This window comes from Antechinus flavipes, chromosome 4 (assembly GCF_016432865.1).
Source record: "Antechinus flavipes isolate AdamAnt ecotype Samford, QLD, Australia chromosome 4, AdamAnt_v2, whole genome shotgun sequence".
In the NCBI taxonomy this organism is placed as follows: domain Eukaryota; kingdom Metazoa; phylum Chordata; class Mammalia; order Dasyuromorphia; family Dasyuridae; genus Antechinus; species Antechinus flavipes.
Genome location: NC_067401.1, coordinates 164,523,320 through 164,584,267, shown reverse-complemented (window position 1 = coordinate 164,584,267; position 60,948 = coordinate 164,523,320). Strand labels below are relative to the sequence as shown.

Sequence of the window (60,948 nt, the reverse complement as noted above, 5' to 3'; positions counted from 1 at the left end):
TAAGCAATATTTAAAGTTAGACAGTAAAGACAACTCTGAATCAAACACACTGATTATTGGATCTCATTAACACAGTACTTATCACGTTACAACTAACTTACCCCAAACTACACAATTAGCAAGCGACTGGACTAAGATTCGAATCGTGAACTTTCAGTTCCAAATCTGCTCTCAATGATGCTTTTCCCAGTGTAAGGCTGTTTTGCGTGGCCCATTTCTAGCTAGCACCTTTGGAGTGAAGGGAGCTGACTTCACGGAATTTAGAGTGATCTAAACGTCACAGGTGATTTTCCCAAAAGTGATAAAGGTAGGGTGGACGGTCTCCGGGAAAATGGGTTGACGGGTTGACTAGGAATATGGGCCACCTTGAGCTCTAACATTGTGGTCAAGTCAGGGAACACTTATTGGGCGCCTACTATATGCCGAACCCTATGCATGGGTAAGAAAGGCAAAGCAGCCCTGAGCTCCTAGGAACTCACAATCCCGCTCTTGGCACGTGTTCTGTCGCATCCGACCCTTAGCGTCCCCAGCGCACCATATCTCGCCAATACTGGTCCACAGGGTTTTCTTGATAAAGTTCCTGGAGTGCTTTGCATTTCCTTTTCCAGTGAATTAAGACAAACCGGAGTTAAGTGAATTGCCTAGGAAGTGTCTCAGGCTGGATTCGAACCCAGGAAGGCTCTGCGCTCTACCTACTGAACTACTTAGCTACCTTCAATAATAAATGTTTACTGAATTGAAGTGAATCTAATGGGGAAGACCACGTGCAACAGCTGTGTTAGCAAAATGATATTGTTGGGTAGCCTTGGAGGGAAGGGAAACTTTCTCAGGTTCTGGAAAATCTCTGACCTACGGGTTCCGAACTGCGACCAACCAATACGACTAGCCCCAAGAAGGAGAATTCCTCCGGTCGAAGGGCTGGGAGTAGGGGTGGCTACGTGGAATAGCCGGCTCGCTCCGCACGCACGCAGCCGTAGCCCCAGCCGCAGCACAGGTTCCGGCGCGGTGCCCTTGACCGTGGACGCCGGCCTCTCCCCGACTTACCTCGGGCCCTGAGGAGCGTCTGCGGCCCCTTTAAGACGCGCTCGGGCGTCACGGCTTGAAGCCGGGCTCCGCTGGGTTGGGCGGGCCGGCGCGGGGCGGGGGCTGATCCTCCGGGACGCCGCGGCGCATTGGCTGTTAGGGGCGGCGGGCGGTGCTTTGAACCTGCTTCCCCCTGAGCCCGAGCCGAAGCTGGGCCTCTCTCCCAGCGACCTGTCCCGTGAGCACATCCCTCCGCCGGCTCGCGTTCGTTCCGGCCCTGGCCCCAGGAGCCCGGCGAATCCCGGAGCGGCTCGTCCCGGCGCAGCGCAGCCATGCCCCAAAGGCGCGTGTCCCGCTGGTACTTCGGGGGGCTAGCCTCCTCCGGGGCAGCGTGCTGCACGCACCCGCTGGACCTGCTCAAGGTGAGCGGCACCCTCTCCCGGGAAGCCGGGGGCCCAAGCTGTCCATCCCCACCCCCCACCCCGCGCGCCGCCTCCTCGCCAGAGGTCCATCAGAGCGGCCCCCACCCACTCCAGTGGTGAGAGACCTCCTCTCCATCTTTCTCTTATCTGGCAATCCCCAGGATGGGAGGATGGGATGAGAAGGGAACCAGTATTTGTTAAACGCCTAGTGTGGACCGGACAATGCAGTGTGTGCACTCTGCGATATTATCTCATTGAGCCCTGAGGAGGCAGAACTGTCCACTTCTGGGAAGGCGGGGAGCCCTAGGGGTTAGTGAGGTGTCCACAGCAAAAGAATGGAGAGGTTTAAGAGAGGCTGAGTGGGATTTTCCACTGAACTGTCTGTTCGTTTTCAGAGAAGTTTAAGGAGTGCAGTCAGTGGGGTCAGGCTTTCAGTTGCTGAAGTAAATCTTTTTCCTTCCCGGGAGAATGTTTTTCCCTATTAGTATTTGTACTTGAGGAACAAGACAGGCCAATCTACATGCTCTCTTTCCTTCCTTCCTTTTTTTTTTTTTTTTTTTTTTTCCCCACTACTTATGAAATGGCAATCTCACTTTTCAGTCTTGCTCAGTCAGGTAATAAGCATTTATTAAGCATCATAAGAAGTGTCCCGAAAGAGCCATAAGAGTACCTTTATGGGAAAGCGACTTGATGCAGGCAGAAATCAAGTCAGGATATGCATTAAAAAAAAAAAACCTGGTGGGAGCACTAATCCCAAAGGGCATGACCGGAGCCCAGAGAGGCTTGGAAGGCATTCCTGGCTTAGGGAAAATAGCCCGTGCACAGGTAAAGGAAGGAGCAGACCGCATGGCAGGTAATGTAAGGGCAGCTGCAAACAAGTGGAGGTGCCCAGTAAAGCAAACCAGCCTGCAGAGATAGGTTGGCTCCAGTTTGTGAAGGTCTTTAAGTACTAAATCAAGACATTTGCATTTTATCTTTTAAGTGCTTCTGGAGCAAAGAAGAGACATGGCCAGACCTGGCATTTTAGTGTTGTCACTCAGTTTCGAAAGTCCTAGTGATATGGGAAAGATTCCTATCTTTGATTCCCAAACCCACCTAGTTAATGTGTCAAGTCAACCCTTTGACTCACAAATCCTGGTCCCTTTGAATTCCAATAGAAAATCCGAGCCTGTCCCAGTCCCACTCAGATCTGAGCCAACTTTGGAGCTACACCCAAGAGCCCCTTGAGCCTAAAGCTCCCATTATTAAAGGGAACCGTTGGGACCCCCTCTTTGCAGAGATTCCAAACATACTAGCCATGTGAGGACCTCCTGTCCACTGGACCCTCTGTCTGGTGCCCTTATCTCTTGTCTTCGCCTATACTTTACCTTGCTTACCCAATAATAAACCTCTTTTATCAATCTAGCTCTGCCAATAAATGCCTTTATTGGGGACTCCAGCAGCTACTATACCTCATTTACCCTGTATCCTTGTGCCAAATCCAGGGGGGTTTTAGGGGAGCTCTGTTTGACTCCCTGCCCCCTAAACCTGCCAATAGACCTCAACTAAACCCTAATTTCATTTAGGTGCCCCAAATCTAGACCGCAACACTAGGAATGAGTGATGGAGGCCATGATTAGGGGAGAAGGGAATAGATGGAAAATGTAAACTTAGAATAGAAAATGCCATCAGCATCCAGAAAGAGAAGTATGTAGATTGAATGTAAATCAGCACATGCTATGCACACTTCTTTTTTCTGTGTTTTTTTCTTCTTCTCAGGGTTTTCTTTTGTTCTGATTTTTCTCTCCCAATGTGATTCATAAAGAAATGTGTATTTGAAAAGTTAATATAAATGTATAACCCCCCAAAAAACAAAACTATTTAAAAATACATGAGAATTGTTTAGGAGATAAAGCTACTAGACTTGACCACTGTTTTAATGTTTCCAACCCATCCTTCAAGACCTATCTCTAATATCACCTGTATTCATAAAGCTTGTACCATAAACTCCTTGAAGACAGGTACTATCTAAGTTGTTTTTTTCCCCCTTCAAAGCAGATCTTGATTGTATAATAGAGACACTTGATTATCCATTTGAATTGAATTGAATTCAGTAAGGATTTATTAATCACTTATCCTGTGCTGGACATTTTGCTAGGTGGACCTGGAAGGTACAGACTCAAAATAAAACATTTTCTGTCTGCTATAAAATATAGACATGCAAAATATTTATACAATGTCATTTCGGGGGGGGGGGCAATAAGTCTAATATGAAGAGGAAATTTTTTTAATTTAATTTTTTTGTAATTTGGGGTTACATTTTAAGTTTTAATCTGCCCCTCCCCCTGTTCCTCTCTCCCCACCCTGAAGAGGAAATTATTTAAAATAGAGCAAAGGTTCCAGAGGGTGCAGTGGAAGGGGGTAGAGAAGGGTGGGTCAGGGACATTGAACTGATAGGCTGAGAGAGCAGTGAGGTCAGGGAAGAGAAGAGAGCCATAGTTTTAGCATTACCTTCTCCATATTGAAGGTAATGTTGATTTATTAATTTAGCACACCATGAGAAAGGGGGAGGGGATTGGCAGGGCTGATGTATACAGCTGGAGGATACTCAACTTCTTGGCCAGTCCTTTATTCATCTCTTCCTGTGGAGAGTTTCAGTTCCCTGTTAATTGTAGATGTAGAATATTAGAATTGAGACTTGCAAAGGTTGACTGAATAAGTGGCAAGACGGGGATTCAAATCCAGACGTTTTGATCCTATGTTCACTCCACATTCATTCTACTCACTTAAAAAAAAAGATAAATATTGGGATAGAAAAGCATATATATTTAAAAGAGTAGTGATAAACTAGAAAGGAGGATGAATGGTTTCAAAGTAAATTCTTAGTTTATTCTGAGAGTTTCAGTGGAGATGGGACTTGAAGTAGTCTTAAAGCCCTAAAGAATAAATAGGAATTTGATCTCTCAAACTAATTCTCTTAGAGATTATCTCTGGATTCTGACATTTAAAACTGACCTTCAGAGGGAGATGGAGATTTGTTCAAAGCCACGTGATGGAAGTTCTAACATTAAAACCAGTTCCCCTCACAATCCAGAGTTTTTCCCATTGGACTTTGCCAGATGTTCCAGCCCATCAATTATCTCTCACCACAGACCAGTTTGTTAACTACAGATCGTATTTAAAGCACTTTCTAATGTTAGTATTTGCCTCCTACTCTATTTTAAGCTCCTGGAGACTCTGGCTTCTCAGTTTGGGCTAAAAGAGAATGTCTCATTAACTTTAACTCACTTTCTTCCACTCTGCCTTGATTCCGTTGAGGCAGAACATACACCAACAATATTAGAGTCCCCAGGTTGGTGTCTTGGATATGGCAGAAGAATTCCCAAATTCGTCCCTTTCCAAGTTAAGGGACAAAGATTTATTATGGTGCTTGACAGTAGGCTAAGTTCCAAGGGAATTTAGTTAAAAATTTGGAGTAAGAAAATAATTTTATTGGAAAAAGAAACAAAGATCAGATTCTTCAAGTCACTGTTATGCTAATTTTATGATTTAGAGGTTAAATTGAGTGGTCTTGAGGGGTATTGAATTCTAGGGCTTAGAGGTGGAGCCATATCTGGCATTGAATCCCACTATTGTACTTTTTACAGTATTATTACAGATTGTTGTCTTAACAATTTGCTTTGTTTGTGGCTCCCTAGGCCTGGTCTCTTAGAGTTATTGCTACATCCTCCCTGGGAGCTGCACTACATCTGTTCTATCTAAGCAGCTCCAGTTTGGAAGGGCAAGGTTTTCAAAGCCCCTGAAGGGCAATTCTGATGTCCTTCCATTTAAATGTATGACTCCCCCTTAAGGTTTATTGTCTTGGCTCCTGCTGACTTTGTACCTTGAAGTATGAATTGCAGGTTTTCCTTGGGCTGTGACTCTGGTCAAAAGCTGACTCCCGTAGCCTACATATACTCAAGATACCATGAATGAACGGACAAATATTAAGGCTTACTGTGGGTTTACCATTTGCTAGGGGCTGGTAGGTAATGCAGTAAAGTGCTGGATTTGGAGTCAGGATGACTTGAGTTCAAATGTGGACTTAGACACTTACTAGCTATGCAACTCTAGGCAAGTCACTTAAACCTGATTACCTCTAAAAAAAGAGAATGTCTTAACAGCTCCAGTATATTAAAAAAAAAAATTGTAATGCCGAAGAAACTGAGCAAAACAGAGATTAGAGACCAATTCAATAGTTTATTAAATGGAGAGAAATACTGGGACCAATGGATCCATGTTTGATCCCAGGGCTAGACTGAGACTATCATCTCAAAGAGTCTAGTATTGGGACTGCAAGCTTTTTATAGAATAACAAGAACAATGACATAATGGAGGTACCTAGATGGGGATAACCTAAAGGAGGGAGGTTACTGATATTCTAATGACATCTAAAATGGACAAACCTTTGTCTTGTCAAACATTAAGAAGGAATGTCTATAAAACCTTTATCTCAAACATTAAGAGGGAAAGGTTATAACCTAAGGCAGAATAACTAAATAGGACAATTGGAGAAACTGGATCACAACATTAAAAAGGAACTTTGGCATAACATAATTATAGGGTTTTTTCCCAAAATTTACATGCAATGATAGTTTTCAACATTCACCCTTGCAAAACTTTGTGTTCCAAATTTGTCTCCCTCTTCTCACTCTTCCCTCCCCAAGACAGTAAGTAATTTTATAGATTAAACATATGCAGTTCTTCTAAACATTTCTACATTTAGAACATTGCACAAGAAAAATCAGATCAAATGGGGGAAAAATGATAAAGAAGAAAAACAAATAAACAAATAACAACAAAAAAGATAAAAAATACTATGCTTTGATAGACATTCCATCTCCATAGTTTGCTCTGTGGATGCAGATGGCTCTTTTCATCACAAGTCTATTGAACCTACCTTGAACCACTTCATTGTTGAACTCCATCACAGTTGATCATCATATAATCTTGCTATGTACAATGTTCTCTTAGTTCTAAAGATTTCACTTAGCATCAGTTCATGTAAGTCTCTCCAGTTTTTTCTGAAATCTTATAGCAACTCCAGTATCTTGGCCAAGAAAACTCCAAATGGGGATATATAGAATTGGACACAACTGAAAACAATTGAACAGCAAAAACTATATGCTAAACTATGGGGATAGAAATATAGAATCATAATAACCCCTGTCCTCAAGGAGCTAAGATTCTTATAGGGCGGAGGATATTAACCTTTTTTTGAATCATGGATACCTTTGGCAGTCTGGTAAAATCTATGAATCTTTTCTCTTAATGATGTTTGTTGCTAAATTTCAATTAAAGGTTAGTTAAAATTAAGGTGTGTTTTGTCCCCCATTTAAGTTCACCAAACTCTTAAATTTATCCATAAACCTCAGGTTAAGAACATTTGGAATGCCTACAATTTGCCAGGCATAGGGACACAGAGAAAGGCAGGAAAACAGGCTTTTTATATCCAAGGCTTCTAATAAAGGCCTCATTTCTAAAATATAGAGAGAATTGACTCAAATTTATAAGAATACGAGCTATTCTGCAATTGATAAATGGTCAAAGGATATGAACAGCCAATTTTCAGATGAAATTGAAACCATTTCTAGTCATATGAAAATGAGTTAACAATCATCAAGGAGTTAACAGTCTAATGGGGAATACAATATCTGAGCAACTTATGTCCAAACAGGATAAACTGGGGGTAATCTCAGAAGGAAGGTGATTAAGCAGGACTTAGGAAAGATTTTTTTTTTTTTTTTTTGGCAACAACAGCTTTTTATTTTCAAAATACATGCAAAGATAGTTTTCAACATTCACCTTTGCAAAACCTATTATCTACATTTTTCTCCCTCCCTTTTCCCCTGAATAGCAAACCATCCAATATATGTTAAACATGTGCAATTCTTCTATGTATATTTCCACATTTATCATGCTGAATGAGAAAAATCAGATTGAAGAAAGCAAGCAAACAACAACAATAAAAGTGAAAATGCACATTCTGTCTCCATGGTCCTCTCTCTGGGTGCAGATGGCGCTCTCCATTCCAAGTCTATCATAGTTGGTCATCACATAATCTTGTTGCTGTGTATAATGCTCTCTTGGTCCTACTCACTTCACTTATCATCAGTTCATATAAGTCTTTCCAGGCCTCTAAAATCATCCTGCTGGTTCTTTCTTACAGAACAATAATATTCCATAACATTTATATATACAATTTATTCATTCTCCAATTGATGGGCATCCACTCAGTTTCCAGTTTCTTGCCACTACAAAAAGGGCTGCTGCAAACATTGTTGCACATGTGGGTCCCTTTCCCTCCTTTAGGATTTCTTTGGAATATCATCCAAGTAGAAACACTGCATAGTTTGTGTAAACTGTATGTACAGTTTGATAACTTTTTGAGATAGTTCCACATTGCTCTCCAGAAAGATTGGATCCATCGACAGTTCCACCAACAATGTATCAGTGTCTCAGTTTTCCCACATCCCTTCCAACATCCAACAACAACCAATCTGAGAGGTATGTAGTGGTATCTCAGAGTTGTCTTAATTTGCATTTCCTGATCAATAGTGATTTAGAGCACTTTTTCAAATACTATAAATGGTTTCAATTTCTTCATCTGAAAATTGGCTGTTTGTATCCTTTAACCATTTATCAGTTGGAGAATAGCTTTTATTCTTATAAATTTGAGTCAATTCTCTACATATTTTAGAAATGAGGCCTTTATCAGAACCCTTGGATATAAAAATTTTTCCCTGTTTTCTGCTTTTGGGAAAGATTTCTTGAAGGAGGTGGGCTTTTAATCAAGATTTGAAGGAAACCAAGAGGTTGCTGTAGTCAGTAAAGGGGGTCATGGTATGTGGCAAATTCCCAGGATACTGAGAGGAACAATAGGATTGTCTATTAGTCCTCACTTTTTCTGGAAGCTATGGTAGAATTTAGTTATTGTTCTGCAGGATAGGGGTGCAAAGGGTGAGGGGAGGGGATGGGGTGGACTCAAGCTGTGTACCTTGACTGGTAATCCAGGCAGTGAAGGGTGGTAACATTGCAGTTTATACAAACAGATTATTAAACAGAATGTGCCTGGTCAAGTGAACAGCTCGCTAGCTCCTTGGCTTGGGGCCATGAGGCAGATAACAGGGCAGATTCTCTAGCCTCCAAGCCCACAGCAATATTCTTGGGACTGGTTGGAAGCAGATGAACAGAGGCAGACTTTGGGTCTTTTTCCAGAGCTGGAGCTGCTTTCCCAGTGTCCTAAGCTTCTGTGCTCCAGAAGAACCAGATGGAAGTCATGCTAATAAAAATAAAAGAATTGCAAGTAGTTGAGATCAGAGTCCAATTTCCTTATTTTATGAGAACCTGTAAACATGGCTGCCAATAGAGATGAGAGAACTTGTCCGTTGTTTCTCAGCTAGGTAACTATAGTAATCCTGATTTTTATGTAAGCACCTTAAGTTTGCCGAACTCACATCTACTCAAGGGTTAGAGGTAAGATTTGAAGCCATATCTTTCCATTCTGCCATGAGACTCAAATGAGATAATTAGTATGTAAAGCACTTTCCAACCTCTGGGTGTCGTTGACATTTTGATATATCTTTTTCCCATCCTTTTTCATGAATCCTTTAAATCTATCTACAAACCCCAGGTTGTTAAGAAGCCTTTAATAATCAAATCAATAAACATTTTATTAAGTGCCCACTGTGTGCCAGGCAGGGGTAACTAGGGAGCATAGTAGTATCTGAACTCTGCTTCTTGAGTTCAAATCTGGCCTCAGACACTTACTAGCTATGTCCGCTTAGACAAGTAACTTCACCTTTTTTATCTGTTTCCTTATCTGTAAAATGAGCTAGAAAAGGAAATGGTTAGACTACTCCAGAAAAGCCCAAATGGGATCACAAAGAGTCAGACATAACTAAAAAATGACTGAATGACATCATATGCCGAATACTGAGAAAGAATAAGAAAGGCAGAAAACCAGCCCCTTTTCAAGGATCTCATAGTATAATGGGGAATATAATATGCAAACAATTGTATACAAGCAGAATATATACATGATGAAGGAGAGGGAAGGGGTAATCTCAGGATTAGTATCTATGCCAAGCACAGGGAAAAGAAAGGCATTTGTATCCCTAATTATTATTTTTCTTTTTATTTTCTCCAGTTATATGTAAATTTTTTTTTTTTTTTTTGGTTATACATGTACATTCACTTTTTACATATTTCCATATGAATCATGTAGGGAGAAAAAAATCAGAACAAAAAGGAAAAATCACAGGAAAAAAAAAAAACAAAAAGAAAAGATGAAAATAATATGTGTTGATTTACATTCAGTCTCCATAATTTTCTTTCTGGATACAGATGGCATTTTTCCATCCAAAGTTCATTGGGGTTGCATTGCTTGGAGATTGCAGGAGAGCCAAAATGAATTAAAAATCTACATTGTAAAATATGAATTTTGTACCAAAAGATGAACTAGGGTTTTGGGAAAAGCACGTAGCGTAGCACACTAACTTTAGAGTCAGGCAAGTAGCTCGAAGGTATGGGAGGCAGCACACTAAAAATACCGAGGTTCAAAACCATCCTTAGATACTTAACTAGATGCCTATTTTCATGTCTAATTTAGTAAAGGTTGTATCTGTAAAATGGGAAAAATAGTAGCATCTCTCTCCCAAGGTGATTGTGAGGATAAAATGAAATCATATTTGTAAAGTACTTAACAAATGATTAATTGCAAATATAAATAAAATTCATAAGTATTATTATTATCATTAGAGTTCTCAGAGGAACTAGGTAATCCTACTTCTGATCCTCAGCAAATAACCTTCCCCACTTTTGAGTCTCAGTTTCCCCATTTCTGAAATGAGGGATTTTATTTTAGGAAGATAAGAGGGAGAAAAATTTGGAACTCAAAATATTTTTCACAATTTGTATGGGTTAAACATGTGCCTTTCTTCTAAATGTAGGAACTCAAAATCTTGTACAAATAATTGCTAAAGGGACAGCTAGGTAGAGCAATGCATAGAGCATCTGAGTTCAAATATGGCCTCACATTTGATACCAGCCAGGTGACCCTAGGCAAGTCATTTAACCCTCACACAAAAAAAAAAATGCTAAAAATTTTCTTTGCACATAATGGGGAAAATAGCATTAAAAATAAAATGAAAGTTTTTGAGTATGAGAAAACTATAGTCAAATTTTATCTACTATACAGTATCATAGCTTCCAGAAAGGTTGGGCTGACCTCCCCATCCCAGGAATGGCCAGACATAACATCCCTCCCCCCACCCCACCCTGGACTTCCTTCCTTTTTGGCTTCCTTCAAATTTTAGCTAAAGGCCCATTTTCTGCAAAAAGATGGATTTAAATATTTCATAGTGATTTCCAGTTCTAATTGTCATTTTGTCATTATGACTCGAGTTCCCTAAGGGCAGGATGCATCTTCATATCCCATCCACATGATACTTTGTACCTAATATCTTTGGTATTTAATGAATACTGATTAAATTTTTAAAAATTTGATAAAATTAAAAAAAATTTAATTCTGTCTGCAGTGGTGTGGGAAACTAGGAGAAGGATTTGACCGAGTAGGTCTGCATTTAAATAATAACCAAAGTCTTGTCACATGCAGAAACTGTTGACATTTCCTTTTGGAACTAAGAGTGTTCTAGAATGTTTTCAGGAGTGGGTGGCTGAGTTTCAAAAAGAAACTTTTCACATTTTTTTTTTTTAAGGCAAAATGCATATAGGGAAGACAGGGATTTCTTTTGTCTTCCAGGGTCAGCCAAAGGTTTGTTTGCCGTCTCTTTTTCACTATTCTCCCAGAAAGGTCAGATGGGAGCTTGGGTGATCCTTTCCAGGAATGGTTATAATGTAAAAGAGAAAGACTTATTTCTTTCAAAACTTTTCAAAACTTATTTTAAAATAAAGAAGATCAGATAGGTAGCTAAATCTTGCATTGTTCAAACACAGTAGTTTTTAGATATCCATCCATATCTTAGAAAATCAGCACTTCCCTGAGCATTTAAGTTTTTCCTTCTTTTTTTTTTTTCAAATGAACTTAATTGACATGGCACAAACATTCTGGTATATAAAGAATAAAAGATAGTTGTATGTGAAACTGTAAACCTACATTTCATATAATTTATTTTATTCATTCATTCATTCACTTTGAAACACTCAGGTGTAAATGACTTGCCCAGAATCATATAGTGTATTTTCTGCATATTAATTCTAGAGGAGCAGAATGAGCTGACTCCTGGTTCCTGGTCAGCAGGGGACAGCCCCACTGCTACTATTACCATTGTGAGCAGCAATGGAAACACAGTGGGCCAGAATGGTTCTTCAGTAGGAAATATTTGGGGGGGGGCCTTCATCAGTTACTATATTTACTTCATCTGACTGAGTGACCCCAGCTTTGAAAGCAGGCTCCAAGATGGAAGAAAGAAATAGAAACTTGCCAAGGAGAGAACTGGACTTTCCAAATTACTTGACCTTAAAGATGCAGAAGCTCTTCAGAAGTTTTTCTTTGAACAAATACAACTAAGAATTATTGGCACAGGGTGAATACAACAAGGATGTTAAATGCCATGCTACCTGGGGGCAGCCACCACAGTTGTTGAAAATTTTACAGCCAACTCTTTCACCTCTACTGTGTTGCAGATACTTGTGGCTAAACTGCCAGTAATCAACCAGAAATTGTGAATGTGCAGAGCTTGGTCTAAGATGACATGGAATGAGAAACATGTCATCATAATAATTTTTTTCCCCTGAAGTCATTGAGTTTAAGAACTTAATAAAATTTTAATTTAAAAATTTGAATTTTTTTTTTCCTTAGGCAACTGGAGTTTAGTGACTTGCCCAGGATCACACAGCTAGGAACTGTTAAGTGACTGAGATCTGATTTGAACTCGGGTCCTCCTAATTTCAGGACTGGTGCTCTATCCACTATGCCACCTAGCTGTCTCCCAAAATTTTGAATAATTGTTAGCCCAGAAGATGAGCTGTAATGGAGGAGAAAAGGGCAAACTTGCAAGTTATGGACTGTGTATTTATTATGCTGAAATCTACCTAAGTTGAGTCTAGCTTTGTATAGATAGTTTAGCTTGGATTTTAGTCACCCTCTGACAAGTGTATTTTTGAGTATTTTTTTAATCTCATTTTATAAATACATTATGAATTATCTAAATAACACTAATTTCATTGCTTACTAAAACATGCAGATACATATGACATGATACTTCTACATGTTAAAATACCTGGCAATAAAAAGAATTTTACACTCTTAGAGATCTCAAGGGTGTATTTGGTTTATCCTAGTAAATTTTGCTATGTATTAGAAAACTTCTAACTTAAATTTTTTTTTTTTTTTACAGAAGCTAACAAGCAGTAAAGTCCCCAGATGTGAAGTAGTTCCCATTCACAAAAGATAATTATGGATACATTTAGGAAATATATAGGGCAGTCATATATATTGTTGGTATAGCTGTCAACAACAACCAAATAAGCCCTTTAAAATTATTTTATTTAAAACAAATTTATGAGACTTAGGTATTTATCTTGCAATTTAGAGTTGGAAAGAGCACTGAACCAGTAATACTCAAGAAATGTGATTGTAGTTCTGTTCAGCTGTGATTGATGTGGGACAAATTGTTAATTGTTATAGTTGAGTCATTTCAATAGTGTCTGACTCTTCGTGGCTCCAGTTGAGATTTTATTGGCAAACTATTTAGAGTGGCTTGCTATTTCTTTATCTCATTTTACAGATGAGGAAACTGAGAGTGTTAAGTGACTTGCCCAGTGTCACACAATAGCCCAATTTGAACTCCATTCTCCTGACTCCAAGCCTGAAGCTCCATCCTTACACCACCCACCTGTCCATAGGACAAATTATTTACCCTCTTTTAGTCTCATCACAAAACCCTTATAAAGTGAGAGATTTGTAGCAAGTAATCTGAATTTCTTTTTATTTTTATGATTTTTTTCTCATCGTCAAAGTCAAAGTTATCTTGTATTTTCCATATGTAATTGCCTTACCAATCATAAATATTATTGTACATTCCAAAATAATGTTTTTGATCTGTTACCTTGATGAGTTTTTCTTTTTAACTTAATCAGATGTGAAGGAAAGCTTTCTGATAACTGGCTATCTAAAAGTAGAGTGAGTTGTGGATTCCCCACCATTGGAGTCTATACAACTTTCTTGGAATTCTTTTTCAGGTATGGATTGGATTAGAAGATTTCTAAGGTGAAGCGGGCAGTTAGGTGGCACCGTAGTAGATAGAATGCTTCCCCCTACTCTAGAACTATTTCTGTTAGAGCCAGTATTGCCTGTGAATGTATGAAAAAGTATTAAGCATTATGCTAAATGCTGGGGATACAAGTTGAGCAGTAGTAGGTAACTAGTGTCTCTGGATAATAACAGTAATAGTAATAATAATAATAATAGCTAGCATTTGTAAGTCATCTTAAAGTTTGCAAAGCACTGTATCCATATTGTCTCATTTGATCTTTACAAAAACCCTTGGAGATGATGCTATGCTATTATCTCCATTTTATAGCTGAGGAAACTGAGGCTGATAGAGATTAACTGATTTCTTCAGAGTCACACAGCTAGTAAGTATCTGAGTCTGAATTTAAATTCAGGTTTTCCCTGGGACACCAATACATTGTTGGTAGAATTGTGAACTGATTAAATCATTCTGGAGAACAATTTTGAACTATGCCCAAAAGGCTTAAAACTGTGCATACCCTTTGATCCATCATTGTCTGTACTGGATTTATATCCCAAAGAGATCATTAAAAAGGGAAAGGGACCCACATGTGCAAAAAATGTTTGTGGCAGCCTTTTTTGTAGTGACAAGAAACTGGAAACTGAGTGGATGCCTATCAATTGGAGAATGGCTGAATAAATTGTGATATATGAATGCTATGGAATATTATTGTTCTGTAAGAAATGACCAGCAGGATAATTTCAGAGATGCCAGAAGAGACTTCCATGAACTGATGCTGAATGAAATGAGCAGAACCAGGAGATCATTATACATGGCAACAAGAAGATTATAGGATGATCAATTGTGTGATAGACATGATTCTTTCCAACAATGAGATGAGTGATGCCAGTACCAATGATCTTATGATGGAGAGAGCCATCTGCACCCAGAGAGAGGACTGGAAATTAAGTGTGGATCACAACATAGCATTTTCACTTTTTTTTTGTTGTTGTTGGTGTTTGCTTTTTGTTTTCTTCTGCGTTTTTTTTTTTCCTTTTTTAATCTAATTTTTCTTGTGCAACAGGATAAATGTTGAAATATGTATGAAAAATTGTATATGTTTAACATATTGGATTACTTGCTGTCTAGGAGAGGAGGAGTGAGGAGAAGGAAGGGAGAAAATTTTGTAACACAAGGTTTTGCAAAGGTGAATGTTGAAATCTATCTTTGTATTTGTTTTGAAAATAAAAGGCTATTATTTTAAAAAAATAAATTCAGGTTTTCTTGACTCCAGTTCTTGCCACTTAGTTGCCTTCTCAGGAAGAAAGACCTGAATTCAGTTGCAACCCCAGATACTTACTTTGTGATTTAAGTCACTTAACCTTTGTCTACCTTAGTTTTCCCATCCCTAAAAATGGGGGAAATAATAGTACCTACTCTTAGGATTGTTGTGAAGATAAAATGAGATAGTTGTAAAGCGCTATATAATAGTGAATTATCATTATTAGAATGGCCAATGAAAAGCTTGATGGAGAAGAGGGGGGATTGGAGCTGAGTGAACTGAGCTCCTTATTGATGTGGAAAGTGGAATGGCAGCAGCCCCCCAAAATGGTAGAGGTGGGGAATGCTCTGAGGTGATTAAAAGCCCTTTGTGCGCCTCTGTTGAGGATATTCATTTTTGCTCATTCTGAGCAAAAAAAAAAAAAAGAGAGATTTACTTTTTCAAGTTGGTTAAGAAAAAAAAAAGTTACCAGCATGAGAAGTGAAAATTTCAGCAAAATCCATAATCATCCCAATGAGGCTGAATTTTTTCCAAGACTTTAGAAGAAAAGCAAACTGTGCAGAATGGATCTCTACAGTGTCTTATGCAGCCTTTTTCTCTGGCTACTCTGTGTATGGATGCCTATTTTATTTGGTGATTAAGTTTAGGATGAAGTTAAAAAAAAAAAAAAAACCAATCCAAATTCCTTCAGGGGAAGAAAGAATAAGATGGTGAAAGTGTGAAGTCTTGTTTTGTGACTTGAGCTTCCTGGCAAGGGAGGGTGTTGTGGTTGCACTTGGTGGGAGCTTGGCTAAATATGATTTGGCATGGAAAGGCATAGGCATAGGCAGCCTTTCTGGTGATTTTCTTATTTTTGTCAGAAAAAAATGGTTTGGGTTCTGTTTGTTTATTTTTTTATTTTCTCAATATTAATTTCTGTCTTGTCTCAACAAATACCCAAGCCTGTGCAAGCAAGGTTCTTAGTGTTCCATCAGATAGCTGGGCTTTATCAACTGGATCATCTGGCCTTAAGAGTTTTGTAATATCTTTCCTGTCTTTTCCTTTGTCTTTACCTTTCTTTCTCTAACCTTACTATTAAACTAAATGGAGTTTTTAAAAAATTAAATCTTGTTTTTTCAATGAATAAAAAAATCTATCTTTTCTTCCTCCCTCCCCTTTCCCATTGAGAAAGAAAGAAAAACAAAAGCCCTGTTACAAACAAGCATTGTCAAACAAAACAAATTCCTGCACTGGCCATATCCCAAAAAATATGTCCCAATTTGCACTCTTAAGTCCATCACTTTTGTCAGGAAGCAGGCAAAATGTTCCACCACATGTCCTCTGGGGTCATGCTTGGTCAGCGTTCTCAAGTCCTTCAAAATTGTTTGTCTTTATAATATTGTTATTGTATGAATTGTTCTCTCTGATTCTGCTCACTTCACTCTATATCAGTTCATATAAATCTTCCCAGATTTCTCTAAAACCATCCTCTTCATCATTTCTTCATAAACTATATAATTTGTTTAGTCATTCTCCAATGGTGAATCTCCCCTTAGTTTCTAATTCTTTGCCACCTCAAAAAGGTTTTTGTAATATGTAATATGTAAAAAAAAATTTTTTTTGTAATATGCACATATCTTTGACTGGTTTGGTGTTACAAACCTAGTATTCATGGTTTAATAGCTTTTTTACATAATTCTTTTTTTTTACAATTTTTTTTATTTTCAAAATAAATGCATTGTCTTCAACATTCACCTTTGCAAAACATGTTCCAAATTTTTCTTTCTCTCTTCCCCTTACTCCCTCCCCTAGGTAGCAATAATCCAATATAAACATGTTATGCATAGTTCTAAATCACTTTCCAGAATAGTTATATTAGTACTTTTTTGCCCTCCCACATTTGTCATTTTCCTTTTTTTGTTACCTTTTCTAATATCATGGGTAAGGAGATGCCTCAGAGTTGTTTTAATTTACACTTCTCTGCTAGTGAATTGGAACATTTTTTCATTTAGCTATTGACAGCTATGATTTCTTCCTTTGAAAAAGGCCTTTTCATACGCTTTGACTACTTGTCAATTGGGGAATAACAAATCCCTATCTATTTGAAGATTCCTTATAGATAGGAAGTTGCAATACAGAAATTTAGAAATGAGACCTTAGAAACTTGTGATTTTGTTTGCTTGTTCATGTTCTATATCATACATCTGACAGGTAATTTCCTCCTTGGAAATTTGTTTACAATTTTACCTTTTATGTCTTAAATACAGCAACTAGATGGCACCATAGTGCACAGAATGTCAGACCTGGATTAAGGAAGACTAAATTGCTAAATTCAAAGATCTTAGCAGAGACTAGCTGTGTGACCCTGATTAAGTCATTTAACCCTATTTGCCTCAGTTTCCTTTTAGAGGAAGAAATGGCAAACTTTTGCCAAAAAGAATTAGATACTATTGAAACAACTGAACAACAACAACAAAATGCCTTAAGTAATGTATCCATTTGGGTGTATGGTACAAAATAGTGGTCTAATCATAGTTTCTGCTAGACCGCTTTCCAGTTTTCCCAGCGGTTTTGTTGAATGAATGAATTGTTACTCTGACGGCTGGTTTCGTTGGGTTTATCATATATTACATAACTTTATGCAATTGCTTCTGTATTTTACATGCCTAATCTGTTCCACTAATTAATGTTTCTGTTTCTTATTCAGGTCAAAATTGTTTTGGTCATTACTGCTTTGTGGCATAATTTGAATTCTGTTATTACCAGGTCCCCTTCCTTTCCACTTTTTTCCATTATTTCCTTTGAGATTATTGATCTTTTGTTCCCCAGAATGAATCCCCAGGATGACTTTCTAGCTTTATATAGCGCCTAGAGAAGTAGGCATTTTTATATGCAATAAATGTTAAACTACTTAGCATTTTCTGTAACTGAAGGACAAATTGTTGATTTTCATCCCTTCTCAGAGCTATCCAGAGACAATTATTTCTGGTAGCATGTAATTTCCAACTGTTTCTGGTGATACGTAATTTTCAACAGCAGTTGTATTATATCTACAAGATCTGTAGGTACCTGTGGGCACAGCAGGGGCATCCTTGCCACACCCCTACATGAGAGCTTCTTCCCGAGAGCCCCAGAACAAGTTCATAGAAACTAGTTAGCTTACACTCTGGTTAAGGAGTCTTCACTTTTATGTGCTCCCTTGTGGCTTCCTGCCTGGTTGCATGGATGGAGCTGAATGGAACAAAGGCTGTCTGGAAGCTGTGGATTAAAGGGATCAAAGAGATTAAAGGGATAGTTGTGGGGTGTGCGGTGGGGTAGGTGTCATGTAGTGATAGGAAGCCCAGGACAAGGAGGAGAGCATGGGAAGGAGGGACTTGCCTGAATGGCAGTTCATGTTCTGAAGGGATATTTCCAGTTCTCCTAACACCTTACTGTCCCTTCCCTGCCTGTTCCTTATACATGACCCTCCATCTCCTATTTCTGCAAGTTCACTGGCCTGCCCCCATTCCTCATCTCTGCTATCTGCCTTCTGGCTTCCTTTGGATCTCAGCTAAAATCCTACCTTCTGCTAGAAACCTTTCCCAGTCTCCCTAATGTTGGGGACACCCATATGTGCTTTGTTTACCTCCAACATTCCCTCTGGTTTATCTTATATCTCTCTTTATCTATATTTAATTGGCATGTTGTTTACTCCATTAGACTATGAACTTTTTGAAAACAGTTCTTTTTGTGGTTTTTAAGAGGGAGGGAAGGGAGAAGGTTGCCTTTGCAATTTAAATTTCCAAGTACATAGTAGGTGCTTAATAAATGCTGATTTGACTTGTGCAGGTCCATCTACAAACACAGCAGAAGATAGAAATGAAGATGACTGGCATGGCGTTAAAGGTGGTACGGACAGATGGCTTCCTGGCCCTGTACAATGGCATCAGCGCTTCTATATGCCGGCAGGTCAGTGGTGCTAATAGAAATCATAATAATAATAATAATTCTATTAATATTTATAGAAGCTTCTAACCTTTGAAAAATCCTTTATAGATGTTCTTATTTGATCCCTTGCCAGCTCTATGAGGAATTCTTATTATACCCGTTTTACAGATTGGGAAAAATTGACAGTGAAAGTATTTTAGTGACTTGTTCAAGATCACAAGCTAGTAAGTGTCTGAGAATGGATTTGAACTCAGGTCTTCTAGACTAGTGCTCTGTCCATGATGCTTCCTGGTCTCCCACATAGTAGGAGGTGACTTTTGCCTGTGGTATTTTTATTTTCAAAACATATGCGTGGATTATTTTTCAACATTGATCCTTGCAAAATCTTGCATTCCAAATTTTTCCCTTCCTTCCTCCCATCCCCTCCCCTAGATGGAAAGTAATCTGATATATGCTAAACATGTTAAAATATGGGATTTTCTTGATCAGAAAGCATTGCTCACTTTGGAGTGAGGACAGCCTTAGGAAATCACAGATGCCTCAAGTTAATAAGGACTTCTTGATAGTCTAGATTCTAGGAATTCCTTCCACAGTATTCTCCCTGGAAAAGACTATTCCTTATTTTGGACACAAGTGATTCCTAGAATTACAATTTGAAGGGACTTTGGAAATCATCCATCCCAGCCCCTGCACACCTGATGAGGAATCCCCTTGATATCCCCATTGCTCCGATGCAAAGTGGTCCCATAGGTTTTGTTTGGACAGCTTCAGTGAGTGGGAACTCCACAGGATCCTGAGGTTTGCAGTCTCGTTGTTAGGAAATTTTTCCTGCTATCTCAGGTTGTGTCAACAAATATTTGTTAAGATCCTGGTTTGCTATGCTCTGGCATATAAGAAAAAGCCACATCAATCAACAAGAACAGTGACATCGCTCAAGCTAGCAGGAGTGCAAATAAGAACAGTTAAGACAACTTAGAGAGTTTCAGAATCATTAAAGTTAAGGAAATAGACTCTGCCTCCAGGCTTTCTTATATTTTTTTGGCAAGGCCATTGGGATTAAGTTGCCTGGGTCACACATTTAGTAAGTATTAAGTGTCTGAGGTTATATTTGAGGAACTTAGTTCCTCCTGAATCCATGGCCTATCTGTCCCCCAAACTTTGCCTCTGAAATTTTCACCCTGTGCTCATTCTTCTGTTTTCTCAGGCCAACTTAAGTCAAATCATTTGGATTTTTTCATGATAAGAACTTTTAAATGCTTGAGGGTAGTGATCAGGACCTTTCAGGTCTTCTCTACTTAAACTTAAATAGCTCCATTTTTTCCCATCTGGTATCGTTGCCAGTCCCCTCACCATCCTGGCCACCTTCCTATCGTATGTACTCTGGCTTGTCAAAGTCCTTTCTCAGATGTAGCAAACACAGTTGAATCCAGTGTTTTCATTGGGATTCAGTCAGGGGAGGGGACAAAAGGACTCTGACCTCGCCATTTCTGGGCAGGGTTCCTTAACTTTTTTAAGGACCACGCTGTTGACACTTTGGGCTTGTTTACCAGAATCCTGAGGTCTTTTCCCACAGGCTTGTGGTCTGGCCATGATTCTGTTATCTGGCCCTAGTTTTGTTGGTTTAACACAAACACACACACACATACGTACATGATGATGTAACTCTCTATTTAGAATCAAAATCCTAGCTTTGCTTTTGAATACCTGTACTATACTGGGTGATAGACACTGGTGGGAGAGGCGATAGAAGGCTCTCTTTGAGCACAGGTCTTCAAGGCCATCCCACCTCTGATAAGCACTGGGTCTGACTCCTAGACTTAACCCTTCAATGACCCAGACAAGCCTTCAAAATAAAAAATGACATGTCAGTGCTCACCTGCATCAATAAAGGGAGCTTTCCAACCCTGAAGAAACCTAAGATCTGGCCCTCCTTTCTCTCTGCCTCCCCTATCCTCCCCCCAAAAAAGTATGGCAAGTTTCTTTATGTCTCTGGGAAAGGGAGTTTCCTTTTGTAAAAAATAAAGGTATTCTTAGTGGATGAAAGACTGACTTTTAATTCAGATTTGCCTCTGACACGTTATGTGTTTCTAGGAGCAAAGGAAATCCTTATGCATCTCTTTAAAACTGAATTTAAAGAGAATTCTTGTTTCATGTTGAGAGTTCCTTGTATTGCTAAAATGGTGCATCTCGGGGAAAAAATGGACTAAAATGTGAGTTTGTATTTATTCTTATCAAATTTCATCTTATTAGATTTGGTCTACTGAGATCTTTTGGGATCCTCATTGTGTCACCTAATATATGAACTGTTCCTTTCAACTTCGTGGCAGCTTCAGATGAATAAATACAAATTCAGCTTGTTCCTCTAGTCTTTGATAAAAATATTGAGCAGTCTGAAATCTAAGGGCAGATTCCTAGGAAACATCTAAGACAGCATCAACCCATTAATGACTAGTTTTAAGTCTAACTAGTTGTTTTTTCTGTTTTATTAGTTGCATTAGAATAGGAATTAGATCTGTGGTTTATTGACATAAGTAATTTCTAGATAGGAAAACTTATTTTTAAAAAATGTTTTTTTTTCCCTCAATTATATGTAAGCAAAAATGTTTAACATTCATTGTTTAAAATTTTGAGTTCCAAATTCTTTTGAGCTCTCTTTTTCTCTCTCTTCCTGCTCCCTAAGAAGGCAATGATTGAGCAGTCACCCAGGACATTTCCTTTTTAGCCATATTGCAAAAGAAAACAGAAACTAAAAAAAAAATAAGAATAATAAAGAATGTAAAAAACAATATGCTTTGATCTGCATTCAGGCTCCATCAACTCTTTCTCTGAAGGTGAATGGCATTTTTCATCAAAGTCTTTCAGGATTCTGTGCTGAGAATAGCTAGGTCTTTCATAGTTGGTCATATAATAGTGCTGTTACTCTGCAATGTTCTCTTGATTCTGCTGATTCACTGCATCAGTTCATAAAACTCCTTTTACATCTTTTCCTATATCCTTACTGCTTCATCTTTCAGAGAACTATCCTTTGAAACACAGTTTTTAAAAGATTTAAAAGGAAAAAACAAAAACGTTCACCAAGGTTAAGCACTGGATCAATGAAATCTCAACATTAATTATTCAGTATTCTATACTCGCCCTCCCACACCCCCTACATCCTTTTAGCCTCACAGCCCTGGCCTTCCAAGTGAAGGGAAGAAAGTGTATTATAATTACACTGCATTCAATTTTGATTGTTTTCTTGTTCTTTCAACATAGGTTGATTTCCTGATTCTGCTTGCTTCATGTTGCATCAGTTCATATATATTTACCTGCACTCCTCTATAGTTGTCATGTTCATTTCCCTCAGTATGTAAGGATTTAAGTTCTTACATGTAATTTAATTTCCAATGGTTATTTTTGTTTTCTATTACACTCAAGGCTCACATTTTGTTTAACCATCCCCTATTTGATGGACATCATCTTGTTTCCATATTGTTGACACTATAAAAAGTACTACTATGATAATTTTCATGTATATGGTACCTTTTTGAAAAAAATTATTGATTTCATTGGAGGTATATGGCTAGCAGTGGGCTCTTTTGATCAGTGGTCCTTGACATTTTAGTCACTTTGTTAGCATAATTGCAAATTACTTTCTATAATGGTTGAACTCATTTGAACTTAGCTTTTTAAAAGCCATTTTAAATGTTTCTTCGAGCTTCTTAAAGACTGTGCTCATTTTGCTGCAATTCTCATGAGACTGAGTCACTTTTTTGTATTCTCCCTGTAAAAGTCTATTTGCCCCTTTATTTCATGCAAGTTTAAAAATCTGAGATTGTTATTCAGTATGCTAATCATATTGTCCCATATTGATTCATAGAAATGAGTTTGTGAAATAGTGTTAGGTGAAAGAGGCAGATCATGAGTTTGTACATCCATCTTAGTTATGTACAACTAATAAAAATGGGTGAATGTATATATCAGCAAAAAATCAGAAGAGGAGCTGTAGAATAGCTGAGTTTGAATGTCATTAATTAAGCTCTTTTACCTTTTTTCTAGAAACTTTTCCTAAATTGGACATTCTCTAGTCCCTGTATCATGGTGTCATGGAGTCTTACTTTATTTTTGAACAGCATAGATATTTGCTCTCCATTTAATGAATGTATGCACTTGAGTTTTTTTTTAAGGTCAATGTTTATTGAATAGTGAGTCGTTTTATTCATTAAACAAATTAATGAAACTTAGCTAAACATTAAAAAGAATTAAACTTTAAAATTATAAACTTTGCAAAGAACTTCTACCATGCAGAACAACTTTTCTGACCTCCTTTGCTTAACTAAAAAAATTAAAAAACATCCTTCCAACTCAACCCTGTTTTCCCACTTGCACACTTTGTCATGAAGATCTAGCAGTAGAGTTTTAGTCCTGGGAAGAAGAAGCGCACGCGTACACACACACACACACACACACACATATATATATTAACAATATTTTATTTTTTCCAATTACATGTAAAGATAGTTTTTAATGTTCATTTTAAGAAAAAATTTGATTCCAAATTTTCTCTTTCCCTCCTCTCCCCCCTCTCTAAAGTGGTAAATAATTTGATCATGGAAAACATTTCCATAGTTTTCATGTTGAAATACATACTTTAAAATTTTAAGTTTTTTGCTTTCCTTACTACATCCTGGCTAGGACTGAGCCTTAGAAAATAAATAGCCAGAGGATTAAAATTTGTTAAGTCTAGTTGATTCCCACACTTCCCCTTTCCCAACCCAATTAGATTATATAATAATAAAGACAACTTTGAAAGACTTGAGGACTTTGATCAATGCAGTGATTAACCACAGTTTCAAAGGATTTGAGATAAAACATTTTATCCAACTCCAGTGAGAGAACTGATAGACTTGATTAAAGCTTATTTTCTCTCTCTCACTTTCTCACTCTCTGTTTCTCTGTCTGGCTCTGATTCTGTCTGTCTCTCAGATTTGGCTAATGTGGGAATTTGTTTTGCTGTATTATATATATTTATAATCGATTTTGTACTTTCATTCTCAAAGAGTGGAGGAGGGAGTTGGGGAGAGGATGAGAATTCATAACTGAAAATAAAATAAAATTGAATTAAAAAAAAAAAACCTAACTCAGTTGGAGGCCCCTCGCAAGAGCAAGGGTAGCCTAACTGGGAATCTCCAGAGACTGGGAAAGCCCCATTGCTTTGAGAGCTGTTGGCTCTGTGTCCACGTATGGCCTATCCGCCTTTGCATTATAGTATGAAGCTGTGCTGTGTTTGAAGACCTCTCACCAAGAGCTTTAATTCTAAATTGTGATATTATTGCCCACAGATGACTTATTCCCTTACCCGATTTGCCATCTATGAGTCATTCCGAGACAAACTCACTGCCGGGAGCCATGGGCCCATTCCTTTCTATAAGAAGGTGTTGTTGGGATCTATTGGAGGTGAGAGAACTATCATTTGGATGGAGGGGGAGAGGAAGGGCAGATTTAGCAGAAGGATCTGAAATCTTGTTCAGTGAGTCCATTGAAAAACAGTGGCTGTGAGATTTTATGTTCTCTTTTTCTGTTTCAGGTTTTGCTGGTGGTTTTGTGGGGACTCCCGCAGATATGGTGAATGTCAGGTAAGTGTGTGCCCTCTTAGTTGTGACTGGTCACTTTCATTCAGCCTTTTCTCTTATGATCATTATTATTTTGGTTTTCTTGTCATAGGTCTATGGGACACAAGGCAATGTCAGGGTTAAGGAAAGAAACAAAGAAACAAAAAAAAAGATCTTACCAGACAGGTACCTGTTTGTCTGGTTTAATTTTTAAAAAGGTCAAATGGATATTTGATTTCCTTTTCTCAGAATAAGACCTAAATAGCCTAGATAGCAAGAAAGTCCTAAGTCAAAAACCACTCTTTTTTTTCTTGTTTTACATAAAAAATATTTTCTTGTTGAATCAAATCTATTTTCTGACATTTAGCTCAATTTTATATTTCTGTGAGTTTGTTTCCAGTGGTTCTCTTTGAATACTTTGACTAGTGTCCATTGTCTCCCCCCCCCCCAAAAAAAAAAAAAAAGAAAAAAGAAAAAAAACCTTCCATCTTCTGTCATATAACTATAACTTATTATAGACAATGATAATACAGTCAAAAAATCTTATAAGTAACCTACAATAGCTAAAAGTTACATTTTTAGTCTATCCCCAAACTGTTTTTTTTTTCATTGCCCTGTTTTAACTGAAGTGTAGTGTGCAGAGATAACTTGATTCGATAATAAAGGGATTTCCTAATGAATCTTAGGTCAGAAAGCATTCTTTAAATAAGCTAATTGGCCAGTTCTAATGACCTTGTGATGATGAAAGCCATCTACATTTAAAGAGAGGACTGTGGGAACTGAGTGTGGATCACAATATAGCATTTTCACTTCTTTTATTGTTTGCTTGAATTTTATTTTCTTTCTCATTTTTTTCCTTTTTGGTCTGATTTTTCTTTTGCAGCGAGATAATTGTATGAATATGCCTATATTGAATTTACATATATTTTTTACTATGTTTAATATTTAAAAAATAAAACTTTTCTAATTTTGTCCTTAAAAAAGAAACTGATTAAGTGATTTTGCCTGAAAATTGTTAACTTCCAGAGGCTTTAGAAATCCAGGGCCTCACTATTGGAAACAGGAAAATTCTCATCTCTTTCTCATCTGTTGTTTGCCTTCTCCGTCCTTTATCTTTATTTATTTATTTTTAATGCACATTACTTTATGAATCATGTTGGAAGAGAAAAATTAGAGCAAAAGGAAAAAACCATAAGGGGGGAGGAAACCCAGAAAAAAACAATGAATATGGCAAATGTTGATGTACATTCTGTCTCCTTAGTTCTTTTTCTGGATGCAGATGGCATTTTCAGTCTAAAGTTTATTGGGATTGCTTTGGATCACTGAACCATTAAGAAGAAACTAAGCCTTTCATAGTTGATCATTGCTCATTCTTGCTGTTATTGTGTACAATGTATCCCTGGTTCAGCTAGTTTTGTTCTGCATCAGTGTTGTGTAAATCTTCCCAGATCTTTCTAAAATCAACTTGTCCATCATTTTTTTGTAGAACAGTAATATTGAATTACCTTCATATACCCCAACTTGTTCAGCCCTCCCCAACTGATGGGCATCTACTTATTTTCCAATTCTTTGTTACCACAAAAAGAGCTGCTACAAACAGTTTTGCACATGTGGGTCTCTTTCCTTCCTTTATGATTTCCTGGGGGTACAGACAGCAGGTAGCCTTGCCTTTCTTGATTGCTGTTTGTGGTTTTGGATTTCAGGATGCAGAATGACATGAAGTTACCTATGCACCAAAGGCGGAAGTGAGTAGCTAAGGAGGGTCAGGGTGGCTGAGGTATGTAGGAGACTACCATTTGTGAATTGAGGAGATCTATGGCTCCTGTTTAAAACAGGCAAAGAACAACCTGGAAATTCTACTTGACAGAATAAAGAATGTTTAGCCTAGAGAGAAGACTTAGTATGTCACTGATGTGTTCAAATAGGTCACGGATTATATGGAAAATGGAGAACTGGGATCAGTGGCTGAAAAAGTTACATAGAAATAGATTTGATGTTTGTGTATAAAACAGCCACAGCAGCAACCAACTTAACATTTAGAGCTGCTCCAAAGTGGAATTAATTGCCTTGATAGTGAGTCCCTTCTTCCCCATCATTGGAGGTCGGGAATGGTGTTGGGGAGATTGTTAGCAAGTATGGTTTGAACTGCAGACCTCCAAAGTCCCATCCTGCTCTCAACAATCTCTGACTCATGATGTTGGGCTGGGGAGAGGAGGATGAATTGGGACAGAAAGAAGGGGACTGAGGATTGAACAAGAGAACCGTGAAGTCCTTTACCCAAGTTGCTGTCTGGAAACCAGGGAACAGAAGACCTAGATTATAAAAAAGCTGGAAGGAAACCAGCTAATGTCTGGAAAGAATATCAATAGGGTGCCAGGTCGAGTGTATGTGTTTGGGAATTCACTTCAAGTAGGAGCTTAACTTGGGCTTGTCTTGTATCCATCCCGTAGCTACTCTCACGCTTTAGATGGTCTGTTCCGTGTAGCCCGAGAAGGTAAGACCCATTCCGGAGTGGGTGGCGTGGTTCCACATCACTCACTGACAGCCTGTCTCTTTAGGGCCCTTTCAGCAATGAACACCTTATGTCCATGGGCCACAATTGAGGGAAGTTGTCAAATGTTTTGCCTTAGGATGGTTTCATAGGATAAATTCTAATCTAGCATTCAAGACTCTCCATAATTTGACTTATTTTATTCTGAGGCTCAGAAGTGTTACTTGATCTGCCGGCTAGAGTGAGAATTGAATCTATTCTCTTACCCCCAGGTTGTAAATGTCACGTCCCTTGATTCAGAGGTACTTACTTCATAGGGTTCCCCAGTTTCTTGTGTAGTTTCCTGGTCTGCTGTACTCTCTGACACCTGCAAACTCATATAACCTCTATATTTGCAATACTCTTCTTCTCCTCCCTGCTGAAAATCTTCTCTCTCCTTTCCCAACCCCTCCCTCCTTCCTTTCTTCTCTCCCTCCCTCTTTCCTTCCTTTCTCCCTCCCTTTCTCCTTTCTTCCATTCTTCCTTCTCTTGCTTCCTCTCTTTCTTTCTTCTTTCCTTCTCTCTTTTTTCTTTTCTCCATGGAGCCTTCTCCTTCAGTTAAAGGAAGTCTCCTTTATAATTAACTTTTAAATCCTTTTGTCTAAATTAGTCCTTTGTTTCTATCATTCATACTATACTTTTAATCATACTTACTGTATTCGTGTTGTATTATTCCCTATCTCTATTAGATTAGCTAGCATTTAATTAGATTAATTAGCTAGCATTCATATGATGCTTTAACACTTGTAGAGCATGTTACAAATGTCTCTCCTCACTATGTTTGAGTTAGGTTCTATTACACATATATGAGATAAGTATTAACACCATCTTATAGATGGTGAGACAGAGAGAAATTAGGTGACTTTTGTCAACTAGTAAGTATCTGAAGCAGGATTTGAAGGTAGGTGTTTCTAACTCTAGGTTCTGCTTTCTATTTCTTAATTATAAGATTGTAAGATTGTCCTAGAAAGATACTTTCATTTGTTCGTTTACGGAACAAAATACTACCATGTACATGGTAGTTTTGTAATCGATGTTGCAGTAGAATTGTGTTGCTGATGTGAAATGTTCCCCAGGCAAGTTCCAGTATCAGGGGGCTAAAAGGAAACCCTAGCCTGCATGTATGCTGAATGAGTACCTTCAGTTCTTATAGGGGACTGCACTGTCAGGTTAGGTAGGTAGACTTTTGGGCTGCCAAAGAACAGGGGCTAGAGTGAGAATTGAATCTATTTTCTTACCACCAGTAAAGAGAGCTAAGGGAAACCATTAACCTTATCTTTCCTTCCCTATCACAGAAGGTATAAAGAAACTGTTTTCTGGAGCTACAATGGCATCTTCTCGAGGGGCCCTTGTCACCGTGGGGCAGGTAGGTAACCTCTCAGTGGCAACCCTCCTGGCCAATAATATAATGTGGGGTGAGCTAGGGGAACTGACTTTCTTGCTCTTCTTTAGTTAGAGAAACATTGTGAAATTCAGCTGTGACAAGTGGCCCTTAGGTCCCTGATGGAGGGGGCAAGGCTGCTGGGTTATATTTCCCTGCCCCTGTCTTCTCCAAATTTTAACTAAGTCTGTGACTTCATTTCTGTGGGAACCCCCTTTGCTGATTAAGTTTGGCACGTGTCAGTCCTTAAGATTCTTGGTTTGGCAGTATTGAGAAGTTAAGTGAATTACTTAGAGTCACCAGGTAATATGTCTCAAAGACAAAACTCCAGCCTTGGATTTTCTGACTCTGAGGCTGGTGCTGTACTCCTGCCCCTGAGATATTTGTGACATACCCAGGAGCTTCAGGCTGTCATTCCACTCTATACTTGAGGTCCTTAAAGCCCTGCCCCTCTCTTAGAGTAAAAGAAGTTCCTTCAAGGCAAGGGCCATGTCTGTTTATCTTTGTATCCCCCTTTCATGGATACTTAATCAGTGGTAATCTGGTTACATTAATTTAGCACACACATTCTGATGCAGGAAGAATGGGTTATAGACTAGAGAGCTGTCTCTCACCAACACTTCTTGCAAATGTTCCTTGGGGCAGCACATCCCTTTTTATTCTGGTCTTCAGGGATTGCTTTCTCTGCACTTGTTTTGGAGCCACTAACAATCTTCCTTTCTCACCCCACAAAGCTATCTTGCTATGACCAAGTCAAGCAGCTGGTCCTCGGAACAGAAATGATCTCAGATAACATCTTTGCCCATTTCCTGTCCAGTTTCATTGCTGTAAGTTCTCCATGACCTTTATGTTATCATTCCAGCTTGGACCCCCTATATTTCACAGCCATTATTGTACTGTGGAATGATCCACAGAAGAAAGGAATTCTGTTACCCAATAGAAACTTGCCTTGGCTTGTAAAAACTCTTGGGAATGGCTGAGGCACTCTACTGTGGGTTCCTGCGTTTGCTCCACCATCTTGGTTTTGCTTCCTCAGTACTATACAATGACCATTGAAAGAGCTTGGGGATGGAGAGAGGGATGATAGAGAGAGGGGAAATGGGGAGAGGGATGACGAGAGCAGATGACAAGATGGTAGTCTGGTTATTTCCTCCATGAAGAGTGAGAAGCTTTAGGGGCTCTTCACTTGGTTAATCTCAGAACAGCCAGATAATTATTTTTCTGATACCAGACTATTGCTGATAGAGCTTTTTACTCAGCAACACCTCTGAGAGTTTCAGAAAGTAAAGACCCATGAAAGATTCTTTTGCAACCCATAACCTTGCTTCTCCATAGGGTGGGTGTGCCACCTTTCTGTGCCAACCCTTGGATGTACTTAAGACTCGTCTGATGAACTCCAAGGGGGAATATCAGGTAAGCACATCAACATGTATTAGATCCATTCTGGCATATGGGCTTCCTCCCCTTCTTTTCTTCCTCTCCAAGCCCTACAGCTTTCAGCGTAGCTCCATCCACTAGTTTTCCTTCCTCAGAAACCCAGCTGACCTGCAACAGAGAACTGAGTTCCTGGTGTGTCTGAGCTGGTCTCATTGAATTTCTAAACTGAAAGGGACCCTAAAAGATCGTTTAGTCTAACTCATCTCCTTTGAGAGAGGAGGTAACTGAGTCTCATAGAAAAAGAAATGTCCACCCCAAGACTACACAGTCAAGTAAACCTAATTCTGATTCCCAAATGGGTGTTCTTGGGGTGATCAGGTTGGAGGTCTGAGGATATGAACAGCCTTATTATAGAAAGTGTGATGAAACCTTTGTACCTTGAGAGGCATTGATGTATTTATTTGTTCTAGGGTGTTCTCCACTGTGCTTTGGAGACAGCAAAACTTGGACCACTGGCCTTTTACAAGGTATCAATGAGCTGTGGGGCAGGAAGATTTGGGGGGTGGGTTGTAGCTCCAATTGTGGGTACTGCACTTGGATATTTGGGCCCGATCCTGGTGCTTTCTGCAGGGTTCAACATTCTCCCTTCGGCACTCCGCTCCCAATCCTCTCTAATTTTGTCTTGTTTTCTCTCACTTCAGGGCTTCTTACCTGCTGGAATCCGTCTAGTCCCCCACACCGTGCTCACCTTCATTTTTTTGGAACAACTCCGATTATACTTTGGAGTAGATGTTTGAGCTGGGCTTGTTTGAGTGGGAGCCATGCAGATGCTACAGGGCTCCTGGGCTACCCAGGATTCTTCCAAAGAGACCCAGGGAGGTAGCGTCCCAGCATCCTCTCAGGGGCCAGTACTTTATACATTCCTGTCTTGTTCTCCCCTTCTGTGTCACCTGTGCCCACTTCTTTGCCTCATGAGCATGGTTTCCACCCCACTCTCCTTCTACATCTTAGAGATCAAAATGGTTTTTCATCCTACCTTGACAGAAGCCCCTTGATTCTACCAGTCACTTTCAACCCCTCTGTGTAACCTCCTTTGCCTTAATTGTCCCATTGGCCTTTCATCTGGGCCCTCAGAATGCTCTCTGTACCTTAACCTCTGCTTCACAGAAGGGGAGGATCCAATACGTTTTGTAGCCAATCTGAAGAAAAAAAAAAAAAAAACAACTTGAAAAGCAGTCCCCTGCTTATCCCTATCTTATCCCATCCTGAATTTCCCTTTGCTTTTCTACAAATGGGGAAAATAAATGTTTACAGGAACTCTCCTCTCCTCCGATCCCCCTCTCCCCCCTCCCCCTTCTTTGGGAATGTGAAGTACATTCTGCTGGTGGTGATCCTCCAGGGGAAGGCTTGGCTGAAGATGTCTTTCTAAGGCCTTTCCCTGAGCAATTATTAAACGCACAAGATTTTGTAGAGGAAAGTTTAACTGCTGTAGTTAACACTGAATTTGGGTGGTAAGTTTCCTACCATTTCAGTCATCAAAGAGAGACTGAAGAGTAAGGTCTTCCTTCAGTCTGTCAATCATAATGGAATATGGAGCATCCAGATTTGGCTTGGCACCCTGAACCAACATATTTCTACTTTTCTTCTTACTTTATTCTCATTTGAGGATAGAGGACTCTCTGTAGAGTTGAGGACTGGTGAGCCTCATTCTTGACTTCGAAAGAGGAAAATTGATAGGTAGCCAGTAGGTACGGCTCTCCATGGGTCCTGGTGAGAAAAAGAAAATCACTTCTTTTCTCCCTCTCCCATCCTCCTGGTGACATTTTCTCCCCCTCTCACTGTTTCTACCATTAAATCCACTATGTCTCTGAGTCCTGTCCCTTTGTCATTCAGATCAAAGGGGCTAACATATCACCCAGTCGGTAGCATTCTCTCACACCACCACAGCTTCTCATCCCTTCCTCCCAAGGCCTCCTCTAACCCCCTTCTGCTCAGTGATTGCTTTAAAGATCAAATTTTAGCCAAAACTCAGGCACCAAATAGCTGCTGCTATCTTCAGGGATTTCTCCTCTATGTCTTCTGCTTTTTCCTCTTTCCCCAGCACCCCGCCCTCCCTCCAGCTCCTTATTTTTTGGTACACATTTTACCACAGCTCCTGAGTGACAGGTGGCCTGGAGGTAGAAGGAAACAGATGTATAGTTTAACTTTTTATTTTCTCAGCCCTCCATTCTCTACCTCCCTGATATTTGATGTTGCTAGGGTAGAAAGAAATCACATCAGTCAAGTTGCCTGATTTCTACTCGAAATATCATGGCACCCATCTGGAGCTGGGCTCATTATTTTTCTAGCTGACATGTTTCTTTTCACCTTTTGTCAACTACCTGTTCTGTGGTCCTTAGGAGAAGGATACTGTGAAAATTTAAAGAGAGGCATATTGCATAGTGAGTGGATAGGGCCCTACTTATATCCTTCCACTGCCCCTAGCTTTTTTGATCCTGGTTAAGTTACTCAACTTGTTTGAACCTCAATTTCCTTATCTTAAAATGAATATCATCATAAATAATAAAGTAATGTGGTAAAAATGAGTCGAAGGACAGCACCTAACCACAGAATCATGATGAGGATCACATTAGCTAAGTTATGTTATGCACTATTGAGATATGACCTGCTGTTATTATTGCTACATACTTATGGTAGGTAATAGTAGGAATTCTGGTTGTATCATATAGCTTATTAATGATTCAAAATAACTTCAGTAAACCAGTGGGAATGGTTTTCCCTTTCAAAGTCAACTAAATAAGTTTTTAGTGCATTTATCCCTCTGCAAACCAGCACCAATCAGGTCTTGAGTTATTCAAAGAAGACATTACTGTTGCCCTATTTGAGTTTACAGTATATGTGGAGGAAGCAGCTGGAAAGTGATTTTAGGGCTAGAGGGGAGAGCATGGCCTGGACCAGAAACATACCTCACATCAACAGGCCCTTATTGAGGGCCTGCCGTGTGCTAAATTAGAGCTAGGACCAAATGGATATTGTCACAGTCATCTGGATGTTAGGTTCCATGCTGATGTGCAATAGGGAAGCACTTGCAGAATTGGAGAATCCTCGTTAACAGAAAATTAAATTAATTGCATCCCAGAGATCCTGAAGATTTAATGAGATGAGCAGCCTTGATTGCTCTGAGCTCCATTGCCCATCCCTGCATTCCAGGAAAATGGAGCTGGTTCTTTATTCTAGTTCTTCCCTGAGTTTATTGCCCACTTTCTGTGTTAAGTAGTTTCTTTGTGGTATACAGATGCTTTGTTAAGGGTTAATGCCATATGTTGTTAGCTCTGAGCCCCTAGTTTATGTTTAAAGGAGGTCATAGCTAAAGAGTCCATTTCATGAGGCCAGGAAAAGTAGTTAGCAGGAAGAATGCAGAGATTTGTCTTTTTCAAGATTTTCCTTCCTCTTCCTTGGTATGATACAAGAGCCATTCCTCTGAGCTGAATGCCCAATTTGGTTTTCTTGACTTGGGTAATGATTTGGGTGACAAAACTAACAAATGTTTGTATCTGGATTTAATTTTTCACTACACTGGCTTTATAAAGACACATGACTGTTAAACTAGCTCTTTCTGATCCTGGGTTTAACCCCTTCTCCCCCAAGAAGTAGTTTTGGAAAAGGATTTATTTATCTAAAAGACTTCTGACTAAATTAAGGATGAATATATAGCATTGTCATGTCCCAAAACAAAAACAATAAAAAAAGCTAGAGCTGTGGTCTCCCAGGGAAATTGTTGAAAATAACATCATCATAGAGTTTTAGAGCTGGAATGATGTTTGTATTTATACAATGTTGAACAATAATGAAGCATTTCTCACACAGCTTCATGAATTAAGGTAGTATGCACAGTAAATAGATTTCCATTTTCCAGATGAGGAAACAGGCCAGATTGAAGTGACTTGCCAAATGTAATACAATATAGCAATTAAGAATTAGGATTTGAACTGCATCTCTTGAATCAAGACCCCTCTTCATAATACTACAATCAATACCTCATAGAAGGGACTCTAGAAATTACCTAGTTCAATTTCTCATTTGTTTCTTGGCATTTTCAGATTTTTTTTTTTGGTTATTCAGTTTTGTTTAAATTTCCATCAACATAGTGTCCAAATACATGAACAAAAATAAGAGATTAAAAACAAATATAAACTACTGAACAAAACAATGCAAAAAAAAGTGATTGCAACTAGTTGTACATGTAATGATATTCAATGTTATTTACCAATTGTTAAGAAAAACTATTAATTTTAACAAGTTTGTGTCAATATTATATTTAACATGAATTTTGTTGCTTTTGTCATCTTTAATTACATAGTTGTAATTTGTGTGTTTTTTTAGTTACACTTTTTCTACTGTATGGTTTCATGTGTCTTCCTGCATTATTTGACATTTCTTCTATTTGTTATTCCTTATAGCATATTCCATTACATACATTTAGAGTAATTTATTCAGCCATTCTTCAATTGTCGGACATATAATTAGTTTTCAGTTTGCTGAGAATATTTTTGTGCAGATAGAGCTTTTTTTCCCCATCACAAATTTCCTTTGACTGCAAGTCCCTTTCCTGAGTCAAAATACATTCATGTTTTTATAACTTTGATGGAATAATTCCATATTGCTTTCCCAAAATAGTTCAACCAATTCATAACCCTAACAGCAATAAATTTGTATGCCTGTTTTCCTGGGCCCCATTAATTGATCCTACTGCCTGACAAATGGCATTGAATTTTAATTTCCATTTTACATTCTCTTTCTCTCGTTAATATGAAGGGGAAATCTCCAGCTAGGAGATATGGGGACCCTGGAGAGGTGATGCATCTTACCTAAAGTCATCCAGGGAGTTAGTGGATAAATTAAGACTAGAGCCTTGTCATGATAAAAGAATCACATCTTCCTCAAAAGCAGTCTAGTAGAACTTTATTTAAGAACCACAGAAAATAGAAATACATTTAACCACAGGAAGACACTTTGTCTTTCTAGTTCTTGAAGAAATCTAAAATGCCCCTCAGGAGCTTCTGTTTTATTAGTTTTGAGAAATGGACTAATTTACATTTCTGTTTCCATGTAGAACTTTACATTATTGGACGGAACTTGGACTATCTTTAATTAATCTAAAAAGACAAGTAAAATGAATTTAAGGGAATTGAAACAAAGGAAAACATGACTCCTTTAACTGAAATAATGGCTACTTTCTAAGATGGAGAATTAATATCCAAGGGTTTTCATGTTGGGTCTTTGTCTAAATTCAGTTTTCTGATTGGAGGTTTTCACAAGTGATGTCAGGTAAAACAAGTTAACGATACTTGTTAATGAATATACTTAACAAATCAATGTAGTCTCATAATTGGACATCTTTATGGTATAGGTAATTAGAGGTTTAACAAGCATTCGTATAAGGCCTGTCTTGAGCATCTTTTAAGAGTCTGACTAAGCTTTCCATTCCTATTTTTTCCAGTGTACAGGTAAGAAGTCCACTGAAGTCCAGCCATAGCACAAATTTAACTTTCCCATTGTTATGGTTTGCAATTTGCCATTTTACTGCTCCTAAAAGACTCAGGGCATAATGGGCAGTGAAAATGCTTTTAAGTCTCACACTTTTCCTTATAATATACTCTGAAAAATGAATGACTCAGTGCTAATAGACTGATATAAATCTTTCAGTAAATTGCTTTAAAAGTATTATATTAATTCTAATGGGATTTATTTATTCCCAAAACAACATGTCAGATCAACCTAAGTGCTATTAAACTATTAAAACTAATATAAACTATTAAATATATATATTCAAAGGAACATGGTATTGGTAACTACCTCACTAAATCTGAAGAGCAAAGGCTGATTTTATAGCCCAGTTGTTGGATGTCATTTCAGTTGTCAGAAACACAGCTTGGGGCTATGACTTCAAACTTTTCCTCTTCTATTTTACCCTGTTTTCTGCATAGTTGTGTCTCATAAATTATCCTGATTTCCTGTATACTCCTGGGACTTGCTCAGTCTTGACCATTATTACAATAATCCATTCCATATTATTGTTCTGTAAGAAATGACCAGCAGGATGAATACAGAGAGGACTGGCGAGACTTACATGAACCGATGCTAAGTGAAATGAGCAGAACCAGGAGATCATTTTACACTTCGACAACGATATTGTATGAGGATGTATTCTGATGGAAGTGGATTTCTTTGACAAAGACTCAGTTTCAATTGATAAATCATGGACAGAAGCAGCTACACCCAAAGAAAAAACACTGGGAAACGAATGTGAACTATTTGCATTTTTGTTTTTCTTTCCGAGTTGTTTTTACCTTCTGAATCCAATTCTCCCTGTGCAACAAGAAAACTGCTCGGTTCTGCACACATATATTGTATCTAGGATATACTGCAACATATTTAACATATATAGGACGGCTTGCCATCTAGGGGACGGGGTAGAGAGAGGGAGGGGAAAAATCGGAACAGAAGCAAGTGCAAGGGATAATGTAAAAAAATTACCCTGGCATGGATTCTGTCGATATAAAGTTATTATAAAATAAAATATTAAAAAATAAAAAAAAATACAATAATCCATTCCAGTTAAATACTGGTCCCATCCTGAAGAATAGTCATAATTGCTAAAATTCCTGAAGTCACCTGCAATCTTCAATAAAAAATTCGCTGTGCATCCCAACCAGCCAAGATTTTAATCTATGAGGGCAGTTGCACAGATAGTACTTACACTTTTCTATAGTTCATTCATCCTCATTTTTCCTACTTTGGTTAATATAGAATCAACATATTATACTGATTTAAGGTGCAAATTTCACCTTGAGAAGCTAGCATTTGTTTCAAGCAATACCTACTGGTTTGGGAAGCTAGCATTTGTTCCAAGCAATGCCTACTGGTTTAGGGGTTAAGTGTAACAAACAGCCTGGAGGCTACTATCTGTTGCTGTATTATAAAATTCAGTTTCCTTAATACTGTTAAATAAGTTTGTGATATGTTGAATGTTTTTGTCCTCAACTCAGTCACCCTTAGCTGTCTAAATGATGCTCTAGGCACCTGGTAGAACTTAATATTGCTCCATATCCCAAAGTTACTGAATGGAATGAGGGATTGGATTGGATAATCGGACCTTTTATATCTCGGATTCTCCCGTTTTTTCCTTTTGGGGGAATAGAGAGTAGGAGCCTGTGCCCAAGGTCTTTCTCCTTACCCATATGGATACAGTCCCTATATACATGTCCCCCTCCAGTCCAGAAGATATTTGTATGAAACCAAAATATTTTAATTATTAAATTTTATTTATATACATATAAGTAAATATATTCCATTTAATTAATTTTAGAGTAAAAATTTTAAAAATATTTGCTTTGTGGCAGAAACCAGACTTCCAGTAAAGTATTCCAAAGTTTTAGTGGTTTATCAACAAGTCAACCAATAATAATTACTGTTGTTCTAAGTGATGGGAGTACAAATACAAGGAGACATATTCTGTCCCCAAAGAGTTTGTGAGAGTAAAGCAGAACAAAAGTGTGGAGTGCACCATGTAGAGGAATGAATAATGGCTCTCTTGGCACCCTCCTTACATGGAAGTCCTGAAAGAAGCTATCCATTCATCCAGGAGAGGCCATAAAAGAGGAATATATTTCCAGTGTGTTGAATTCTGAACTGAGTTTCCAGGATGAAGTTTCTGAACCATAGTCAAAGTCCAAAGTGGAGCTTGAAGAAGAATGAATCAAGAGCTAGGTCATTTCAGATTGTAACTTGCTGTACCCCACTTCCCCAATTCTGATGCTGGTAGAGCCATGAGTCCTGATTTCCTCACTTCAGAGTAACATGGACTCAATCATCAGCCATAGTGAAGGGAACCTGCCAGCTTATATGGGAATCACCCCACAGGATGTCTCTTTGTTCCTCCTACTGGAAGAACAGTGATGGCTTTCAGAAGCCATGTGGTTTGTTTGTTTACCACTGAGTAAAGTTCCTATTTGTCCTACAGGGTCATTCCATTTATGATCAGGCTATCTACTAGTAAAATGGTATGGAAAAATGAGAATTTCATTCTGGCAGCCTAGCTTGTGCCATGGCTGTTGATACTACCTTTAAGGAAATCATTCTTTTTCAGGGGGATATCTCCTCTTGATTATTCCCATGGTCCCCCATAGCTGCCACACTACCATTGAGCTGGGGTAGTAATCCAAAGAAGATGACTTGTATTTACTAAGGGCTCATCTGTTCCTTTGCTGTTTTGTCTCTTAGACACAGGCTCTTATTTCCGCCATCTGTTCTGTGTTACCTGGACTCTACAATTACTTTTTTCTCCCTGTGGGAGCCTCCCCCCAATTTGTTGCTTTGAGTATTACCTACCCTTAGCTGTTACTCAGTATACAAGGATATTATGTTTGGTTTTTCATAAATTTTTTCTACATTTTATATATACATATATACACATACATTATATCATTTTAATTAATGAGTTTAAGACAGTAAATGTATAAATATCTTGTTATAGACATGCTCTAATTTATAAGTATTTCTGAAAAATCAGGTCTTTCATAGTCTATGCTTGAGAAAAGTGGTGTTGGTTAGACTGGAATTCATATCTTGAATGAGTGTCTGCCACAGATCATCTTATTCCCAATCAACCTCCCAGAGTGGGTGACTTGAAATCCACTTGGTTTTTAAGGAAAGCATTGCTTGGCAAACAGCTGTGGTGACAGTGGATTAGATCAGAGAACCATGGGGTCAAAGCTATGATGTCCCAGTCACCGAGGCCTGAGCAAGCTGAACTAATACCAGCCCTGACAAAGGTGATACCTGGACTGAGCAACAACGGCCTAGGCCCACTGATAGGAGTCCTCAGGGCAGCTGCTTTCCTGTTTCAATGGCCACTTAATAGGCTACACTTTTCATGTGGTGGTCCACTCTAAGAAGCCTTCCTCTTCTCATCTAGTGCCCTTAGCTCCTTAGGGCCCAGCTTGGCCTGGTCCTCTCTTCCCCTTCAGTCTGCAGGACTCTTGGCCATTTTCCACGTTGTGGGAATCACTGTGTGATCCACCCCAAGATGGATTTCAGTCTGGTGGGAAGTGATGGGTTGTCCTTGAATAAACCTTTCCATGGAGACTAGGCCCCAGTAATGTGCCCAGGAGTTGTCTCTAAAAGGCAATGCTTGCAGTGCTTGGCTTGGAATTACCAGCTGCAGAACCTAAGGACCATTTCGAGGTTTCCTCATAAAAGTATGCTTTTTCTGCTTAGCATGGGGAGGCACAGGAACCTTGCAGGTCAGAAGATGAAAAAGTTAAGCTTTCCACATTCATCTTCAGTGGCTTCTTAGCAACAAACCTAGCAATCAGATCAGGTAGCTTTTCCTATTCATCCAGGAGATGAGGACTTGCACAGGGCCTTGAGGTGGGTGTGGATGGCCTTTCTTGGTGGTCACTAATAATAAGAAAGGCCATCCACAAGAGGGGATTTGGGCTTATGTGCTTTGCAAGAATTCCACTCATTAAGTAGTCTCAAGAATTTCACAGAAGTTACAAGCCTAAATTTTCTTGGAGTCTGCTTTCTATCCACAAGTGCAGACGTGTTTGATGCCCCAATTGCTTATATCATAGGTGGTACAGAGCCAAAGCATACAAAGATTAGTATTACTGCTTTTAAATACCAGTTTTTTGCCCATTTTAAGTACAGTGATTTGCTTAACTCCTCTTAGAATGAAACACTGTTTTCTATGCAGGCTGGTCTGGGTAAATCAAGGGGTCGATCCTATTGGTATTGAGTGCTGTTTGAACCTAATAGCTCTAACCAGGATACCCTACCTTCCACTTCCTCTAACAGGTCTTTACATATTATATTCATTTTTCAGGCTTGTCCCTCATTTTTACCTGGTACCTGGTATCTAGCCCCTCCCTTCAAAACTGGCAGGAGATCAGAAGATTAATGCTTCCCCCTCCTTGAAGACTGTTTTTCTCTCTCAAAATACTGGATGGCACTTCATCCTGGGACTCTGCTCAGGCAGTTGATAGAAACACAAGTCTTGGGACTCTGAGTTCTGGATTTTTCCTCTCTCTTTTTTATACATATTTTTCACAGACCTAAATTTTTGCAGCTTCAGGAGTACTCCCTTATACTGATGCTCCTTTAAGTGTGTCTCCTGGGCTCAGTGGACATCAAAGCTGAGCTTGGCCAAAGCCTGAAAGAGCAGGTTTTAGCAACATTAATTAATCAGAAAACAAACTTTTAGTTTTACTGCATGGATATATTTAATTGCAAATGATAAGTTTGTTTCTGAGGTTTTCTTATATTGGTAGCAGATTGTAGGTCACATTTTGATAACTCAATTGTATGCTAATTAAAATACATTTTCTATATCATGTATAGTTTAATGCATAAATTAAAGGCAATAAACATCTATTGTTACAGAAATATTATATTTGTGTAATATATAAATATAAATATTTTATCTCAAGTATTTCTGAAAAATAAGATCTGTCATAGTCGTAAAGTACACCTAATGGGATAGCTAGATGGTATACTGGATAGAGCATTGGCCCTGGAGTCAGCAAGACCCAGTTCACATCCAGTCTCAGACACTTGACACTAGCTGTATAATTCTGGACTAGTCACTTAATCCTAGTTACTTCAGGGGAAAAAAAAGAAGAGGAAAAGAACTCCTAACATATAGTTTTATATATATATATATATTCAAGAGTAAGGGTCTTCACTTGGAGTCCATGAACTTAAGTTTGGGGGAAAAATACATTTTGATAACTGTTTTTGTTTAGTCACTTTCAGCTGTGTCCAACTCTTCATGACCCCTTTGGGAATTATTTTGGCAAAGATATGGTTTGATATTTCCTTCTCCAACTCATTTTACAGCTGAGGAAACAGGCAGAGAGGGTTAAGTGACTTATCCAGGGTCACTCAGCTAGTAAATATTCAAGGCCAGATTTGACTTTTGATCCTTCTGACCCTAGGCCAGGAGTTCTATCCACTGTGTCACTTAGCTGCTTGTATTTCCATGTAATTAGTTTCCTTTGTAATCCCATGTACTTTTTTTTTCTTTGAAAAGCATTCTTCTGAGGAGTCTGTGGATTTCACCAGACAATGTCAAAGGGAAACATCATTTAAAAAAAAAAAAAAAGGTCCTTAACCCCTAGTAAGAATCTAGTAAGTGAATGTTCCTCATATACTTTGTTGAGTCATATGAAATTAGACAGCTTTTTACAATTGTCCATAATTATTCATAGTTCCAAAAATAAATAGGAGGTAGTGATGGATTTACTAGAGGCTAAAATATTGACATTCAGAAGAGAAAAGATAATTGATTCTATATCCTGCACAGTGACTTATTAGTAAATTCATTATTTATGTGCTGCAAAACAATGTTTTCAGAATTATATTTTAAATATTTGCTCTTTTTGTGAACGGCACTGTTTTCAAGATTTGCTCACTAGTTTCCAATCTTCTCCCCTTTAATTCTAGTGGGAAGGGGAAGGGAATAGTTATCTTAGTACTTTAGTATGTTAAAGGGAATTGTCCAAAAAGCTTATATTTAAATATATGTTTCTAAAAATCTATATAGTCTTTTAAAATAAAGCCTAATAACCTGAAAATAAGTCAATTTTTTTAAAATAATTTTTTTATTGACAGAACCTATTCCAGGATAATTTTTCACAACATTATCCCTTGTACTCACTTCTGTTCCAATTTTTCCCCTCCCTCCCTCCACCCTCTCCCCCAGATGGCAAGCAGTCCTATACATGTTAAATAGGTTACAGTATATCCTAGATACAATATATGTGTACAGAACCGAATAGTTCTCTTGTTGCACAGGGAGAATTGGATTTAGAAGGTATAAATAACATGGGAAGAAAAACAAAAATACAAACAGTTTACATTCATTTCCCAGTGTTCTTTCTTTGGGTGCAGCTGCTTCTGTCCATCCTTGATCAATTAAAACTGAGATAGATCTTTTTGTCGAAGAAATCCACTTTCATCAGAATACATCCTCATACGGTATCGTTGTTGAGGTATATAATGATCTCCTGGTTCTGCTCTTTCACTTAGCATCAGTTCATATAAGTAAAGTAAAGTAAATTTCTTGCCAATCCCTTCTGTATTCATCCTGCTGGTCATTTCTTACAGAACAATAATATTCTTTTTTTTTTAATAAATTTTATTTTATTTAATAATAACTTCGCATTGACAGAATCCATGCCAGGATAATTTCTACACGACATTATCCCTTGCAATCACTTATGTTTCGTTTTTTCCCCTCCCTCCCTCCTCCCCCCCCCAGGATGGCAAGCAGTCCTATATATGCTAAACATGTTGCAGTATATCCTAGATACAATACATATTTGCAGAACCGAACAGTTCTCTTGTTGCACAGGGAGAATTGGATTCAGAAGGTAAAAATAACTCGGGAAGAAAATCAAAAATGCAAATAGTTCACATTCATTTCCCAGTATTCCTTCTTTGGGTGTAGCTGTTTCTGTCCATCATTTCTCCAATGAAACTCAGTTAAGTCTCTTTGTCAGAGAAATCCACTTCCATCAGAATACATCCTCATACAATATCGTTGTCGAAGTGTATAATGATCTCCTGGTTCTGCTCATCTCACTTAGCATCAGTCCATGTAGGTCTCTCCAAGCTTCTCTGTATTCATCCTGCTGGTCATTCCTTACAGAGCAATAATATTCCATAACATTCATATACCACAATTTACCCAGCCATTCTCCAGTTGATGGGCATCCATTCATTTTCCAGTTTCTAGCCACTACAAACAGGGCTGCTACAAACATTTTGGCACATACAGGTCCCCTTCCCTTTTTTAGTATCTCTTTGGGGTATAAGCCCAATAGAAACACTGCTGGATCAAAGGGTATGCACAGTTTGATAACTTTTTGGGCATAATTCCAGATCGCTCTCCAGAATGGCTGGATTCGTTCACAACTCCACCAACAATGCATCAGTGTCCCCGTTTTCCCGCATCCCCTCCAACATTCATCATTATTTTTTCCTGTCATCTTAGCCCATCTGACAGGTGTGTAGTGATATCTCAGAGTTGTCTTAATTTGCATTTCTCTGATCAATAGTGATTTGGAACACTCTTTTTTTTTTTTTTTTTTAATATCTTAATTTGCTTTATTTATTTATTTTTTTTTCAATTCCACCAACAGTGCCATATTGGTCATTCTGATATGTTTCTTTTTTTTTTTATATAAATTTTATTTTATTTAATAATAACTTCGCATTGACAGAATCCATGCCAGGATAATTTCTACACGACATTATCCCTTGCAATCACTTATGTTTCGTTTTTTCCCCTCCCTCCCTCCTCCCCCCCCCCCCAGGATGGCAAGCAATCCTATATATGCTAAACATGTTGCAGTATATCCTAGATACAATACATATTTGCAGAACCGAACAGTTCTCTTGTTGCACAGGGAGAATTGGATTCAGAAGGTAAAAATAACTCGGGAAGAAAATCAAAAATGCAAATAGTTCACATTCATTTCCCAGTATTCCTTCTTTGGGTGTAGCTGTTTCTGTCCATCATTTCTCCAATGAAACTCATTTAAGTCTCTTTGTCAGAGAAATCCACTTCCATCAGAATACATCCTCATACAATATCGTTGTCAAAGTGTATAATGATCTCCTGGTTCTGCTCATCTCACTTAGCATCAGTCCATGTAGGTCTCTCCAAGCCTCTCTGTATTCATCCTGCTGGTCATTCCTTACAGAGCAATAATATTCCATAACATTCATATACCACAATTTACCCAGCCATTCTCCAATTGATGGGCATCCATTCATTTTCCAGTTTCTAGCCACTACAAACAGGGCTGCTACAAACATTTTGGCACATACAGGTCCCCTTCCCTTTTTTAGTATCTCTTTGGGGTATAAGCCCAATAGAAACACTGCTGGATCAAAGGGTATGCACAGTTTGATAACTTTTTGGGCATAATTCCAGATCGCTCTCCAGAATGGCTGGATTCGTTCACAACTCCACCAACAATGCATCAGTGTCCCCGTTTTCCCGCATCCCCTCCAACATTCATCATTATTTTTTCCTGTCATCTTAGCCAATCTGACAGGTGTGTAGTGATATCTCAGAGTTGTTTTAATTTGCATTTCTCTGATCAATAGCGATTTGGAACACTCTTTCATGTGAGTGGTAATAGTTTCAATTTCTTCATCTGAAAATTGTCTGTTCATATCCTTTGACCATTTATCAATTGGAGAATGGCTTGATTTTTTATAAATTTGAGTCAGTTCTCTATATATTTTGGAAATGAGGCCTTTATCAGAACCTTTAATTGTAAAGATGTTTTCCCAGTTTGTTACTTCCCTACTAATCTTGTTTGCATTCGTTCTGTTTGTACAAAGGCTTTTTAATTTGATATAATCAAAATTTTCTATTTTGTGATTGGTAATGGTCTCTAGTTCATCTTTGGTCACAAATTTCTTTCTCCTCCACAAGTCTGAGAGATAAACTATCCTATGCAGAACAATAATATTCTATAACATTCATATACCACAATTTATTCAACTATTCTCCAATTGATGGGCATCCATTCATTTTCCAGCTTCTAGCCACAACATTTTGGCACATACAGGTCCTTTTCCCTTCTTTAGTATCTCTTTGGGATATAAGCCCAGTAGAAACACTGCTGGATCAAACACAGTTGAACTTTTTGAGCATAGTTCCAAATTGCTCTCCAGAATAGCTGGATGTGTTCACAATTCCACTAACAATGTATCAGTGTCCCTATTTTCCCACATCTCCTCCAACATTCCACATTATCTTTCCCTGTCATTCTAGCCAATTTGACAGGTGTGTAGTGGTATCTCAGAGCTAAGTCAATTTTCTAATTATTGTGGCTTATATTTCTCAAGTTAAAATCCAAAAAAAATTTTCTTATCTCCATACACATTCTTACAGATGATGGCATATTTTTTTCCCTCACAGAAAAACTGATTATCAGACATTTAACATTAAACATTCAGGGTTGCTTAAAGTGTTTAATTCTCAAGTTTTTTTTTTCTTTCTTGTCATATGAAGCATCCAAATATTTAAACATTTTCAGAAAAACCAACATGTTTTAAATTCATTTTCCCCCTTTATTTGGTATAAAGACTCAAACATTGTTTTGTTTTTCCTGAAGGTTAGTTTTCTTTCCATTTAAAAGTATAACCCTAACATTACAAATCACAGCTTTCAAGATTTTTTTTCAAACATTTGCAGTTTACATATTTGGAGGTATTAAGAAAAAAAAAAACCCATGAAAAACTTTAAGCAACCGAGCACAGTCTTTTCCAAACACCAAACATACTTTGGTCAGTAAGAAGGGGTTAGGCTAATAGCTTTTAGTTTCAATAATAAATAATCTTAGACACATTTTTGCCTCATAAAACAGCTCACAGTGAATTAGCAAAACACAACCCCACTTTCTGGTATTCAGCTTATTCTAAGACTGATTATAAACATCCAAAATCTTAGTTCTCTAACAATCCATAGTAAGATCCTTATGAAATAATTTAATCAAATATTCTTCCCATTCCTTAGAAATAAATTTCAAAGGTTCATTTTCCTTGAGGTCATTTCCCCACTCTTCAGACTTGCTTTATTTATTTCTCCTTTTTCTTTTGTTTGGTCAGCTCCTCAAAAAGAGAAAAATCACACAGCTTCTCAAGGGTTAGTTTAAGTACTTCTTCCATCCTTCCAAAGCTGTCTGCCGCAAAATTAAAGGCTTCATTTGCCATTGTTAGTGCTTACATTACACATGTAGACACCCTGAGAAGCTAAGACAACTTTTTTGCTGACAACTCATTCTTTTTCCCTTCCCCCTTCCCCGAAAGCATTCCTTTCAGAGATCTACACCGGATTTTGAGAATTTTTCCCTTTGCACCTGTATTCCTGGGGGCCATTCGAAGTTGATTATTATTTTGGGGGGCCATTTCAAAGCAGCTATTTGCCTCAAGTAATTGGGGAGAGGTATTTGAAAGAGAAGTTTACATCTTAATTTAAGGAAGCAATCTCTCTTTTACATCTAAAGCTGTAATTTCAGACTTGATATTTTCAGAAAGACTACTAGAAGAAGTAGGGTCCAATCCTGATCAAATTTCAGAAACCAGAGACAAGGTGAGCAATTGGGGAAGCACCTTCATAGCCACTCAGGGAAGAGAGGTTTTTCAGTGTTCTATTGTTTTTTTTTTGTTTGTTTGTTTTTTTGTTTTTTGGCCAGAGAGGCTCAACCCATGGCACTGCCTGCTGGAGAAGCTACTTCTAGAAGTCAGGGTTAAGGTACTGAAGAAGTGATGTACCCTCACAGGAAACTTATAAATCGGGATCACACTGAAGAAGTCACATGGGAAATGAACCCACTTTTTCAGGATGTGGACAATACAGATCTAAAACAGACATCCCCTAATCCACAACACTTTAATGTGATGAAAAAATTCCTTTCAAATTTTAGGAAATTTTGCACAAACAAAGCCAGACTTCTTCAGGGGCTTGGAATAACAGGTCTGCTTGAGGAGCTAGCTGGCTCAAACGGAAATAAACCAAAATTAGGAATAAGACTCTTTTTTGACTTGTCCAGAAAATGAAAATCCAGATACTTCAAGCACAGGTCAGGTATTTTACAAGCAATCTTCTTGTGAAGCTCCTAAAAGAGATTTTAAAGGTGCTCTCCCACTTTTACTTTGAGCTTCTCAGAGAATATTTAGTTCAATCCCTACATGAAAAGAAATCCCCTCAAAAACATCCTTGAGAAGTGGTCATTCAATTTCCTTTGGAATTCTGTGTTGATAGGTCACTCAATACTTCTGGAAACATTCCATTCCCATTTAGGACAGTTCTAAGTGAAATTTTTTCCTCACTATCTAATCTAAACCTGTTTTTACAACTTCCTTTCATTGCAATTGGTTCTTTCATTAGGGAGCAAATGAAACCAACATGATTCCACTAACATATTCCCTTGGAATATTTGAAGATAATTATGACATCCTTCCTGTCTTCTCTCCGCCAAGCTAATCATCCCAAATTCTTTCAAATTATTCTCATGTGGCACAGATCACTCACTATCCTAGTTGACCTCCCCCGGATATTCTCCAGGTCAATGTCCTTCCTAAAATATGATTCTTAACACAATAGTTGGCCCATAATAAGTGCCTAATAAATGTTTGATCTTTAGGACTAAATGTACCCTATATACATCAGTATTACAGATCAGGGCAAAAAAATTAGGGTCATTGCTTCCCTCATTTTGAATTTTATCCTCTTAATCAGGGGTATGCTAAATACATTTTTTATTTTATTTAAATAAATTTAAATAATAAATAAATATATTTATTTAAATAAATAAATCGAGCTGGTAAAGCCTCTGGAATTTAAAAAAAAAACTGCACAGGGCACACTTTTAAATTTAATCTATATTATTAACATTTTCTCCATCACTTTCTTAAGTCTAGGCGATCAACAAAACACTAAAGTCCTGATTTGTAATATTTGCTCATTTCCAAGGTACATTTGTTTGTTTTTTTCAGTCATGTCTGACTCTTCATAACCCATTTGGGTATTTCTTAGCAAAAATACTGGAGCAATTTGCCATTTCCTTCTCTAGCTCGTTTTACAGATGAGGAAACTGAAACAAACAGGGTTAAATGACTCACCCAGCTAATAAGTTATGTCATACCCTGGGCAAGTGACTTAATGCCTGTTTGCCTCAGCTTTCTCAATTGAAAAATGGAGATAATAATAGCATTCACCTCTCAGAGTTGTGAGGATCAAATGAAATGTTTGTGGCATAGTGACTGGCACATAATGGGTGCTTAATGTGTGCTTCCTTCTTTCCTTTCTCCTTTCTCCCCTTCCTTTCCTCCTTCCCTTTCTTCCCTCCCTCTCCTCCTTCTCTTCCTTCTCTCCCCTTTTCCTTCCATTCCTTTCATCTTCTCCTCTTTCCCTTCTTTTCCCTCCCTTCTCTCCTTCCCTCTTGTTTCCCCTCTCCCCTCCTTTCTTCCTTCTTTATCTTCTCCCCTCCTCCTTCCCCCTTTCCCCTTCCCTTATCCCCTTCTCTTTTCCTTTATTCTCTTCCCTACCTCCTTTCCTCCTCTCCTCTTTCCCCTCCCTCCTTCCCTTTTTCCTTTCCTCTTTCCTTGTTTCCTTCCCCTCCCTCCCCTTTTTCTTTCCTCTCCTTCCCCTTCCTTTTTTACTTCCCCTCCCTCTCTTCCCTTTTTCTTTCCCATCTCTCCTCCCCTCCCCTCTTTTTTCCCTTCTTCCTCTTCTCTTTCCCTCCCTTCTTAACTTCCTCTCCTCCTTCTTCTTTTCCTTTCTTCTTTTCTCTCCCTCTTTTCCTTCCCTCTTGTTTCCCTCTTTCTTCTGCCCTCCTCCTTCCCCCTCCTTCTCTCTTCCCTTTTTCCTTCCCTCACTCCTTTCCCCCCTCCTCTTTCCCTTTATTCCCTTCCTCCCCTCCTGTTTCCCTCTTTTCTTCCCTCTCTCCTTTCTTCTCTTCTTCCATTTCCTCCCCTCCTTCCTTCTTCTTTCCCTTTCTTCTTTTCCCTTCCTCCTCTTCTCTTTCCCTCTTTTTTCCTCCTTCCCCTTGGCTTTCCCCTCTCCCTTCTCTTTTCCTTCCCCTTCTTCTCTCTCCTTCCTCCCCTCCTTTTTCCCTTCCTCCCTTCCCCTCTTATTTCCTCCTCCCTCCCCTCTTTTCTTCTTCCCTTCCTCCTCTTCTTCTCTTCCCTTTTTCCTTCCCCTTCCTCCTTTCTTCCCCTCCTCTTCTCTTTCTTCTCTCCCCTTCTTCCCCTCTTCTTTCCCTTTCTTCCCTTCCTCCCTTTTTCTTTCCTCTGTCCTTTCTTTTTCTCCTCCATTTCCTCCCCTCCTTCCTTCTTTCCCTTTTTTCTCCCCGTCCCTTCCCCTCTCTTTTCCTCCCTTCCCTTCCACCCACACTCCTCTTCCTCTTGCAGCCTGTCGTCTCCCTCCCGGCCTCTGGGTGGTGATAGTGCCACGCAGACACACTGCGTGTGCCGGACTGCGGCGGAGGCTTACATTTGTAATACTGGGAGGCTCTTTGAGATCGCTCCAGTCCAACTCCTTCGCAGTCACGTCCAAGGCCACGGCCACGTCCAAGGCCACACACTTGGACAGTGACGTGGGCAAGCCCGCACAGAACCCTCCCTACTTCCTGCCCGGGCTTCTCTCTCCGCAACACCTTTCCTCCCCCATGGGATAATTGGTAGCGCAGGACGCAACGTCAGAATTCACCTAATCCGCCCCTTGGTTTTAGCGGAGGCCCAAAGGGGGCAGACCTGGCCGAAGCTCAGCCGCAAGGTGGCTGGCGTCAGGACTTCAATCTCAGTGCTCGTCACAGCTCCCCCAGTCCAGCCTAACAGACCCTCACTGACCGTCCCCCTCGGCCAGCGCGGTGTGCTGGGCCTTCGGGATTCCGAACAAAGCCAAACCAACCAGGGGCTCCCCGCAGGGAGCTTCTGTTCTACTTCCTCCGATGTGTAGGCCTTTAGGGAAAGTTTGACTGAAGGCCGGGGAAGCGCCATATCTTTGTTCCGGGCGGGCTTTCATTTTCCAACCCGCATACCCTCCCCACTAGGATATTTCTCTTTCTGTTGACTTAAGACTCCGGGGGAGGCCATTTTATCCCACCCTTTATCTGAGATTTATATAGAGTTTACATACAATAATGCTTTCCACAGTGTGGCGGGGAGAGGAAGAGGGGTGCAGCACCCCCACAATCTTGGAAAATCCTGGTAAAAGTTTTTGGTTCTGTCTTCATACCAGAGAAGTCTGAACTTCCATTTTCTTTTATGGGCATTTACAGTGCCTTATTGCAAAATTCGGGTTAAGAGTTTGGTCCTAGGCTCTGTCATCTTCATCTTAAAATTTCCAAAAAATTCCCATTTAATTTTTTATGTCCACCTTCCATATTTTGAAACTCTGATGGGGAAAATCATGACGTGGAAAAAATTACTATATGTCTGGGATGGGGCAGGTGGATGGTGAGTTTGTCCTAGAGGCAATTCCAATAGACTTGTGTTGGAAAGTATCATTCACATCCAAAGTGAGAACAATGAGACTGAATGTGGATCAAAGCATATTTTTTCATCTTTTTTATTGTTGTTTGTGATGGGTTTTTTCTTTCTCGTGTTTTTTTTTCCCCTTTTGATCTGATTTTTCTTGTGCAACATGACACTATTTCTGTTCTTGCTAGAACTTTGAAGATTCTATCCCTTTACAAAATATAATTGATATTCAATGGTTAAATAGAACTAGAGTGCTAGTCACTCATACCTAACAGTGAGGAAACCCATCCGTTTGGGGTTTGAGTCAATAGGAGTAGTGAAAAGGAAACCCCTTAGTCCAGTAAGGCACTCCTGGAATCCTGATAGTAAGATATTGCTCTGAAATGCTCTGAAATATATTTAGAAGAATTGCACATGTTTAACCTATATGGGATTGCTTGCTGTTTTAGGGGAGGGGAAGGGGAGAAGAGAGGGAGAAAAAATTGAAATACAAGGTTTTGCAAAGATGAATGTCGAAAACTTCAATTAAAAAAAGTATCTTCACATGTAATTGGAAATATAAAATACTATTGAGGAAAAAATACTAGTGTAAGATCAAGTCACTTAGTCTCTTTAAGTCTCAATTTCTTTATCAGTAAAACAGGGAAACAAGGGGATTGGTTGAGATGATCTCAAGTTCTCTTTTAGCTCTAAATCAGAATCCCATAAATCTATGGTTCCTACTTCTCAAGGTTGTTGTGAAAATCAAATGAGAAAATATGCAAAGTGTAATTAATCTTCAAGTGCTATAGCAATGTCATACTATTAAATTTTTTTTAAATGAAAAAAAAAAAAAAAAAAAAAAAACAACCAACCACTCTGAGTAACATTTCTGCTTCACCTGTTCTGATTTCCTTCAAGTTCCTTCTACAGGAAGCTTTTCTTCCTGTTAATGTTAGTGCCTTTTCTTTGTTGATTATTTTCATTTTATCCTGTATATAGCTTGTTTGTACATAATCATCTGCATCTTATCTCCTCCATTAAACTGGGGCTGTTTTTAGCCTTTCTTTGAATTCCTAGCATTTAGCATGGTGCCTGGAACATTTTTTAAATAGCTTTTTATTTGCAAGTTATATGCATGGGTAATTTTATAGCATTGACAATTGCCAAATCTTTTGTTCCAATTTTTCCCCTCCTTCTCCCTCTCCCTTCCCCCAGATGGCAGGTTGACCAATACATGTTAAATATGTTAAAGTATAAATTAAATGCAAAATAAGAATACATGTGGGACATTTCTTTTTAAGTCATTTTTCAGTTGTGTCTGATTCTTTGTCATCCTATTTGGGCTTTTCTTGGCAAAGATATTGGAATGGTTTGCCATTTTCTTCTCCAGCTTATTTTGCAGATGAGGAAACTGAGGCAGACTGGTTAAGTGACTTGCCCAGAGTCACACAGCTAGTAAGTGTCTGAGGCCAGATTTGAACTCAGAAACTTTCTGACTTCAGGCTAAGTATTCTACTTGTACATAGTGGTCACTTATTGTTTATTGACCCAGCACAGTAATGCTTAGATAAGGATTCACCTGACAGTCATGTCACATCTAGATATGTACTTGGTAGAACCAATGGTTTTAGGAAGGACTGATCTCCACTCCCTTGTATCTCTGCTGAAGAATGGGAAGTTGGTGTATTTGAGGCTGATCCTTCTTCTAGGGACTGAGTATCCCTGTGAGTCCCAGAGCTCGAGATTTTCACAAGAAAACTGACATTTCTACAGCACTTGAAGATTAATTAAACACTTTGCATATTTTCTCATGTGATTTTCACAACAATCTTGAGAAGTAGGAATCATGGATCTATGGGATTCTGATTTAGAGAGAGTTCTTCTAAACTAATCCCCCATTTTACAGATGTATTAATCCCCATTTTACTGATAAATAAATTGAGGCTTAAAGAAACAGCTATTTGACCAAATGGGGAAAAGCACTTCAAGGAAATTCCCAAATGGTGTTGGATGTGACTGAAAATGACTAAATAAAAAGTATTTCTTTTTCCTCAATATTATTTTTCCATTTACATGTAAAAATATTTTAATTGAAGTTTTTTTTTATTTTCAAAACATATACAGGAATAATTTCCAACACTGACCCTTGAAAAACCTTGTGTTCAAATTTTTCACGCCTTCTCCCCATCCCCTCCCCTAGATGGCACATAATGTTAAACATGATAAAAATATATGTATTTATATTTAGGCATAAATGTTTATACAACTATCTTGCTGCACAGGAAAAATCAGACCAGAAAGGAAAAAATGAGAAGGAAAATAAAATTTAAGTAAACCACAACAAAAAGAGTAAAAATGCTATGTTATGATCCACTCTCAATTCCCAAGTCCTCTCTCTGGGTGTAGATAGTTCTCTTCATCACAAGATCATTGGAATTGGCCCGAATCATCTCATTGTTGAAAAGAGCCATGTCTATCAGAATTGATCACTGTATAATCTTGTTGTTGCCATGTACAATGATCTCCTGGTTCTGCTCATTTCACTTAACAAAAGATACTTTTTAACATTCATTTTTGTAAGATTTTGTGTTCCAAATTTTTTCTCCCTCCCTATCTTCCCTCTTCCCTCCCCAAGACAGCTAATAATCCAAATGTATACATGTACAATCATTTTAAACATATTTCCATATTCATCAGATTGTGAAAGGAAAATCAGATATAAAGGGAAAAAACATGAGATATAAAAAGCAAACAAACAAACAAAAAAGGTAAAAATAGTATTCAGTCTCCATAGTTCCCTCTCTGAATGAATTTTCCATCCCAAGTTTATTGGAATTATCTTGGATCACCACATTGCTGAAAAGAGCTAAGTCTCTTATAGTTGATTATCACACAATCTTGCAGACTGCATTTAACCCCAGGTCTCGCCTATGCTATTTCTTACTTTTCATCTTATATATATCTTATATATCTTACTTTCCATTATCAAACTTTTTTTCCCCCTCTTACTTCCTCCCTCTTTGGGCAGCTAGTTGGTACCATTATGTGATCTGTTTGCCTCAGTTCCTCATCTGTAAAATGAGCTGGAGAAGGAAATGGGGCAAAGCACTTCAAAGAAATTCCCAAATGGTGTTGGATGCAACTGAAAATGACTGAATAAAAACAACCACCTGCCTCTTCATGGAAAAAAAGAAAAAAACTTTCTAACAAATACAAATAATTAAGCATCCTAGATTGGCCACATCCAAAAATGTGCATCTCATTCTACATATTCTCTACTATAAGGGGAGAATAGCCTTGGGCCCTCCCTAGAGAAGCAGACAAATGGCTCTTTTTTTATATTGTCATTTATTCTTTTCTATTTTAGGTAAAGGAGTTAGGAACTATGAATTCCAAAAGGTCCAAAGAGTGAGCACTGAACATCCTTGTTATTGCTATTTAATCATTTTGGTTATGTCCAATTCTTCTTAACGCTATTTGGGTTTTTTTTTAGGAGGGAGGGGAGATACTAGAGTGATATCATTGCTCATTGTGAAGATGAGGAAACTGAGGCACAAGGGATTAAGTGTCTTACCCAGGGTTACATGCTAGTGTCTGAACCCAGATTTGAATTCAGGAAGATGAATCTCCCTGACTCCAAGCCTAGCACTTTTTCTACTGTGCCACCAAGCTGCCCAGACATCCTAGTATCTGAACTTGTCAACGCATGCATCATTGATACCCTGAGGAGCAAGAAGTTATCTTTAGGAGTGACTTTTAAAGACCAGAAAAATAGTTTGGATCAGGATTCATTTGACAGTCACACCACATTTAGGTGTGAACTTGGTGCAAGCAGCTAAGTCTGAGTCCACTATTCCCAGAGACAGAAGTGGGTTAGCCACTTCTGGGTACTGAGGTACTGGAGGAAAATGTCTATTTCTGTTCTTGCTAGAACTTTGAAGATTCTATCCCTTTACAAAATATAATTGATATTCAATGGTTAAATAGAACTAGAGTGCTAGTCACTCATACCTAACAGTGAGGAAACCCATCCAGTTGGGGTTTGAGTCAATAGGAGTAGTGAAAAGGAAACCCCTTAGTCCAGTAAGGCACTCCTGGTATCCTGATAGTAAGATACTGCTCTGAGAGAATGAAGCCAGACTATTCGGACCTAGCAATAAGAGTGCACAATGACAGCACCTTGGTAAACCATTCCAGCAGACTGGCTAAACCAGGTTAAAGATCACTGATAGGTTTCAAACCTGTTTGCAACTTAGAGGGGATCCACCTCAAGCATGTGAAGACTTCCCTCAGTGGAATGGGAGGATGAGAATGGTTTATTCCAAAGCCATGATGATAGCTTAGGGCTTGGTCAAGCATCCAAGATGTCATGGTCATCCACCACATCCCTGGCCGACTATAATCATCCTGCCACTGGATTTAATGATTCAGAAAGAAAGGATGAAGCTTTGTGCAACTGACACACTTAACTCCATTTCACAAGCAAGTCAAGACATCACTGGTCCTCGTCTGAAACTTAAGGACAATAAATAGAGCCTTTTTCTCTTTCTTGGATCTCTGGTGTATAGGCTGAGAAATGGTATTACTGGGTCAAAGGGTTATAACATTTAGTAACTTTTAGGGTATAGTTCCATAGAAAGTTTAGGGCTTTCCAGAATCACAGCTCCACCAACAATGCATTTATGAACTTGTTTTCCTGCAACCCCTCCAACATTTGTCATTTTCCCTTTATTGCCAACTTTTTCACCAGCATTCTTTCCATTATCCAACAAAAACTTCTTGCAGTAAGTTTAATTTCTCTATTTCTTTTTTATTTTTATAAAATCTGAAGATCATGAGAAAAAGACAAGGTTTTTTGTAGTAACAAGGAACTGGAAATTGAATGGATGACCATCATTTTGGGAATGGTTGAATAAATTATGGTATGTGAATGTTATAGAATATTAGTTTTGTATAAGAAATTAAGAGCAAGTTGATTTCAGAAAAACCTAGAAAGATTTACATGAACTGATGCTGAGTGAAATGAGCAGAACCAAGAGAACATTGTACACAGCAACAACAAAATAATGTGATGATCAACTGTGATAGACTTGGTTCTTTTCAACAATGAGGCAATTCAAGGCAATTCCAATAGATGTGATGGAGAGAGCCATTCACAAACAGAGAGAACTATAAAGACTGACTGTAGATCAAAGCATAGTATTTTCACTTTTGTTTGTTTACATGGGTTTTTCCCTTGTGTTTTCTTTTCTTTCACCTTTTGATCTGATTTTTCTTGTGTAGCATGATGAATATGAAAATATATTTAGAAAAATTGCATATGTTTAACCTATATTGGATTGCTTGCTGTTTATGGGAGGGGGCAGAAGGAGGGAGGGATAAAATTTGGAATACAAGGTTTTGCAAAGGTGAGTGTTGAAAACTATCTTTGCACTTGGAAAAATATAAAGCTATATATATTAAAAAACAACAAAAAAAAGAAGATTGGGATTCGATGGTTGACCTCAGACACAAGACAGAAGGAATGGAGATGGTGACCTATGACCAAGAACAGTGAGGAACTTCTGTTCAGCTAATAGCTTCCTCCTATTCCTCCTTTGTTCCCCCAGATTTGCTTTTGGTCAGTAAAAAATATAACTTCCTCTTTCTTTTCCATATCCTTTGTAGAGATTACAAAACTCCTTACAGTAAGTTTAATTTATTTCTTTTTTACTTTTGTTGTCCATATCATAAAAAATGTATATGTAAATCTTAATGGCCATTAATACTGATTTGACTTGTATACTTGACTTGAAGGAGAAGGAGGAGGAATTTTTTTTTAATAGCATTTTTTTTCAAATACATGGAAAGATAGTTTTCAACATTCACCTTTGCAAAACCTTGTGTTCCAAATCTTTCTCCCTTTCCCCCCATAATTCAGCAAGCAATCTGTTATAAGGGAAGAGAAATTTCAAAGGTGGGAGACAGTTTTCTAATCTGCAAAAATTAGTCTGAGCAGAACTATAAATATCTGAGCAATATCTGTAACTTGAAACTAAGATACTCCAACTAAGAGGCAAGAAAAAATGCAATCTGGAAACCCAGAAAATTGCAGCTGCTCTCCCAGGGTGGCTCAAAAAAAATTACCCGGCTCCAGGAGGGGAAGAGGAAGAGAGAGAAGACTTTGTTATACGCACCATTGGTCTGATTGAGGGGTCCCCCCTGGGCAGTGGGCAACTCTAGCAGGATCATGGTCATAATGGAGCCGGAGGACTCCTGCCTCCCTTTTAAGCTCCCTTGGGGAAGGGGATATAAGAGAAACAGCCCTCATTTGTAGCACTTTTACATTTGTAGTCCTTTCTACAAAATCATCCTGTGCCCTTGGTAATTCAAGTAAAATTACCATCCATTTTACACATGATTCTGAAGCTAAGACAGATTAAATGATTTGCCACTAGTCACATAGTGTCAGAGCCAGGATTCTAAATGCAGGCTTCCTGAGGTTTGAGTCCAACAATCTTTCCATTATAGCAATCTTCAGGGACGACCACATTATCCAGTGTTAGTGGGGAAACAGAGGCCTGTCCCTATTCGGTATTAACCTCATACTTCATCACTCAGTTCTTTTCCCAGACAGGCAGGGGGAAGGACAACTCATTTTCTCCCTTTTTTTAATCTGATCTAGCTCTTTCTCTGCGCCTCTCAAATTGCTGGGGAGAGCATGGCCTGCTGACCCACCCCCTGCAGGCTCTTCCCTCCCACCTCCATCTTTTTCCTCTTCAAATGGCTTCTGATTTGATAGGGCTGGTGCTGTCTGCTCTGGCTAATGCAGTCTGCTGAGGATAATGTACTTAGCGCTTAGCTCCTGGGCCAGACACGGCCCTGGAATCAGGGGGAAGTAAGGGAGTTGAACCCCTGCCCTCAGCTTAGCAAAAACGGCCAGAAGGAACCAAAAGGCACTCAAGAGCTCACCTCAATCCGAGCCACTAGTCATCCTTCTACTTCCTCCCTCTTTCTTGGACAGAGACTAGAGCACAAATACTAACTGGAAAGTATGGGGTATTATTTAGTCTGAGCCAGTGATCAGGGGAGAAAACTACCCTCATAAGGCCCTTGTGCAGTAAGTGCCCTCATGGAGGGTAGACTACCCTATTGGACCATAAGCACTCTGCCTAAAAATATGGGCTCTGCCTTTGTAAACATGTCCATTCCTTCTCCTAGCCCTTGTCCCCTGGGGTGTGGTGGGATGGGCCCAGGGATTTAGGCTGAATTATAGGCTTTGGTGGACAAAGAATAGTATACATCTTAGGATAATAGGTTTAGACTTTGAAAGTTATTTAGTCTATTCCCTTAACCATTTTGCAGGAAAGCAACCTAGGGCTCAAGGTTAAACAATTTGCTCAAAATCAGATAAGAATTAGGCGGCAGAGTCCCGATTTAGATCCAGATCTTTTGACTAGAAAGAAGCCTATGATATTCTTTCCATTGACACCATATTGAATGTGTGCTCAAGAGATCCCAGTAATAATGACAAATCACATTGGTGGAACTCTTTTGAGATTTACAAAATGTTTTCCTCACAATGACTCTAAAGTACATAGACTAAATAGAATTATTCCCATTTTACAGATAAGGAAGCTAAGGCTCACCAAAACTGTCACTTGCCCATGGTTCTCACATGTATGTATGTCTTCAGTGGAAGGGAAAACAGGACTTTGGTTTGTGGGTTCATTTCTTCAACTTTACCCCTAGAGAGTAACAGGCGCTAAGTAAAAGTCTCCTCTTAAGGGGCTTGGCTGTATCCCCTGAACATGGCCACTCATGGGCAGTCCTGACCCTAAGACCCAAGGCAGAACACTTCCTGGTGCCATCAGTTACTTCCCTCCCCCCATTGGTGAGTCAATAAGTAACTAAGGTCTGGCCTGTGTTTATGGACATTCCCCTAGTGCTGTTTACCTAAATGTGCCCTCCATAGCCCAGCTAAGAGCTAGGCTAATCTGGGCCAGGTAGAAAGCAGACCTTTTCCCAGCCGGTCAGTACCAGCCCCTAGCTCTAAGATCCAGCCCCTGGTCAAGGGTGGCTCTCTGCCTGGGGGACATGGTGCAGTCAGCTTAGGAGGCAGGCAGGCAGGCAACAAAGTGGGTTCTAAACAGTTTTAGTGGAACTGAGGGGATGAGGAGGCTGGGACAGGGAAGGAAAAAGGGATGAGTTGTATTACAGCTGCTAGGAAAGAGTGAAATTTAAAAAAAATAAATAAACCATGAGGACAGGATATATCTGAGGAAAATGAAGAGGGTCCCAGCATCTGTCTGGATTCTCAGATTCAGAGAAGAGTCCTAGGTAGCCAACAGAGCTGCTGTCAACACCATATTCAACATCAACAGATGCAAAGAATAATAGCTGGTGTTTGTATAGTACTTGAAGGTTTCAGACATTATTCAAAATAGATGCATAGGTTTTATTGAAAACTTTTATTTTTATTTCATTTAGATCTCCCCTTGTACCCTTCCATTTCTCCCCTCAAAAACCATCCCTTGTAAAAAGGATTTTTTTTTTTTTAAGAAAAAAGATCTGATAAGGACAATTTTACACACCAGTGGATCCTCCTCCATTATTGACATTTACTTTCTTATATCCTCACAACACTGAGAGGGAAGGATTATTATTATCCCCATTTTACAGGCAGGGAAAATAGGACTTAAGAAGGTTATGAGCTTTACTCATGGATTCTCAGCTGATAAATGTCTGAGATGGGATACGAACTCAGGAGTCTCTCCTAAGTTCACATTCAGGAATTTACTATACTCTATGTGTTTATAATAAAATTAAATTACTCTAACAATCTAATAAAGAAGACATATAGAAAGACATGATAAATACTGAGTGACCCTTGAGGCATACAGGGAGACCCTTGGGACTAAGTAAAAAGTCAAGGAGACCTTCTCATAAGGTGGTTTGTCAATTATGTCCAACTTTCTGATGACTCCATTTGGGGTTTTCTTGGCAAAGACACTAGACTGGCTTTTCTTTCTCCAGCTCATTTTACAGATGAGGAAACCAAGAGGATTAAGTAACTTGCTTAAGGTTACACAGCTGGTAAGTGTCCAAATACAATATGAACTCAAGAAGATGAATCTTCCTGATTCCAGATCTAGTATTCTATCCATTTGCCAGCGAGGTGCCCTAGGAAATTCTCCCCAAATTCACAGTGAAACAATGACTCTCCATGGCTGATATATCAGCCTTCTTTGAATGCAATTTGAGATTGCCATAGCAATTTTTAGCAGAAACTTCATGTTGCTGTTTCATAATGTGTTTGTAATCACCTAAAATCTTTTTCTGTACAAATTTTGCCCAGTCAGATCTCTATATCCTACTTATGTGCAACTAATTAAAAAAAAACAAAACTAAATATAAAACTTTACATATACCTCTATTAAGTTTTATCTTTTTGGCCTCAATCCACTTGATCTTATTTTGAATCAGAACCAATCATATTCCATCTTATTCTTTTTGTCCCCAAGACCTTCCTTCTATCATTTTTCATGGTTTCCCCATACCTCCAGTCTTCCCTTCCTACACTTGCTTCTGCTCCATTCTCCCCAGACCTAAATATAAAGAAGTTTTTACTCCTTATGAATTACCCTTCCTCCTTCTAATCTCAGATTCTACATCCTCCATGAAGCCTATGCTCATTGGTATGCCTCTGTTCCCAAAGCAGGGTTATGGATCCACTTTTCCTGCTTTAAGGAAAATTCAAATGGATCAGACTTCATCTGACTTGCTTTGTGAGAAAGAGAAACACTAGGATGGAATGGCCAGAATCACCTTCTTCCTTATCCCCTCACTTTTTCTCTCTCTTTCTTCCTAAAATAGAACCATGGAGTATTATGGCAACAGGAAATGACTAGTTACTGATGTGGGAGTCATAGCAGAATCAGCTGTCTGTGTGCAGTCAGAACATCAAATAGTTAGACTAAAGGTCAAGAATCATATTAATTTAGAAGAAAGGATAATGATGAGAAGACACTAAATAATTGCAGTAGCTTCAAGCTGACTTGTTAAAATAAACATTTGATCCCAAGCTGACAACACCAAAAACCTAAAAAAAAAAAAAAAAAAAAAAAACCTTTTTAAAACTGATGCTGGAGAGCAGACAAAGCATTCTTGGCTGATGCAATCCCCATGTAGAAGAATCTGGGAAACTCATTTCTGAAAAGTCATAATGATGTATAATGGAAGGATCTTGTCCCTCATTACACATGTAACTGCTTAGTCTGTTAACTACTGCAAAAGGGAGTCATTTTGCTTGTCCTTAGAACTGAAACTAGGATATCTTTGACTAATCAGTCAAAGTCTCTAGTTCTTGCGCTTTTCCAGTATTTGAGGGGAGAAATAAGTTGTACACTTCTGCTTGAGAAAAGCCCTCTGCTCTTCCCTATCTGAATCTGATACACGGCATGTGAATATAGGTTTCTGTTCGATTCCTCTTTGCATTTGTTCTTTCCCATTTTAAGGGAAAGAGTAATGGAGACAAGGGTAACCTCATGAGCTTTGAAAAAAAATAGAATAGCGAGCTAACATAGGTCCAGGAGCAAGTGTTGATGCTGGTTTTGTAGTCAACCTGCCCATCAGCAAGACCAGAGGAATGACATTCAAAACTCAGTCCAACAACAACATCTAGGAATGACCTGAAATATGTTTGTGTGTATGTATGTGTATGCATAAACATGTACATATGTAAAGGTATATACAAGCACACATATATTTGTATATGTATTTTTGCATGTGTATGTATATATTGTGTATAAACGTGTGTATATTAGCAGTAACTGACATGAAGACTTATTCAAAAGTGAAATTGCTAGGATGATTGCTATGCAAAAATTTCTGTAAGATTGAGCCTACTCTCCCCAAAGCCTGAAGTAGTATAGGGGAAAGTATGTTCCGAGGCTGTTAAGGGTAATTATTTGTATTTTTGTTTTTACTATAATTATTACAATAAATGAACTTTTGTAAAAAGCAAATAGATATTAATTGATTAAATGGAACTTTGAGGGATGCCAGTTTCTCTTCTGGACAAACTCCAAACACATGGGAATCTCAACATGTTTTTTGCAGTCTTTTTCTCATTGGAAATAGGCTGTAAACTACTTGTGTCCTACCTGTGCCCTGTGCCTGTGTCTTTAA

General features: G+C 38.6%; 1 protein-coding gene across 1 annotated transcript; it reads left to right on the top strand.

Annotated features, from left to right (window-relative positions):
• The first annotated feature begins 1,215 nt into the window (after positions 1-1,215).
• LOC127560640 (mitochondrial dicarboxylate carrier-like) lies at positions 1,216-34,055 on the top strand. Its single transcript, XM_051995377.1, has 11 exons — positions 1,216-1,445; positions 18,750-18,869; positions 24,170-24,284; positions 24,415-24,463; positions 26,143-26,184; positions 26,890-26,933; positions 28,265-28,335; positions 29,085-29,177; positions 29,686-29,763; positions 30,198-30,254; positions 30,429-34,055. Exons 1-11 carry the CDS (start codon positions 1,356-1,358, stop codon positions 30,522-30,524), a joined length of 855 nt encoding a protein of 284 aa, XP_051851337.1. The 5' UTR covers positions 1,216-1,355; the 3' UTR covers positions 30,525-34,055.
• The last annotated feature ends 26,893 nt before the right edge of the window (positions 34,056-60,948 follow it).

Bases quoted from the DNA above. Each gene is read 5' to 3' on its own strand.
- LOC127560640 (XM_051995377.1), top strand. From the start codon at position 1,356: ATGCCCCAAAGGCGCGTGTCCCGCTGGTACTTCGGGGGGCTAGCCTCC. The intron at 28,336-29,084 runs GTAGGTAACCTC...CACCCCACAAAG, and splicing joins CCCTTGTCACCGTGGGGCAG to CTATCTTGCTATGACCAAGT. The intron at 30,255-30,428 runs GTATCAATGAGC...CTCTCACTTCAG, and splicing joins GACCACTGGCCTTTTACAAG to GGCTTCTTACCTGCTGGAAT.